At 41.8% G+C, this 72089-nt stretch overlaps 2 protein-coding genes across 3 annotated transcripts; one reads left to right on the top strand and one right to left on the bottom strand.

Annotated features, from left to right (window-relative positions):
* Positions 1-25621: 25621 nt before the first annotated feature.
* LOC111951597 (indoleamine 2,3-dioxygenase 2) lies at positions 25622-45361 on the top strand. Its single transcript, XM_023969764.3, has 10 exons — positions 25622-25881; positions 27220-27315; positions 28022-28141; positions 28236-28354; positions 28553-28567; positions 28693-28792; positions 29007-29124; positions 39964-40015; positions 41139-41287; positions 42004-45361. The coding sequence occupies exons 1-10, from the start codon at positions 25783-25785 to the stop codon at positions 42375-42377; spliced, it is 1242 nt and encodes a 413-aa protein (XP_023825532.1). The 5' UTR covers positions 25622-25782; the 3' UTR covers positions 42378-45361.
* A 330-nt stretch (positions 45362-45691) lies between these two features.
* Positions 45692-71167, bottom strand: insyn2a (inhibitory synaptic factor 2A). 2 transcript variants are annotated; one of them, XR_002875647.2, is made up of 5 exons: positions 70604-71167; positions 59335-60520; positions 56281-56352; positions 46147-46636; positions 45692-46007 (listed from the first exon to the last, which is right to left on the bottom strand). XR_002875647.2 is itself a non-coding variant. In XM_023969974.2 (4 exons), exons 2-4 carry the CDS (start codon positions 60513-60515, stop codon positions 46453-46455), a joined length of 1437 nt encoding a protein of 478 aa, XP_023825742.1. In that variant the 5' UTR covers positions 60516-60520; positions 70604-71167; the 3' UTR covers positions 45692-46452. The 2 variants fall into 2 exon arrangements, 1 of the variants encoding a protein (XP_023825742.1); XM_023969974.2 differs by having other exon boundaries at positions 45692-46636.
* Positions 71168-72089: the final 922 nt, after the last annotated feature.

The following is a 72089-nucleotide window of genomic DNA, read 5'->3' as shown; positions in this document are numbered from 1 at the left end:
CCTGTTATTCCGGGAGCCGATGTTCATGTACGGTTTTCTGGACGGTAGCAGAGTGAACAGTCTATGGCTTTGGTGGCTTGAGTCCTTTGCAATTTCTTGTGCCTTCCTCTGACACAGCCTGATATAGAGGTCCTGGATGGCAGGGATATCGACCCCAGTGATGTACTGGGCTGTCCGCACCACCCTCTGTAGCGCTTTGCGTTCAAGGGCGGTGTATTTGCCATACCAACCGGTGATGCAGCCAGTCAAGATGCTCTCGATGGTGCAACTGTATAACTTTTTGAGGATGCACCAGCTACTCTTCCTTGGGTTCACACACAACATGAAACATGACATAATACAGAACATTAATAAACAAGAACAGCTGAAGGACAAAATGACATACAGTATCAATACATACACACAAAATATCTAGGTCAGATATGGGAGAGGCGTTGTGCCGTGAGATGTTGCTTTATCTGTTTTTTAAACAGGTCTGCTGTTCATTTGAGTAATATGAGACGTGAGTTCCATGCAATAATGGCTCTAAATAATATTGTACTCTTTTTTGAATTTGTTCTGGATTTTGGGACTGTGAAAAGACCCCAGGTGGCATGTCTGGTGGGGTAAGTTTGTGTGTCAAAAAAGCAGAGCATTTCTTTATTATGGACAAACTTTACAACCATTGAATCTATATGTTTTGACCTATCTAAGGTAACACCAAGTAATTTAGTCTCCTCAACTTGTTCAACAGCCACACCATTCGTTACCAGATTCAACTGAGGTCTATAGCTTAGGGAATTATTTGTACCAAATTCAATGGTCTTAGTTTTAGAGATGATCATGGACTGTTTATTACTGGTCACCCATTCCAAAACTGACTGCAACTCCTTGTTGAGAGTTTCAGTGACTTCATTAGCTGTGGTTTCTGGCACATATATGGTTGAATCATCAGCAAACATGGACACGCAGGCTTTGTTTAATGCAAGTGGCAGGTCATTGGTAAAACTAGAATATATATATTTTTTAAAGAGCCTAGAGACTGTGCGGGTGTCTACGGACCATGTTCAGTCCTTAGTGATATGTACGCTATGATCTCCAAAGTATCAAAAGGTTATTAGTGTTTAATCAATCATGTAGAAACAAATCCTCTGTAACACTATCATGAAAATGATACAAAACTCTTTCATGTGCAATCATGACAAATTATGATTCTAGATATGGTGCATGAAATGGACTGGGAAAAGATTTGGCAATGTGAATGCTCATTTAAATGAGAAAGGATTGTAATTGTTTAGTTTAAAAAAAAACAAATAATCAAACAAATGTATTGCGTTTCAATATACACAGCACCTCACAAACTCCATGGAGCATGGTTTACCAATTGCTGTAATATAGTATTGCTGCCAGATAGACTACATTAATTTGCCTCAAGACAATGGGGATGATGATGAAAGATGATGAGAGAGAGAGAGAGAGAGAGGAGAGAGAGAGAGAGAGAGAGAGAGAGAGAAGAGAGAGAGAGAGAGAGAGAGAGAGAAAGAGAGAGAAGGAGAGAGAGAGAGAGAGAGAGAGAGAGAGAGAGAGAGAGAGAGAGAGAGAGAGAGAAGAGAGAGAGAGAGAGAGAGGAGGTTCTGGAGTTTCTGTTTTCACATTTTGAATGGAATGTATCTCTATTGTTATATTGGAATCCTAAAAACATAAAAGAGGGCTCTGCGTACTGTGATTTATGCTTGCTGTGTTTCCATGTGGTTAATTGAAACAACGTTGTGACTCCTAGGGGCAACTCCACGCCAGTGGGAGTGCAAAATATTTTTGGCATCTCAGATTTTTCTGGCAATTCTCACATAGAAACATCATTGGGAGGAAGGAGGTTTGAAAAGCTTTTTACATTTCTATCACATACGAACAATCTAAACGGGTCGTTTTGAGGTATTAATATTTGTAATGTTGAATAAATGTATGTGAAAATATGTATTTCCAATGTATTTTCTAAACATACTCTATATTAACGAGAACATTATAAGGAGTATAATAACAACAATATGTTGTCTGTATCATCTACGGTTCACATAACATAGGGTCTTACAGGAGGCGGGTATAGGTCTAAAAAGGTCTAAAATGGCTACTTTCATCATAATTTTTTTGTTATGATTTGTGATGCAAATGTAAAAAGCATGTTCAACCTCCTTTCTCCCAATGAAGTTCCTATGTGAGAATTGACGGAACAATCTGAGATACCAAAAATATTTTCCGCTCCCGCTGGCATGAAATCGGCCCAAGGTCTCCATTCCAAATGGGTTTCTGAATAAAGACCCTAAACCCAATGCATTAGGAATTGGAATCCCTATCACTCTCTGCTATATTATACTAACACTTTCCAAATTCCACATGCCACAGTGGTGTTGTAATGAACCATGATTGAGTGTGCACACTGGCCAACATGCACAGTATATTTCCTATTGCGCCTTATTATTTTCTGGGAGAGACTTACATGTGGCCTATTTGGTCACTTGGGGCTGCATAATCTGCTAGGAGAGGCAGAGGTTTGCAGGACTCATGCTTAATTCAGGAGCCTTGGGTTGACCAGTGGTTTTTATGTCTAAAAATACAGGGTGGGTGGAAAGGTCAGCACAATGAGAAAAGGATGGCGTCCATGTTGCCTATGTCATCATCCACTGTCTGGCATTGCAATAAGGAACAAAATAGAAAACATCAGTGAAACACTGAATATTTCCAACTCACGTACATGAAAGATTAGCTAAAATTAGCTAAAATTGTGAATCCTGCATTGATTTCAGGTCTTTTCTGGACGATTTTACCAAGTCACAGCTTCCCCAGACTGAATTTACTGTCCTTTTGTGCTCCATATGTCTGATGGCTTGGTAAGTGGTCTTGAAATTCATCGGAGCACCCTGGTTTCATCCCCTCCTTTTCTTCTTGTTCACCCTGGTTTCTCTGCAGCTCAGGGAGAGGAGAGTGTTTGAGAGATGGCTGGTAGTGGCAGTAAAGCATGCTGAGAATGGGAGGAAGGTATGGAGGGCCACACGCAGACCAAGGGAGGGGGAGAGAACTTATTTCTCGACTAATGCAGCCTTGATGCGGCTGTTTGATAAAGCGGTTCACATATGGGGCTAAACTCCTGACCTGATGAAATCTCAGGGAAAAACCCATCATCTCCAGCAGACACAAGGCAAGACAGCCGCTATAAAGAAGTCTGGTTCCTTGACAGCTGTATAGTATACTTGTCTCACATTACAGTCTGTCATACACAACTCATACACATACGCACTTTTATTTATTTTATTTATTTCACCTTTATTTAACCAGGTAGGCCAGTTGAGAACAAGTTCTCATTTACAGCTGAGACTTGCTTGCAAGCTCACACAAGATTTTGCTTTCCTTCATCTCTCCTTTTTCCAAACTCCTCTACTCCACTCTCCATGCATCATTTCTGGCTATCTAGTCAACAGAACTGCTTATCTTTGATTTAAACAGACACAGTGATGTTGATGAGGTCCATCTAAAAAAACAGGGTGCTTTGTGCAATACCACTACTGGTGTGGACAGAATTCATGCTGACGTATTGTGCAGGACACCGTCGCTTGTTTCCCACAGGCTCCCGCTGAGCATGAGCTCTATGTACAGTCTCATTCTACAGCAGAACATTTATTTAGCATCTCACCGTACCCAATGGGAGATGATGAGAGGAGATGCTGGAGGGCATGCTGGGCTACATTAAAGTGTGCAGAATGAGCAGAATATTAGCAAAGGGGGCATCTTTGCCTTGCCAAATAAAATGTGACGTAGTAAAACTAATAGCACCCCTTCCTCCTCTAAACTTCTTACTAAGTCAAGGAACTGTGAACTTTTCAAATTTTCACTTGCTGTCAGCTGGGATAATGAATCTCAGGTGAAGATATAGGAAGAACGTTTATGAGATAAAAACTGAGATAATGGTCTGAATTTGGTTTGTTTACTACATGGAGCCATGTATGCTGTATCTGAACATATGGAAGGACAACAGGATACTTTACTGAGCTGCATGCAATCATTCGTTTTGACTGTGTTCATTTTAATTTAACAGTTTTACATAAGATTTATGAATCCCCTCTGTGAAACGTCATATACCCTTCCGAATAAACATGTTGTTCAACACAAGTAGTCATAATGATTATTGCATATATACTCATCATGTCTCAGGCTGCGCTAGAGAAAATTAACCAGAAGTTAACACACGTGACTGCCTCAAACAATGATACAAATATGTACGGTTCAGGTGGAAGCCAAACCTTTTACAAACACACTCAGTATGCTCTTTATAATGGCTGCTGCTGAGGTGCCAACATCAGGACCGCTGGACTGGAACCAATGTGTCAAGTGCTCTTGTGGTGTGTGTGTGTTGTATTGTATTGCCTGTGTGTGTGTGTGTGTGTGTGTGTGTGTGTGTGTGTGTGTGTGTGTGTGTGTGTGTGTGTGTGTGTGTGTGTTTGTGTGTGTGTGCCATACTGTCTGGGTGCGGTGGTGGTCTGGTGCGATAGTTCCAGTCTGTTTCCTTTAGGCTGTCAGGGCTCTCACAGACAAAGCATGAGTAGAATGATAGTAAGGTTTTCTGAAGAGTAGTTCCAGACAGTAACGTTAGAAACAAGAACTAATGAAGAAACAAACTAGGGATTAGAAACCAGTCTCAACGACTCTCCACATGTCTTGTGTCTTCTGGATAGAGGATTTCCATATAGCTAAATTAGACATTTCACAGTCATAGTCTGTACATATTTTTCAATAGAGTAGTTGTCAGCAAAGTCAGTGCTAGTTTAACTATCACGTATTTTTTTTGGTCATTTTGAAAACTATTCCTCATTCATTTGACATAATCCTCAATCTGTACTCATCTCTGATAGACCCTGAGTAATTTTTCATTTGAAAGTAAACACAGTGTGGTGGAGTATCTACCACTTCACTTCAGATTTGACTTCTCCTACAGTGCCTTCAGAAAGTATTCACACCCCTTGAATAAAAAATTAAAATAAAAAAGATGTTGTGTTACAGGCTGGATTAAATATGTATTTATATTTTGTCACTGGCCTACACACAATACCCCATAATGTCAATGTGGAATTATGTATATATACAGTATATGTACATATGTATATATACAGGACACACCTACTCATTCAAGGGTTTTTCTTTATCTTTACTATTTTCTACATTGTACAATAACAGTGAAGACATCAAAACTATGAAATAACACATATGGCATCATGTAGTAACCAAAAGAGTGTTAAACAAATCTAAATATATTTGAGATTTGAGATTCTTCAAAGTACCCATTCTATTCCTTGATGACAGCTTTGCACACTCTTGGCATTCTCTCAACCAGCTACATGAGGTAGTCACCTGAAAAGCCTTTCCAACAGTCTTGAAGGAGTTCCCACATATGCTGAGCACTTGTTGGTTGCTTTTCCTTCACTCTGCGGTCCAACTCATCCCAAACCATCTCAATTGGGTTGAGGTTGGGGGATTGTGGAGGCCAGGTCATCTGATGCAGCACTCAATCACTCTCCGTCTTGGTCAAATAGCCCTTACACAGCCTGGAGGTGTGTTTTGGGTCATTGTCCTGTTGATAAACAAATGATAGTCCCACTAAACGCAAACCAGATGACATGGCGTATCACTGCAGAATGCTGTGCTTGCCATGCGGGTTATGTCACTCCCTGATCTATTTCACCTGTCCTTGTCATTGTCTCCACCCCCCTCCAGGTGTCACCCATCTTCCCCATTATCCCCTGTGTATTTATACCTGTGTTCTCTGTCTGTCTGTTGCCAGTTCAACTTGTTTGTCAAGTCAACCAGCGTTTTGTTTCTCATCTCCTGCTTTTTCTTTTCTCGCCCTCCTGGTTTTGACCCTTGCCTGTCTTGACTCCGAGCCCACCTGCCTGACCACTCTGCCTGTCCCTGACCCTGAGCCTGCCTACCGACCTGTACCTTTGCCTCACCTCTGGTTTTCTGACCCATGCTGGCTTTTGACATCTGCTTACTCTGACCCTGAGTCTGCCTGCCATCCGGTACCGTTGCCTCACCTCTGGTTTTCTGACCCCGCCTTGACCTGTCTATTGCCTGCCCCTATTGGATCATTAAACTATTGTTTATTCAATGTGGTCTGCATCTGGGTCTTACCTTCATACCTGATAGGTTAAGTGTGCCAAGAATTCTAAATAAATCACTGACAGTGTCACTAGCAAAGCACCCCCACACCATCACCCACCCTCCTCCATGCTTCACGGTGGGAACCTAACATGCGGAGATTATCCGTTCACCTACTCTGCGTCTCACTAAGACATGGCGGTTGGAACATGGCGGTTGGAACAAAAAATCTCAAATTTGGACTCAGAACCCCCCCCCCTCAGACCAAAGGACAGATTTCCACCGGTCTAATGTCCATTGCTCATGTTTCTTGGCCCAAGCAAGTCTCTTCTTGTTATTGGTGTCCTTTAGTAATGGTTTCTTTGCAGCAATTCGACCATGAAGGCCTGCTTCACGCAGTCTCCTCTGAACAGTTGATGTTGAGATGTGTCTGTTACTTGAACTCTGTGAAGCATTTATTTGGACTGCAATCTGAGGTGCAGTTTATTGCCGATTTCTGAGGCTGGTAACTCTAATGAACTTATCCTCTGCATCAGAGGTAACTCTGGGTCTTCCTCTCCTGTGGAGGTCCTCTTCAGAGCCAGTTTCATCATAGCACTTGATGGTTTTTGCGACTGTACTTGAAGAAACATTCAAAGTTCTTAATGTCCTGGATTGACTGACCTTCATGTCTTAAAGTAATGACGAACTCTCATTTTTCCTTGCTTATTTGAGCTGTTCTTCCCATAATATGGACTTGGTCTTTTACCAAATAGGGCTGTCTTCTGTATACCAACCATACCTTGTCACAAAACAACTGATTGGCTCAAACGCATTAAGAAGTAAAGAAATTCCACAAATGAACTTTTATCAAGGCACACATGTTCATTGAAATACGTTCCAGGTGACTACCTCATGAAGATGGTTGAGAGAATGCCAAGAGTGTCCAAAGCTGTCATCAAGGCAAAGGGTGGCTGCTATGAACAATCCCAAATATATATTTAGATTTCTTAATTTTTTTTGTTACTTTTTTGGTTACTACATGATTCCATATGTATTATTTCATAGTTTTGATGTCTTCACTATTATTCTACAATGTAGAAAATAGTACAAATTTAAAAAAAAAACTTGAATGAGTAGGTGTGTCCAAACCTTTGACTTGTACTGTATATATTTTTTGTACAATTTAATACAAAATGAAAAGCTGAATTGTCTGAAGTCAATAAGTATTCAGCCCCTTTGTTATGGCAAGCCTAAATAAGTTCAGGAGTACAAATTTGCTTAGCAAGTCACATAATAAGTTGCATGGACTCATTCTGTTTGCAATAATAAGGTTTAACATGATTTTTTTATGATGACCTCATCTCTGTACCCCACACATACAAGTATCTTTAAGGTCCCTCAATCGAGCAGTGTATTTCAAACACAGATTCAACCACAAAGACCAGCGGGGGTTTCCAATGCATCGCAGAGGGGCACCTATTGGTAGATGGATATAAAATGAAATAAACAGACATTGAACATCCTTTTGAACATGGTGAAGTTATTATTTACACTTTGTATCAATACACCCAGTTACTACAAAGATACAGGTGTCCTTCCTAACTCAGATTCCAGAGAAGAAGGAAACCACTCAGGAATTTCACCAATAGTGACTTTAAAACAGTTACAGAGTTTAATGGCTGTTATAGGTGAAAACTGAGGATGGATCAACAACATTGTAGTTACTCCACAATACTAACCTAATTGACAGAATGAAAAGAAGGATGTCTGTACAGAATTAAAATATTCCAAAACATGCATCCTCTTTGCAACAAGGCACTAAAGTAGTACTGCAAAAATTGTTGCAAAGCCATTCACTTTTTGTCCTGAATACAAAGTGTTATGTTTGGGGGAAATCCAATTCAACAAAATGGCCATATTTTTACTCTCCACATTTTCAAGGTTAGTGGTGGCAGCATCATGTTACAGGTATGTTTGTCATTGTTAAGGATTGGCAAGTTTTTTAGGATAAAAAAGAAACGGAATGGAGCTAAACACAAGCAAAATCCTACAGGAAAACCTGGCTCAGTCTGCTTTCAGGACAATAACCGAAAACACAATGCCAAATTTACACTGGAGTTGTTTACCAAGAAGAATGTTCCTGAGTGGCCGAGTTACAGTTTTGACTTAAATCTACTTGAAAATCTATGACAAGACCTACAAATGGTTATCTAGAAATGATCAACAACCAATTTAACAGAGCTTGTGGAATTTTGAAAATAATAATTTGAAAATGTTGCGCAATCCAAGTGTGGAAAGCTCTTAGAGACTTACCCAGAAAGACTCACAGCTGTAACCGCTGCCAAAGGTGCTTCTACAAAGCATTGACTCAGGGGTGTGAATACCTACGTAAATGAGATATTTCTGTATTTCATTTTCAATCAATTGGCAAAAATAGAAACATCTATTTAATCCATTTTGAATTCAGTAACACAACAAAATGTGGAATACTTTCTGATGGCACTCTATGTACAGCAGCTGTGATCTAAGACGTTACTTCAGGTGTAAAACAATCTGTCCATTCAGTCCGCCTATATATATATTTTGTCATCTGTCACATACTATAAGTAATCAGCACTCAACAGCTTTCAGAGCTGTGATCAGTCACTTTCTAATCCCCGCCTACATGTACATATCTACCTCAATACTCCAGTATCCCTGCACATTGTAAATGTGGTACTGCCACTGACCCTGTATATAGCGTGCTCTCTTATTTCTTATTTCTCCTGTTTTCTTTAATTCATTTTTATTAGTTATACTATTTTGATATTGAATACTGCACTGTTGGGTAGTGCTCGTATATTAAGTATTTCCCTGTACTTGTAAATGTGACAAATTAAACTTGAAACTTGAGAGAGCCTCTACAAAGCCATTGAACCACAGAGTGGCTCAGTGTACGAGAGCTGCCCATACACGCTCATTTACTGAGTCAGAGGAATCTCTGAGGGCAGATTTAGAGGTTGGATGAGAGCGATGTTCATTAGCAAACACCCACACCTCCCTTTGAGAACGCTGTGCGATGGGCAGGTAGTTGCTCTCCTGAGGAAATAACAAATCTTTGCCTTTCCTTTGCCCTCCCCTGTTTAATAGTCAAGGCATGCTGCAGATATTCTTTATGATCCTGTGTGCTCACCTCTGTTTCTCTCCTTCCCCTGCCTCCTTACTCACCGTTTCGCATGGTAGTTAATGTGGGTTTCGAAACAGCGGTTATAGGCTGACAGTATGGAAATGACTGCGGTCAAGTGAGGTTATATAGCCTGTGTATATGAGTTTCTTAATCCTGACCGAAAGAGGGAGAGGCTTGATAAGGAAATATTGCACATTAAAGGAAATTGTTTCCAACACAACTGCCAAAGATAATGGAGATGTTTGACATAACTGCAGGCAACAGAGAAATGGGGTCTTGCCCTTTTAATTAGAGTGTATTTTGCCATAAGTTAGCTGTCACTGTAGCTTTCTCTACCCACAATGTGCAGACATGATCCATGAGTGATACTTGTACAGTACTGTGTACAGTGCCTATAGAAAGTCTACACCCTATTGAACTTATTCCACAATTTGTTACGTTACAAAGTGGGATTGAAATATAACTAATAATAATTATTTGTAATGGATCTACACACAATGCTCCATAATGTCAAAGTGAAAATAAAATTCTGCATAATGTTTACAAATTAATACAAATTAAATAACAAAATATAGTTGCTGCATACGTATTCACAGGTTCAACTACAAAGACCAGAGGGTGTTTTTAAAGCCTCATAAGAAGGGCAGTGATTGGTAGATGGGGTAACAATAACAAATCAGACATGAATATATCTTTAAGCACGGTCAAGTTAATCATTGTGCTGCGAATGATGTATTAAACCACCCAGACACATCAAAGATGCAGTCGTCCTTCTGAACTGAGCTGCAGGACAGGAAGGAAACTGCTTAGGGATGTCACCATGAGGCCATTGGTGATTTTAAAACAGCTACAGCGTACAATGGCTGTGATGGGAGAAAACTGAGGAATGATCAAAAACATTGTAGTGACTCCACAAGAATGACCTAAGAATAATACAAATATACAGAATAAAAATATTTTAAAAAATGCATATTTATGCAACAACGTACTAAAGTAATACTGCAAAAAAACACTGCAAAGGAATACACTTTTGGGCCTAAATGCAAAGTCTTATGTTTAGGGCAAATCCAACACAACACAACACTGAGTAACTGCCTCCTTATTTTCAGGCATGCTGGTGGCTGCATCATGGTGTGGGTATGCTTGACATTGGCAAAGACTGGAGAGTTTTCAGGCTGTAAAGAAATGGGATGGAGCTAAGGATAGGCAAAATCCTAGAGGAATGCCTTCTTCAGTCTGCTTTACACCAGACCCTGGGAGAGGACTTCACCTTTCAGCAGGACAATAACCTACAACACAAAGCCAAATCCAAGAAAACAGTGAATGTTCCTGAGTGGCTAAGTTGCAGTTCTGAATTAAATCAAGTTACAGTTTTGACTTAAATCTGCTTGAAAATCTATGCAAGACTTGAAAATTGCTGTCTAGCCATGATCCCCAACACCTTGACAGAGCTTAAAGAATTTTGAAAATAATAATGGGCAAATATTGCACAACACAGGTGTGCAAAGCTCTTATGAGACTTAACCAAGAATTCTGTAATCACTGCCAAAGGTGTTTCTACCATGTACTGACTCAGGGGAGTGAATATGTATATTAGTGTTTAATATTTCATTCATCTTTTTTTTTACAGAGCATTTTGTGTTGATCGTTGATTAAAACATACAATTAAATCAATTTTAATCTCACGCTGTAAGACAATAAAATGTGAAGAAATCCAAGGAGGGAGTACGCTTTCCATAGGCACTGTATATGACTCTACTCTATCCATATGTGCATTGGCCTCTAAAAATCACAGCCGCAATGCAGATACCATATCATAGTTTCTATGGAGAATCCAGTTTCACCAAGGCCATGTTAGCGATGGATCCCTGTAGCTAAATACTTATTATGATTTGCTGGCTTACATCAATACTACTTGTCAATACTAATTTATGTCTGTTGTATTTGGCACTAGGCTTGGGCTGTTTTGTTGTGGCTATTTTACCTAAGTTTCCTTTAAAGGATAATACCTAACCTTATTGATTCCCCCTGTCTAGCTGTGAAAAAAATGGCCTGGGTCTAATTTCCCTCTCATCCTTATCTTAATAAACTACATAGTCTGCAGTATAGACTTATCCAGCCATCATCAGCAACATGAACACCTACCCATAGCTCATAAGCCTGATGAGAAATATCGACTTTACGTCAAGGATTCATGTGGTCTGTGAACACTATACTCTCAAAATGCAATATATTACTGAAGCAGCTGATGTACTGCAGGAGAGACTCCTATATTGTCTCATTGGTGTCTTTTCCTAGCTTACGTCACACGCTTTGTTTATGTGAGAAATATCAATTAGTGTGTTGATTAATAATGTGGGATGTGGGCTTCTCTAAGAACAGATTGAACTATCTGAACCCCTCAAACACCCTCAAGGCAAACCCTTGTACCGACCAATTGTAACGATCGTCCTGGGAAGAAGGAGTGGACCAAAACGCAGCGTGATAAGTGTCCATGTTAATATTTATTTTAACTCAGAACACTAAGACAAAATAACAAAAATAGACCAACACGAAACAGTTCTGTCTGGTGCAGACACAGAGACAGAAAACAACTACCCACAAAACCCATGTGGGCAAGAGCTACCTAAGTATGGTTCTCAATCAGAGACAACGATAGACAGCTGCCTCTGATTGAGAACCACACCCGGCCAACCAACAAAGAAATACAAAACATAGAACACAGAACATAGAATGCCCACCCCAACTCACGTGACACCAATCGTCTCTGTCCATATTCCAGATTCTATTTTCCTTCCTCCGTCTGATTGGATCCCTTTTCAAAAATATATTTTACATTTATTTTTAATTTAACCTTTATTTAACTAGTCTGGATCCATTTATCCCTGAGGCACAGAGATATATGCAGTATGGGTGACAGATTCAGCATAGGAGATGTGATATGACACACCTGGTTGCTATGGAAATGGAGCCCAATGGCTCTGCAGATGTGTGTCAGGTAGAAAGGGTTAGTTGGCAGAGTGGCAGCTGGCAGTTTGCAAGGAAGGAGATACAAATGTCATGCTCTGAGGCTCATTTGAACATGTTATCCTGGCTGGAATAAGGACTTTCTTCTTCTACATACAGCATCAGGATTAGGAGTCACATCTGCAGCATGATGAAGGGCAATCTCACGCACTCTTACCTGCCACATTTAATGATGTATTATTCATAACACTGTCTTGTCTGAGAAAACGTCTTGGTGGCGACTCATCCCACTGTTGAGAAGGACATTTTCTTTTTTTAAACTCTCAAAATGCATCTACCTCACGTAGCCTACAAACCAAGCAGAAACTATTTTGGTTATGATCCCAGTGGCCTACAGAATAACATCCAAAGCAACACACTGGATTATTAGAGGGGGGCCATTTCTGAGTGCACATGCTTTTAGCAGATATGTAACAGGCTTTTGGAGCTTCACTGCAAGATAAACACCCCGAAGATCAGGGCAGCAGAACAATATTACTGCACTAAACAACTTTCTCCCGCTGTCTCTCTCTTTTTTTCCCACTCTCTCTCACCCATTGTTCTCTTTCTCTGTTACTTACTGGTGCAAAGGTCACCTGGCACTAAAGTCGATGCAGCTGATATAATTAGTTAGAAAGGTGCCAGTCTACCTCTCAGTCTGACAGGTGAGAAAACTCCTCTCATTGTGTAACATTGTCAGTTGAATTCGCCGTGTATTAACCCCCTAAGGTCGATGTCCACGCCCCCGCGTACATCGAATTAGCATAATAAATAAATCCCCGTCAAAATCGATCAGGTTAAGCTAGAGATACCTATTTTTCTTTTTTGAAGCGACACCTGTCTCAATCCACCGCATCCGCCTATGTCGCTCTTCCGCATCTCGGGTGAAAGAGCTACAGCGATGTTTGTCAGACCATGAGACATCCTGAAAATCGTTCTTCTCACAAAATCGTCTGTAGTGTCTGAATGTTTGTGACCCCTCTATGGAAAGATGGGAAACACTTAACTTGACACCCAGCGTCATAACACATTATGACACGGTGATAACCATGTCATAATATGTCATCACAGCCATCATAACTTGTCATAAACTGTCATGACACATATATTTAGACCTGTTTTGACATGTATTGCATCATTTAATGGCTGGTTATGACACCTACATAAGAGTGTGAAGACCCTGTAAGCCTACCACATAAGGCAAAACATAGCCTATGTGTCAACAGTATGTTGATGTTATATATATTTTTTAAATGTACACCATGTACAAAATTGTACACCATGTACAATTTTCATTGTAATTGTGCACACATTTATGTCAGACATGCAGCTACCCCAATGCGCTGTTGATGATGACTGGGATGAATGCAGGAGCAGATTTCAGGAGCTGGACAAGACACCCTCTTTTTGACTGATGACTGACATAAGGGCATGTACGTGATAGGCCTATCTGGCTTATATAATTATGATGGTATTAATGCTTCATGACAGTGTCATAAAGTTATTTAAAATATGATGGAAAAAAGCATGACTGTAAATAATTAATTAAAAAAACAAAGGATTTAAGAAAGAAACTTTCAAATGAAAGGAAACTTCTTGGCAGGAAAAAAATAATTTCAATTAATTTGCATGTTGACGCTCTTATTTAGGTGTCATAACTGTTCATAAAACAACGCAACATATGTCACAACAGGTGTAAATATATGGGTCATGACAGTATTATGACCATATTATGACAGGTTATGACAAGTTATGTCAGCTGTTTACTCTGGGATGCCCACAGGCCTGAAGGTCTCCTGGTACCAGTTGAAAGGAACGGTAGCCCCTATCTGCAAAGCAAGGTATCTGAGTGAAGCTGAGTATCTTGGCTGTTGATCGGTGCCTTCAAATCTTTGGTATGACTTACTACCATATATGGGCATACACATTTATAAGGGCAGGCCGAGCCGATTACCTCATTTCAAGATGGCTGCTACCTACATTCCGGTTAGCGTTGTGAAGCATTAACGAAATTAACAAGGAATACGTTGATAAATACCGAAAGGCGGGACTCCACAGATCATGATCGTATTTGTCTGCCTGTGACCTACCATTACTGATCACCAGCCCCGAGAATCAAAATGTATATTTTACACAATGTTTTCACCAAACAGCAACATCTTACAAGGTAAGCTTCGATTTGGTCTGTGTTTGAGCTATATCTACATAGGGGGTATCAAATTAATTCTTAGGTTGGTAGGAACAAATCTAGCCTAATGATTGTATGACTTAAAATCTTGTTAATCTAACTGCACTGTCCAATTTACAGTAGCTATTACAGTGAAAGAATACCATGCTATTGTTTGAGGAGAGTGCACAATTTTGAACATAAAAAGTTAGGCATATTTGGGCAGTCTTGATACTACATTTTGAACAGAAATGCAATGGTTCATTGGATCAGTCTCAAACGTTGCACTTACACTGCTGCCATCTAGTGGCCAAAATGTATATTGCAACTGGGCTGGAATAACACATTATGGCCTTTCCCTTGCATTTCCCCCAAAAATATACAAAAGAACGGTTGTTTTTTTCTTTGTATTATCTTTTAGCAGTTCTATTGTGTTATATTCTCCTACATTCCTTTCACATTTCCACAAACTTTAAAGTGTTTCCTTTCAAATGGTACCAAGAATATGCATATCCTTGCTTCAGGGCCTGAGCTAGATTTGTTAGATTTGAGTATGTCATTTCAGGCGAAAATTGAAAAAAAGGGGTGGATGGTAACATTGAAAGTACACTATATCTTTGCACATCAAAAAAATGATGTTGCCAGCTTACACGCTGTAGGCATCCATATCCCCATTTCTAGTTGTTAGGTCTATCAATCCCTTTTTTTCTGATATTGTTCACATGTTGTGGAAGCCATCTGATGTGTTTCCAGCTCTAGTCATCAGTAATTCACTTATAGCTTATCAATGAAAGATGACTTTCAAAATAAAAAAATAAAAAAAGCGTATTTTGTGTGTGCTTGATCTTGTGTATTCTGAACTATGTAACTCCTATCTATCTTCTGATCATTTCCTCATAATCTCCCAGATGTCTTCTTTCCAAATATTTGCATGTCAGAATCATGTAATTACACATGAATAGCAGGTACTTTTGGGTATATCTATTTAGGCGGAATTTTACATTTTGCCATTACATTTAAGAGGTTTGTAAATACAAGGTTTCCTGATCTGTCTTATATCTCTCTGATTTTTCTGGGGGGGAACTATCTCTTGTTCCATGTAGGGAATTTGTTATTAAATGTGTTTGTACAGTATGGGCTAATAGCAGTAAGGCTAAAAATAGTTTTAAATCAAATATTTTGTTTAGATATTTTTTGTTATACTTCAAGTGGCATTAAAATTCAAAATCAAGGGCAAATCAGCAGATTGTTTACCTTCACGGCTCTGGGATTCAAACTAGCGACCTTTCAGTTACTGGCCCAACGCTCTAACTTCTAGGCTGGACCCCAAGAAGAGTCACTCCTGCTTTGGCAGCAGCTAATGGGGATCCATAATAAATACAAATACCTGCTGCCCACATCATGGATGAGTGTGGCATGAAGTCACCCTGCTGAGTCTTTTCCTAGGGACTTGAGACGAAATGCTCCCATAAAGTGTTACTGAGCGGAGAAAAAAGGGAGAGAGGAGGGAGACTTGAGCTGCCTGGTGACATGACAGGAAGGGTGCTGATAATGAACTATATAGCTCAGCTCTGACATTGAAGCATTGCCCTGAGCTCTCTCCCTCCTCCCTCCTCCTTCTCCTTCCATCTTCCTCCATCGTTCTTCCACACATGATGTGAGCTGTCAAAGCACTGCTATGTCAGAAATGTCTCTGAGTAATCACAGTGCCTAACAATGCATGTAATGACACAGTGTTCTCCCCAAATACACTGCTGCGCAAAGTGCACAGAACATGAGAGGCAACTTGTACAAGGTCTCTCCGACAGCTTAGTGATGTCTCTGAACTAAACCTAGCACAATTTGAGTCTCATTTCAACAAATGGCCCTGTTGGGTGATGTTGAGTATTTTTTACCATGTGGAGTTACATTGTTGTTTGAGTATCCATGGTATTTTTAAAGAGTGTGTGATTCCTAAAGTCTAATTAAACACAAAAATACTGCCCTCTACAGTTATGATAGGTCTATGGTTGAACCCTGCCTGTAGACCTCTACGGTTATGATAGGTCTATGGTTGAACCCTGCCCTCTAGGCCTCTACAGTTATGATAGGTCTATGGTTGAACCCTGCCTCTAGGCCTCTACAGTTATGATAGGTCTATGGTTGAACCCTGCCTCTAGGCCTCTACAGTTATGATAGGTCTATGGTTTAACCCTGCCTCTATCCTCTACAGTTATGATAGGTCTATGGTTGAACCCTGCCTCTAGGCCTCTACAGTTATGATAGGTCTATGGTTGAACCCTGCTGTAGGCCTCTACGGTTATGATAGGTCTATGGTTGAACCCTGCCTCTAGGCCTCTACAGTTATGATAGGTCTATGGTTGAACCCTGCCTCTAGGCCTCTACAGTTATGATAGGTCTATGGTTGAACCCTGCCTCTACCCTCTACAGTTATGATAGGTCTATGGTTGAACCCTGCCTCTAGGCCTCTACAGTTATGAGGTCTATGGTTGAACCCTGCCTCTAGGCCTCTACAGTTATGATAGGTCTATGGTTGAACCCTGCCTCTAGGCCTCTACAGTTATGATAGGTCTATGGTTGAACCCTGCCCACAGCTTTGACACCAGCTATATTACTGTAGCCTCATCACTCTACTGTGCTTCAAACATATACTCACCACGGGGCAGGTTCCAACCTTCTAAACAGGTTAGTAATCAACAATTGAGTGTTCACCACCAAGATCAGAGGTTTTGATGAGGTGTGGTGTGGTTTTATGATAAGCATGTCTCAGAGGCACACATCCTACGGTATAATTCCTTCCCACAGTCCTCCTCCACACATACACATCTTTCATATGGAGCAAACACCGACCTCTCCATTCTTTGACCACTGACATTGGTCACAAATTATCTGTCCTCCTCCTTATCAGTTGTTGTCCCACTTTGCGTCACTCATAAAATTGTGATGCGGCAAGCGATAGCTTTTAAAGCTTGCTTTTCCCGAAGCAGTCCATTATTATTTAACAAGCAGTAAGGATGGCTTGAATTTTAAGATTTAAGATTCAGTCCAGTCTTGACAAGCTCTCTCTGTCTCTGGGCTCTATTTTAACCAACCAAACGCAATGGTAAATCTAAGCGCTGTGTCTCTGAAATATTTTGTTACTGGCAGTGGTGCGAAAAGGGCTGAGCTTTGATTAATAAATAAGTTGTAGCTGTGTTGAGTCTTAGCCCCGCACTGGCCAATCTGTCATGTATACTCCCTCTCTGGCCTCTAGGTCACCAGGCTGCTGATTATTACGCACACCTGTCACCATCGTCACGCGCACCAGCGCTTCATGACACTCACCTGGACTCCATCACCTCCTTGATTATCTTCCCTATATCTGTCACTCCCCTTGGTTCTTTCCTCAGGTGTTATTGACTCTGTTCCATGTCAGTCCGTTGTTTGTGTTCCTTGTTTTGTGTTCCGTTTATTTACTAAACACTCACTCCCAGTACTTGCTTCCCGACTCTCAGTGTATTCGTTATACAATCAGAACATGCTCCATAGCTAAATATGTGGTTATTTCAAGTTGTGAATTTACGGAATTTTATGTATTGCCTTGGTATCAACTCAAATTCCAATCTTAGTCCATTTATATGTTTCAAAATGTTTCAAGCAGACCACCATAGTCCCTGTGCCCAAGAACACCAAGGTAACCTGCCTAAATGACTACCGACCAATAGCACTCACATCTGTAGCCATGAAGGGCTTTGAAAGGCTTGTCATGGCTCACATCAACACCATTATCCCAGAAACCCCAGACCCACTCCAATTTCCATACCGCCCAAACAGATCCACTGATGACGCAATCTCTATTGCACTCCACAATGCCCTTTCCCACCTGGACAAAAGGAACACCTACGTGAGAATGCCATTTATTGACTACAGTTCAGCGTTCACCACCATAGTGCCCTCAAAGCTCATCACTAAGCTAAGGACCCTGGGACACCTCCCTCTGCAACTGGATCCTGGACTTCCTGACGGGCTGCCCCCAGGTGGTGAGGGTAGTCTTGTGGAAATTCTTACACAAGGACAATCAAAGTCAATCTTAAATTAATCATTGTTTATTGTCAGCCTGCTGGAGAGGTTACAACCAACTGAGTGCACCATAGTACAAATGTCAATCAGGAGCTCTGCCTGGGCAGTCCCAGCAGTTGTCTTATATTTATTTATATGTACATATTCTTATTCCATCCCTTTAGATTTGTGTGTATTAGGTAGTTGTTGGGGAATTGTTAGATTACTTGCTAGATATTACTGTACTGCTGGAACTAGAAGCACAAGGATTCCCCTACACTTGCATTAACATCTGCTAAGCATGTGTATGTGACCAATAAAATTTGATTTGATTTGATATTCGGCTATACACAGACAAGTTATATTTGCATGATTTAGTATAATTAATTAATCATTACCATTTTGTTTCATCCATGTGACAGACTGGTTCATAACATGTGACAGACCAATACCTCATGAGGCTTCTTCTCTCTAAGCTGAGACGTTGAAACGGAGATATCTTTGTTCATTTTCAAAACAAGGTCTGGGCGTACTGGCAAATTGCAGCTACTAACAGTGAGGATTCGTTAAATCAGTCACTTGCATGTACACAGAAATTGGTTATTAGAACAGCACATGAATAGAAGACAGAAATGAGTTAAAAGAAAAGCACAGACATTAAAATTCCCTTACTGTAGGCAACAACACATCTGCCATGCTGATCCTCAACATAGGGGCCCCTCAGGGGTGCGTGCTCAGTCCACTCCTGTACAGCCTGTTCACCCATGACTGCATGTCAAGACACGACTCCAACACCATCATTAAGTTTGCCGACAACACAACAGTGGTAGGCCTGATCACTGGCAACGATGATACAGCCTATAGGGGAGAGGTCAGAGACCTGACAGTGTGGTGCCAGGATAACAACCTCTCCCTCAATGCGATCAAGACAAAGGAGATGATCGTGGACTACAGGAAAAGGAGGGCCGGGCACGCCCACATTCTCATCGACGGGCTGTAGTGGAGCCGGTTGAGAGCTTCAAGTTCCTTGGTGTCCACATCACCAACGAACTATAATGACCCAAATACACCAAGACAGTTGGGAAGAGTGCACGACAACACCTATTCCCCCTAAGGAGACTGAAAAGATTTGGCATGGGTCCTTAAACGTCTTACTCACGTCGGCTACGGAGAGCGTGATCACACAGTCGTCCGGAACAGCTGATGCTCTCATGCATGCCTCAGTGTTGCTTGCATCGAAGCGAGCATAGAAGTGATTTAGCTCGTCTGGTAGGCTCGTGTCACTGGGCAGTTGTGCTTCCCTTTGTAGTCTGTAATAGTTTGCAAGCCCTGCCACATCCGACGAGCGTCGGAGCCGGTGTAGTATGATTCAATCTTAGCCCTGTATTGACGCTTTGCCTGTTTGATGGTTTGTCGCAGGGCATAGCGGGATTTCTTGTAAGCTTCCGGGTTAGAGTCCCGCACCTTGAAAGCGGCAGCTCTACCCTTTAGCTCAGTACGAATGTTGCCTGTAATCCATGGCTTCTGGTTGGGGTATGTACGTACAGGTGTATTCCTCAATGTCATCAGAAGAATCCCGGAACATGTTCCAGTCTGTGATAGCAAAACAGTCCTGTAGTTTGGCATCTGCTTCATCTGACCACTTTTTTATAGACCGAGTCACTGGTGCTTCCTGCTTTAATTGTTGCTTGTAAGCAGGAATCAGGAGGATAGAGTTGTCGTCGGATTTACCAAATGGAGGGCGAGGGAGAGCTTTGTATGCGTCTCTGTGTGTGGAGTACAGGTAATCTAGAATTTTTTTTCCCTCTGGTTGCACATTTAACATGTTGATCGAGATTTGGTAGAACTGATTTAAGTTTCCCTGCATTAAAGTCTCTGGCCACTAGGAGCGCCGCCTCTGGGTGAGTGGTTTCCTGTTTGCTTATTTCCTTATACAGCTGACTGAGTGCGGTCTAGTCCCCGCATCTGATTGTGGTGGTAAATAAACAGCCACAACAAGTATACCTGAGAACTCTCTAGGCAAGTAGTGTGGCCTGCAATTTATCACAATATACTCTACTTCAGTATTAGTGTTTTTTCTATTTTCTTCTTTATTTATAAATTTTTTACTTTAGTTTATTTTAGTAAATACTTTTTTAACACTTATTTTCTTAAAACTGCATTGTTAAGGGCTTTATAAGTGAGCATTTTACTGTAAGGTCTACACTTGTTGTATTCAGCGCATGTGACAAATACAATTTGATTTGATTTCGAGTTTGTTAAATAGCTTACAGAAACAAATAACAAAATGTAGACCTATCCCATCTTTTTTTAAATATATTAACTTGTTTGCAGTCCACATTGTTATAAGTAATAGCATAACTTCAATGTGGAAATATATACATAGCATTCACACTGATATAGGGGCTAGGCCTACTATAAATCACATTATGGCTGAGCTTGGATATCGTAACAAAAATAAATACATGTAAAATGTAATGATATCATGAAATCTCCAGGATAGAAAATATACAACGCATTGCTGTTGAACAAACCTTTATTATAGCAGGGTAAGGCTAGCCTACTGGGGGCTTGGGTTCCGAACATATGAAACGTAAAATAAGCAATTGTGCGCATTTGTGCTGGATAGGCTGCGTTTACCTTGTCAAAATTCGTGCCATAACCAACCGCTTTACTGCTAAAACCAGATTTTGGCTGGTCTTAAATACAGTGCTGTGTTTGAGACCACCTTAAGAGATACCGATTCAAGGCCAGGGCGGGTTTCAGACCCAGATCCCTAGCTTAATGATGAGCTTGGAGGGTTCTATGCTGTTGAATGCTGAGCTCTAGTCAATGAACAACATTCTTACATAGGTATTCCTCTTGTCCAGATGGGATAGGGCAGTGTGCAGTGCGATGGCGATGGCATCATTTGTGGATCTATTGGGGCGGAAAGCAAATTGAAGTGAGTCAAGGGTGTCAAGTAAGGTGATATAATCCTTGACTAGCCTCTCAAAGCAATTCATGATGACCAAAGTGAGTGCTACGGAGCGATAGTCATTTAGTTCAGTTACCTCTGCTTTCTTGGGTACAGGAACAATGGTAGAAATCTTGAAGCAAGTGGGGTCAGCAGACTGGGATAAGGAGAGATTGAATATGTCCGTAAACATTCCAGCCAGCTGATCTGCGTATGCTCTGAGGATGCGGCTAGGGATGCTGTCTGGGCCGGCAGCCTTGTGAGGGTTACTCAAGTTGACCACGGAGAAGGAAAGCCTGAGATCCTTGGTAGCAGGCCGCGTCGGTGGCACTGTGTTATCCTCAAAGCGGGCAAAGAAGGTGTTTAGCTTTTCCGGAAGCAAGATGTCAGTGTCCGCGATGCGGCTGGTTTCCCCTTTGTAGTCCATGATTGTCTATAGACCCTGCCACATACGTCTCGTGTCTGAGCTGTTGCATTGCGACTCCACTTTGTCTCTGTGTCGGCTTTTTGCCTGTTTGATTGCCTTATGGAGGGAATAACTACACTGTTTGTATTCAGCCATATTCCCAGTCACCTTGCCATGGTTAACTGCGGTGGTTCACACTTTCAGTTTTGCTCGAATGCTGCCGTCTATCCACAGTTTCTGGTTTGGGTAGGTTTTAATAGTCACAGTGGGTACAACATCTCCTATACACTTCCTGATGAACTCAGTCACCGTATCCGTGCATTTGTCAATGTTATTCTTAGAGACTACCCGGAACATATCCCAGTCTGCGTGATCAAAGCAATCTTGAAGCATGGATTCCGATTGGTTAGACCAGCGTTGAATAGACCTTAGCATGGGTACTTCCTGTTTCAGTTTCTGCCTATTGGAAGGGAGGAGCAAAATGGAGTCGTGATCAGATTTGCCGAAGGGAGGGCAGGGGAGGGCCTTGCAGGAATTTCGAAAAGTTGAGTAGCAGTGGTCCAATGTTTTACGAGTACTACAGTCAATGTGTTGGTAGAACTTCGGTAGCGTTTTCCTCAAATGTGCTTTGTTAAAATCCCCATCTACAATAAATGTCGCCTCAGTATATGTGGTTCCCAGTTTGCATAAAGTCCAGTGTAGTTCTTTGAGGGCCGTCGTAATATCAGCTTGAGGGGAAAAATTCACGGCTGTGACTATTCTCTTGGGAGGTAATACGGTCGGCATTTGATTGTGAAGTATTCTAGGAAAGAACTTGAGTTTCTGTATGTTATCACAATCACATCATGAGTAGTTAATCATGAAACATTTTGCCATTTTTCTTTGCAGAGAGTTCTTTATTCCTGTCTGCGCGATGTACTGAGAACCCAAATGTCTGTATGGATGGCGACAGTATATGCCGAGAGAGCCATGTTTCCTTGAAACAGAGTATGTTACAATCCCTGATGTCTCTCTGGAAGGAGATCCTTGCCCTGAGCTTGTCTACTTTATTATCCAGAGACTGAACATTGACAAATAATATACACGGAAGCGGTGGATGGTGTGCAAGCCTACTCAGTCGGACTAGAAGTCCACTCCAAACTCTTCTCCTCCGGCGGTGTTATGGAGCAGCCACTGGAATAAGTTAAATTGCCCTGGGGGGTGCGAACAAAGCATCCATTCGGGAAAGTCGTAATCTTGGATGTAATGTTGGTGAGTTACCACCGCTCTGATATCCAAAAGTTTGACAGAAATAACACATAAAAAAACAAAATACTGCAAAGTTGCTTAGGAGCTAGAAGCAGAGCTGCCATATCTGTCGGCGCCATCTTACATCAATCTGATTGGGCTGATTGGCTCCCCAGTGGGTGGGCCAATCCATGTCTACGTCCCTGATGCAAACAGGCATGATGACAATTGTACATCACAAATAGCCTAGCCTACTAACCAACACTTCGGACTAAACTTTTTCAATACCTGGTTTGCATACCCATTGTTGCTTTAGTTAGCATTTACTGGTATATATCATAAGTTGAAACGTCTTTCCTACCGACTAGCGATGTCATTCTTCTGTGAGCTGCTCCATGCCAAAACCAATTGAGAGCTGCACACTCTTGCTGCCTGCAGATGATGTTCCTCTGAAACTTGACTATGTGTGCGGCACGCATGTCAATATATTTCACATACTCTGCGATTGTATAGTCTACTTTGTGCATGATTTCTCTATTGTACTACATAATTGATAAGTCATATACCTCCACTACACTACTTTTATATGTATCAGTCGTGATTAAGGAGTATACGCAATGCCCACTGAAAAAATTGTGTGTATCCGGCTTATACCTGCAAATACTGTAGCCTCCACTACACCACTGGCCCTTTGTTTTACAGAAAGTGCACTCTCCTAAATGAGTGTGCTGGTATTACAGTTGCTGTCCTTTCACAATCACAAACCTGTCACACAATGAAGGCCTATTCTGTAGGTTTGTCACTGCGCAAACATGTCTATAAAATATATAATGGCTGTTAAGATACTGTATTAATGTATCTAGAAAGGAGTGTATATATTTGACATGGCGAAGCGGTTTTATGGGCTGACTGAATGGAAGCTGATAAAAGGAGTTATTTACTCTGCTAGTCTCAGCTAGTCTTGGCAAGAAATGATGAGTCCTCACTGTCCGAGACCGAGTCAAGACCGAGTACAAATGTATCAGACAGGAGACAAGACCTAGACACTTAAATATCCCTACCAGTGCTGCCTGAAATTAGCACTTGTGATCACGTTTATAAGGCCACACCTCAGATATTTCCACCCCTCCCAAGGAGCTGATATAAAAATGGTAAATTACCAATCCTTGCATAACTGTTTAAAAATAGCAGCATGCTGGATGTAACAGGGAAATTTCCAATGAAAGAACGTTTGACCGTAGCGCTGCCTTAAAAAACCCTAGAGTTGATGTCTGCGCCCCCGTTGAATTCTAATTAGCATAATTAAAACAATTCCCATAAAAATCTGTCAGTTTAAACTAGAGATAATCCTCCTTTCTCGCACTTCCGCATCTGCTGTGAAAGGTGATAGAGCTAGAGTGGTGTTTTGCTCTATGACCCCCCACAAGCGTCTTGGGACTCGTCTGAAGTCGGTACAGTCGATCTACCAACTTCTGTCTGTAGCATCTGAACACTAATATGACCACTCTGTGAAAAGGTGAAACTCTCACGAACATGTACATGACGGTTGATTTGCTCTAATAGCCCTCAGGCCTCACAAGACTCGTCTGAAGGTCCCCAAGTACCAGTTGAAAACATTTCTGGAAGTATTTATGGAGACTGTTTAGTGCCAAGAATAATAAGAAATAACAAATGTTTCCTGATCTTTCTTATATCTCTCAGATATAAGACAGACACTTCAGAAGAAACTTCCTTTTTGGGGGGACTATCTGTTGTTCAATGTAGTGAATCTGTTTTTCATTGTGTTTGTATGGACTAATAGTAAGGCCAAATAACATTTTCCATCCAATGTTTTTTTATATATGTTTTTGATATTTAACTAGGCAAGTCAGTTAAGAACCAATTCTTAATTACAATGATGGCCTAGCAGGGAACAGTGGGTTAACTGCCTTGTTCAGGGGCAGAACAACAGATGTTTACCTTGTCAGCTCTGGGATTTGATCCAGCAACTTTTCGGTTACTGGCCCAACACTCTAACCACTTGGCTACCTGCCGCCCCATCATAATATATGCACAAACTGTACCAAACTGTTTCGGTTGGGAAGCATGGGGCCGCCTTTAGTCTGTAAAGGGTTAACACCAGCCAAAAATAGAACCTCCTCTCTCCCTCTCTCTTTCTCTTGCTTTTTCTCTCCCTCTCCTTTCTTCCTTCATTTCTCCATCTCTGCATATACTGTACTGTATGTCCTAATAATGCTTTACAAGGGAGTGGGTCCATAGGCTTGTATCTGTTCGTTAGTTTTTTTATGGGGATTTTTTACACCTGAAATATGTGTGATACAGGAATGCAATGTAAAATTAATTGTGGCACATGGGCTTATGATTCAGATTTCTGTTAAACTTCATGATAAATACTAGTTTATTTCTTAACAAAATCCAGTATGACAGGTTGTAAATTCAGGGATATTTACAAACTTCCTAAACTCCCTAGCCCAGATTTGAGGAACTGCTTGGTTGTCACATGACATTGTCCACAACCTTATATTATTGGACTTGATGACTGCAGAAACAATGATAAAAGGGAAGTGTTCAATAATAAAGGGACAGAGATACAGTATAGCAAAACAAGCTCAGACACAGATCACTCACAGAGGCTGACCTCCACGTGAAGCGATCATAACGTGTACACGAGACTGGAGATAGATAAGCATAGATACTGTACAGAACAGAGAATGGGAGACGGAGAGAGATTCCCCAGGTCAGCACTGCAGATTGACCTGGACTGTTTCTTTGTGTCTGAGGAGTTTGGATTCATCCTGGAGCAGCCAGCAGTAAGGCATCTTTTTCCAACTTTATACATGTACTTTGAGCTGAGCATAAAAATGTTTCAAAATTACTGCAATTACTGTTAACAGATAACTTTATAAATGGTGAGTCTTCAGGTTCATCTGTTGGCATTTTAGTTATTACAATATTGGTTAATTTTCCTTTACATGCTGTTTCGTATTCTGTTAAAACAAGCTAGACTCCGCTGCTCTTTACAAATTTGATCTACTCACTAAGTCACCATTCAAATAATTTCCTGGTATTGTTTTGTGGATGTGAAAAGCATAATTAAAGAACCTACTTCCACATTTAATATCAGTCTGTAGACTTCACAATAGAAACAATGAGAAGTGTGGAATTACTTCTGTGTCAGTGACCTATAGTATTTCCTCCAGTAAGTCTTGATCCACTAATCCCATGTGCTACCATGGTTTTAAACTCAGAAATATGTTTGCTTTGGTTAATGTTATATAGATACCTATTGATCTTTCTCCCTCCAGCGTGCACTGAGCTGTGAGCCAATGACAGTTGGTCTGTTCTGGTCTCTATTGACTTACACTGGAGACAGTGTGCTCAATGTCAACACTAGATCAATGAGATTTGAGGGACTAGATACAGTTCTACTCTCTACTTTAAATCATGCTTTTATCCCATCACACCATACTGCCATGTCTAGTTTCTTTCTAACCAAAATCCAGTATGACAATCAACAGGTTGTAAATTTAGGGAAATTTACAAAACTTCCTAAACTCCCTAGCCTAGATTTGAGGAACTGCTTGGTTGTCACATGACATTGTCCACAACCTTCTATTATTGGACTTGAGGACCGCAGAAACAATGATAAAAGGGATGTGTTCAATAATAAAGGGACAGAGATACAGTATAGCAAAACAAGCTCAGACACAGATCACTCACAGAGGCTGACCTCCACGTGAAGCGATCATAACGTGTACACGAGACTGGAGATAGAATAGATACTGTACAGAACAGAGAATGGGGTGGTTATATAGATACCTGTTGATCTTTCTCCCTCCAGCGTGCACTGAGCTGTGAGCCAATGACAGTTGGTCTGTTCTGGTCTCTATTGACTTACACTGGAAACAGTGTGCTCAATGTCAACACTAGATCAATGAGATTTGAGGGACTAGATACAGTTCTACTCTCTACTTTAGTGCATTATTTTATCCCATCACATCTCATTAACTTACAGTACGTTCCAATTTCAGACAGAAACATATTTTTTGCTTGAACTTCTAGAACCAACAATTTTCTTATTTTGCGTATAGTGCACAGATAAAACAGTGTACTGTCATATCTAGCTATATGACCTTTGCCCATTTCAGACAGACCTTCCAGATTACTACCGGGTATGGATGGGCTTGGCCAGCAACCTCACACCCCTCATCCAAACACATCAGCTGCGAGACCTGGTCAATGAGGTGAGAAACCACATGTACTGTATCTCAGTCAACAATCAAATACACTTGATTTAGGCTTCAGTACTGATGTAATTTTGCATGTGTCTGGGCTTGTGATGTCCGTGCTGACGTGTGTGTAGTGGTGGAAAAAGTACACAATTTTCATACTTGAGTAAAAGTAAAGATACTTTAAAAGAAAATGACTAAAGTCTAGAAGTATTTGGTTTTAAATGTACTCAAGTATCAAAAGTAAAAGTATAAATCATTTAACATTTATTATATGAAGCAAACCAGACAAGTTTTTTAAATTTACGGATAGCCATGGGCAGTTCAACACTCAGACAAAATTCACAAGCGAAGCATTTGTTTAGTGAGTCTGCCAGATCAGAAGCAGTAGGGATGATATGGGATGTTCTCTTGATAAGTGCGTGAATTAGACAATTTTCTTGTCCTACTAAGCATTCAAAATGTAACGAGTACTTTTGGGTGTAAGGGAAAATGTAAGGAGTAAAAAGTACATTATTTTCTTTAGGAATGTAGTGGAGTAAAAGTAAAAGTTGTCAAAAATATAAATAGTAAAGTAAAGTACAGATTCCCCAAAAAACTACTTAAGTAGTACTTAAAAGTATTTATACTTAAGTATTTTACACCGCTGCGTGTGTGATTGTACCAGTGTTGCTGATAGACTCCATACTAACAGACTCATTGTTGCCATTGTTGTAAACAGATGCCCGTGCTGAGTTCCCATCACCTAAAGGGCCATCGGGAACTGCGGCTGGCTCACCTGGCCCTGGGCTTCATCACCATGGGGTATGTCTGGCAGGAGGGGCAACACCTGCCGGCCCAGGTAAAAACCAGCTCAGAGTGACCTTTAACCTCGGACATGAACACTGGAATCTGTCCCATTGATTGTTGGCATGTTTATTGTTTGTGTTTATTAGACTCTCCCCAAATCCCTGGCTCTGCCCTACTGGCTGATCTCCAAGAGACTCGGCCTGCCTCCCATCCTGACCTATGCAGACTCTGTTCTGGTCAACTGGAGACTAAAGGACCCTACAGGGTGAGCTGGGCCTTTGACCCTTACACCCTGGTCTGTCAATATAACCTCTACCCCCTTGACCACTTTCTTTCCAACCCGTACCAAAATGCCACTACACCTATGTCTACTACCATTTCTTCTACTAACACGACGGGACTATGTACTGTTTAGGAAACACATGCAATGTATTGACATTCTTTCTCACACTTGTTATTTCAGGGACATGGAAATTGGGTGAGTATGACAGAAACACTGTCATGAGAATTACATCTCCTGTAAATTCCTGTTTTCGGTTCCGTTTGGTTTCTATTTGATATTGTTGTGGTTTCCATGTGATATTCATGTGCATTTTAATATAGGAACTTGGAAACACTGTTCTCTTTCCCTGGGGGAGAAAGCTGTAAAGGGTTCTTCCTGGTCTCTCTTTTGGTGGAGAGGGCTGCTAGCTCAGGGATACAGGTAAGTCTCTATGTGTGTCTCTGTCTTTCTTTGTCTCTGTCTCTATCTATGTACTGTATCTCTCACACACTTTGCATCTCTCTGTCTCTCATAACCCAGTTTCTCCCTCTCTCTCTGTTTTTGTAATCTCTTTCTCTCTTTAATGTTCTCTCTTTCGCTATGACCACTAAGGGTCTTTTGATTATGAGTCCTAATTGTCCTGAACTACGTCTAGGGGGCGTTTTCAGTGATGAATGCTGTGGTAACCTGTGACATCATCAGCATACAGAAGGGCCTCTTCAAAGTGGGCCAGTCTCTGAGGAAGATGAAGGAAATATTTGAGCTCATGCACAGTAAGTTGCATCCTTACCTTATCCACAGTGAATCATATCCATACCCAGGTAGTATACAGTTGAAGTTGTAAGTTTACATACACCTTAGCCAAATACATTTAACTTCTTAGTGAACCCTTCGCGCGCCAATCCCGTTAACGGGATTGATTTGACAACACCCAGTGAAATAGCAGTGCGCCAAATTCAAAAACAGAAATACTCATAATAATAATTAATGAATCATACAAGTGTTATAAATCGGTTTAAAGATGAAATTCTTGTTAATCCAGCCACAGTGTCAGATTTCAAAAAGGCTTTACGGCGAAAACAAACCATGCTATTATCGCAAACGTCCCACCGGCCAATAGCCAGGGAAAATACAGCGCGGCATATTCAAATAACATGATATAAAAATCAAACTTTCATTAAATCACACATATAAGATACCAAATTAAAGCTACACTCGTTGTGAATCCAGCCAACATGTCAGATTTCAAAAGGGCTTTTCGGCGAAAGCATAAGATGCTATTATCTGATGACAGCACAATGTCAACAAAGAGAGAGTAGCATATTTCAACACTGCAAGCACGACACAAAACGAAGAAATAAAATATAAATCATGCCTTACCTTTGACAAAATTATTTTGTTGGCACTCCAATATGTCCCATAAACATCACAAATGGTCCTTTTGTTCGATTAATTCCGTCGATATATATCCAAAATGTCAATTTATCAAAAGTTACATGTAAACTTTACCAAAACATTTCAAACTAATTTTGTAATACAACGTTAGGTATTTTTAAACGTTAATAATCGATCAATTTGAAGACGGGATGATCTGTGTCCAATACAAAAGAAAACAAACTGACGCAACTTTTTTCGTAACGTGGCTCTCTCAAAAAATGTACTTCATGTGACCCTCATTTACGATAGTCCTACTTATTCAGTACACAAAGGAATAACCTCAACCAATTTCCAAGGATCGGAGACATCCAGTGGAAGCGGTAGGAACTGCAAGCAAGTCAATTAGAAATCTGGTGTCTCTAAAAAAACTAATTGAAAAGACAGTGACATCAAAAAAATACAAATTCTGAATGGTTTGTCCTCAGGGTTTTGCCTGCTACATAAGTTCTGTCTCACAGATATGATTCAAACAGTTTTAGAAACTTCAGAGTGTTTTCTATCCAAATATACTAATAATATGCATATCTCATATTCTGGGGATGAGTAGCAGGCAGTTGAATTTTTGCATGCTATTTTTCCGAAAGTGAAAATGCTGGCCCCTGCCCACAAGAAGTTAACTTCTTTGATATAGGTGGCAGCATTTTCACTTTTGGATGAATTGCGTGCCCATAGTGAACCGCTTCCTACTCTGTCCCAGATGCTAATATATGCATATTATTATTACTATTGGATAGAAAACACTCTGAAGTTTCTAAAACTTCATTAGATGTCAACAGTCGGTAGAGCGTTGAATGAAGTTTATACTGTGTTGTGGGGCCGGATGAGAGGGGAATGAGTCAGTGGTCTGGCAGATTGCCAGTTCCTGGTCATGCGCTTTCCTCATGATATCGCCTTGCGTTCCATAACTTCTACAGACATGAAGGAATGCTCCGGTTGGAACGTTATTGGATATATATGATAACAACATCCTGAAGATTGATTCTCTACTTACTTTGACCAGTTTATTTGACTTGTAATATAACTTTTTGAAGTTTTCGTCCGACGTTTAACTGCATCTGCGCGAGCGTTTGGACACGTGTACTACACATGCTAGCAAAAGTAGCTACTTGGACATAAGTAATGGACATTATCGAACAAAATAACGATTTATTGTGGAACTAGGATTCCTTGGAGTGCATTCTGATGAAGATGATCAAAGGTAAGGGAATATTTATGATGTAATTTCGTATTTCTGTTGACTCCAACATGGCGGAGAAATGTTGTTAAATCTGAGCGCCGTCTCAGATTATTGCATGGTGTGCTTTTTACCTAAAGTTTTTGGGAAATCTGACACAGCGGTTGCATTAAGAACAAGTGTATCTTTAATTCTATGTAAAACATGTATCTTTCATCAAAGTTTATGATGAGTATTTCTGTTATTTGACGTGGCTCTCTGCAATTTCTCCGGATATTTTGGAGGCATTTCTGAACATGGCGCCAATGTAAACCGAGATTTGTGGATATAAATATGCACATTATCGAACAAAACATAAAGGTATTGTGTAACATGATGTCCTATGAGTGTCATCTGATGAAGATCATCAAAGGTTCGTGATTAATTTGATCTCTATTTCTGCTTTTTGTGACTACTATCTTTTGCTGGGAAAATGGCTGTGTTTTTCTGTGGCTATGTACTGAGCTAACATAATTGTTTGGTGTGCTTTCCCTGTAAATCCTTTTTGAAATCAGACTGGATTCACAACATGGGTAGCTTTAATTTGGTGTCTTTCACGTGTGATTTCATGAAAGATTGATTCTTATAGTAATACATTTGAATTTGGCGCGCTACATTTTTTCTGGCTTTTGGCCAAGTGGGACGCTACCATCCCACATAACCCAGATAAGTTAAACATTACAAATGGTCATTTTGTTTGATAAATTCTGTTGTTATATCTCCAAAATGTAAATTTATTTGGTGCGTTTGATCCAGAAAAACACCGGTTCCAACTCGCGCAACATGACTACAAAGTATCTAATATAGTTACCTGTAAACTTGATCCAAACATTTCAAACAACTTTCCTAATCCAAATGTAGGTATTTTTAAACGTAAATAATCGATAAAATTTAAACTGTGTTCAATACCGGACGAAAACAAAGTGGAGCAAGCTTTCAGGTAGTGCGCCCCAACCACAACACTAGACTCGACCCTCATTTTGAACAGCCCTACTTCTTCATTTCTCAAAGGAAAAACATCAACCAACTTCTAAAGATTGTTGACATCAAGTGGAAGCGATAGGAACTGCAAGCAAGTGCCTTAGAAATCTAGATCCACATAGAAACCCATTGAAAAGAGAGTGACCTCAAACATTTTTTTTCCTGCATGGTTTGTCCTCGGGGTTTCGCCTGCCAAATAAGTTCTGTTATACTCACAGATATAGTTTTAACAGTTTTAGAAACTTTAGAGTGTTTTCTATCCAAGTATATGTATATCCTAGCTTCTGGGCCTGAGTAGCAGGCCGTTTAATTTGGGCACACTTTTCATCCGGACGTGAAAATAGTGCCCCCTAGCCTTAAAATAGTGCCCCCTAGCCTGAGTTTAAACTCAGTTTTTCACAATTCCTTACATTTAATCCGATTAAAAATGCTCTGTCTTCGGTCAGTTAGGATTAACACTTTATTTTAAGAATGTGAAATGTCAGAATAATAATAGAGAGATTTATTTCTTTCAGCTTTTATTTCTTTCATCACATTCCCAGTGAGTCAGAAGTTTACATATACTCAATTAGTATCTGGAAGCATTGCCATTAAATTGTTTAACTTGGGTCAAACATTTCGAGTAGCTTCCACAAGCTTCCCACAATAAATTGGATGAATTTTGGCCCATTCCTCCTGACAGAACTGGTGTAACTGAATCAGGTTTGCAGGCCTCCTTGCTCGCACACGCTTTTTCAGTTATGCCCACAAATTTTCTGTAGGATTGAGGTCAGAGCTTTGTGATGGCCACTCCAATACCTTGACTTTGTTGTCTTAAAGCCATTTTGCCACAACTTTGGAAGTATGCTTGGGGTCATTGTCCATTTGGATGAATCATTTGTGACCACGCTTTATCTTCCTGACTGATGTCTTGAGATGTTGCTTCAATATGTCCAAATAATTTTCCGTCCTCATGATGCCATCTATTTTGTGAAGTGCACCAGTCCCTCCTGCAGCAAAGCACCGCCACAACATGATGCTGCCATCCCCGTGCTTCACGGTTGGGATGGTGTTTTTTGGCTTGCAACCCTACTGTTTTTTAGCTTGCAACCCTAGAACTGTTTGGCCATAATGACCATCGTTATGTTTGGAGGAAAAAGTTTTTTTTTCTCCAAACATAACGATGGTCATTATGGCCAAACAGTTCTATTTTTGTTTCATCAGACCAGAGGACATTTCTCTAAAAAGTACAATCTTTGTCCCCATGTGCAGTTGTAAACCGTAGTCTGTGTCTTCTTCCTTGCATGGGGGCCTTTCAGGTTATGTCGATATAGGACTCGTTTTACTGTCTATATAGATACTTTTCTACCTGTTTCCTCCTGTATCTTCACAAGGTCCTTTGCTGTTGTTCTGGAATTGATTTTCACATTTTCGCACCAAAGTACCTTCATCTCTAGGAGACAGAGCGGCTGCGTGGTCCCATGGTGTTTATACTTGCGTACTATTGTTTGTACAGATGAATGTGGTAACTTCAGGCGTTTGGAAATTGCTCCCAAGGATGAACCAGACTTGTGGAGGTCTACAATTTTTTTCTGAGATCTTGGCTGATTTCTTTTAATTTTCCCATTATATTTACATTTACATTTAAGTCATTTAGCAGACGCTCTTATCCAGAGCGACTTACAAATTGGTGTATTCACCTTATGATATCCAGTGGAACAACCACTTTACAATAGTGCATCTAACTCTTTTAAGGGGGGGGGGGATTAGAGGGATTACTTTATCCTATCCTAGGTATTCCTTAAAGAGGTGGGGTTTCAGGTGTCTCCGGAAGGTGGTGATTGACTCCGCTGACCTGGGCGTCGTGAGGGAGTTTGTTCCACCATTGGGGTGCCAGAGCAGCGAACAGTTTTGACTGGGCTGAGCGGGAACTGTACTTCCTCAGAGGTAGGGAGGCGAGCAGGCCAGAGGTGGATGAACGCAGTGCCCTTGTTTGGGTGTAGGGCCTGATCAGAGCCTGAAGGTACGGAGGTGCCGTTCCCTCACAGCTCCGTAGGCAAGCACCAGGTCTTGTAGCGGATGCGACTTCAACTGGAAGCCAGTGGAGATAGCGGAGGAGCGGGTGGACGTATGAGAAACTTGGGAAGGTTGAACACCAGACGGGCTGCGGCGTTCTGGATGAGTTGTAGGGGTTTAATGGCACAGGCAGGAGGGCCCAGCCAACAGCGAGTTGCAGTAATCCAGACGGGAGATGACAAGTGCCTGGATTAGGACCTGCGCGCCTTCCTGTGTGAGGCAGGGTCGTACTCTGCGAATGTTGTAGAGCATGAACCTACAGGAACGGGTCACCGCCTTGATGTTAGTTGAGAACGACAGGTGTTTGTCCAGGATCACGCCAAGGTTCTTAGCACTCTGGGAGGAGGACACAATGGAGTTGTCAACCGTGATGGCGAGATCATGGAACGGGCAGTCCTTCCCCGGGAGGAAGAGCAGCTCTGTCTTGCCGAGGTTTCAGCCTTGAGGTGGTGATCCGTCATCCACACTGATATGTCTGCCAGACATGCAGAGATGCGTTTCGCCACCTGGTTATCAGAAGGGGGAAAGGAGAAGATTAATTGTGTGTCGTCTGCATAGCAATGATAGGAGAGACCATGTGAGGATATGACAGAGCCAAGTGACTTGGTGTATAGCGAGAATAGGAGAGGGCCTAGAACAGAGCCCTGGGGGACACCAGTGGTGAGAGCACGTGGTGCGGAGACAGATTCTCGCCACGCCACCTGGTATTATTATATCAAGCAAAGATGCACTGAGTTTGAAGGTAGGCCTTGAAATACATCCACAGGTACACCTCCAATTAACAAAAATTATGTCAATTAGCCTATTAGAAGCTTCTAAAGCCATGACATAATTTTCTGGAATTTTTCAAGCTGTTTAAAGGCACAGTCAACTTAGTGTATGTAAACGTCTGACCCACTAGAATTGTGATACAGTGAATTATAAGTGAAATAATCTGTCTGTAAACAATTGTTGGAAAAATGACTCAAGTAGATGTCCTAACCGAATTGACAAAACTATAGTTTGTTAACAAGAAATTTGTGGAGTGGTTGAAAAACGAAAGTGTGTGTAAACTTGTATGTAAACTTCCAACTTCAACTGTATATATTGTTGCAGGCTCAAGGGCGTGGGGTTTCAACGTCACCAAGTTAAATAACCAAACACGCGCACTAAGCACAACTAGAATACACATGGGGTATTTTTTGGGAGATTTGCACACTGTGGGAAAGGGGGGATTTCAGCAACCAGTTCACAGTCCACAATCCGTTCTCGTTGTCCGTTCCATTCTCCAGGGGTAATCCTAAAACTCGGGTCCTCAGCCACACCGGTTCGGTACACAGTGGGGGTAATCAGACAGTCCAGGTCACAACGGGTAATCACACAGATAATTCTCTCTTCTCACACTCTCCACAACACACGTTTCCCTTTCAGTCCTCTCTCTGTTTGTGCAGCCCGCTTTCTCTTTTATCCCCAAGTACTCCATGGCTTAATGACCCACAGGCTTGCCTCGTTGGCGCAGGATGTCCATATAAGGCTCGGGGGTGGAGCCAGCGGGCTGCAAGATATCTCCCTTCAATCACCACTCCCCTCACCTCTCCCTGACATGTGCGACACCACCCCCCCATGAGGGGCGGTCCAGCTCCCTAGAGCATCCCTCCTGGAGAGGGCATCGGCATTTCCATGGGCTGCACCTGATCTGTGGACGACAGAGAAAGCAAAGGGCTGTAAGGATAGGAACCAGCGGGTGACCCGGGCATTACTGTCCTTATTCCGTGACATCCAAACCAGTGGTGCATGGTCCGTTACTAGGGTGAAGTGCCGTCCAAATAACTAATATTTCAGTATCTCCAGTGTGCACTGGATCGCTAGACATTCTTTCTCCACAGTGGAATATATTTATTCCCGCGGCAACAGCTTCCGGCTAATGTACACGACTGAGTGTTCCTCACCTTCTTGTAGCTGTGATAGGACGGCACCCACCCCTGTTTCAGACGCATCGGTCTGTACCACCAGTGGTTTGGAGAAGTCCGGGATCACCAGCATTGGTCCAGAACACAGTGCTCCCTTTTGGTCCTGGAAGGCTTTCTCCATCTCCTCGGTCTACGTCACTTGACGGCTCCTGGTCAGATCTGTCAGGGGGCTGGCTAGGGAGGCAAAGTGGGAAATAATTCTCCAGTAGTAACTAGTCAATCCCACAAAAGTGCGTACCTGCTTCTTGGTGGGGGGGTGGGGCCAGTCCCGAATCGCCTCCACTTTCTTCACCTAGGGTTTGACACATCCCCTCCCGATCGTGTACCCCCAGGTACTCAGCCTCCCGCAGGCCGAGCCGACATTTCCTTGGATTAGCTGTTAGCCCTGCCCCCGTAAGGCCTGCAATACCATGCTCACCTGGTTTAGATGTGTCTCCCACTCGCTGCGTACTCACGATGGGGACGGAGAATCCGGGTCCATCAACCTTTGGAAGGTGGCTGGGGCCCTGTGCAACCCAAAGGGCAACTTCTTGTAGTGGAACAGCCCGTTAGGGATGGTGAAAGCAGTTTTCACCTGCACCTCGGGAACTAAGGGCACCTGCCAATAACTCTTCGTCAGGTCGAGTGTGCTGATAAATCGGGCGGTCCCTAGCCGTTCGATTAGTTCATCAATTCGGGGCATGGGGTAGGCGTTGAACTTTGAGATTTAATTTACCTTTCTAAAATCATTAGAGAAGCGAAGGGTGCTAATTGTCCAGGTAGCCATTTGATTACCTGTTCAGGAGTCTTATGGCTTGGGGGTAAAAACTGTTGAGAAGCCTTTTTGTCCTAGACTTGGCACTCCGGTACCGCTTGCCATGCGGTAGTAGAGAGAACAGTCTATGACTGGGGTGGCTGGGGTCTTTGACAATTTTTAGGGCCTTCCTCTGTCAACGCCTGGTGTAGAGGTCCTGGATGGCAGGCAGCTTTGCCCCAATGATGTACTGGGCCGGAAGCACTAACCTCTGTAGTGCCTTGCGGTCAGAGGCCGAGCAATTGCCATACCAGGCAGTGATGCAACCAGTCAGGATGCTCTCGATGTTGCAGCTGTAGAACCTTTTGAGGATCTCAGGACCCATGCCAAATCCTTTTAGTTCCCTGAGGGGGAATAGGCTTTGTCGTGGCCTCTTCACGACTGTCTTGGTGTTTTTGGACCATTCTAGTTTGTTGTTGATGTGGACACCAAGGAACTCAAGCTGCTCCACTACAGCCCCGTTGATGAGAATGGGGGCGTGCTCTGTACTCCTTTTCCTGTAGTCCACAATCATCTCCTTAGTCTTGGTTACGTTGAGGGATAGGTTGTTATTCTGGCACCACATGGCCAGGTCTCTGACCTCCTCCCTATAGGCTGTCTCGTCGTTGTCTGTGATCAGGCACTGTTGTGTCGTCTGCAAACTTAATGATGGTGTTGGAATCGTGCCTGGCCATGCAGTCGTGGGTGAACAGGGAGTACAGGAGGGGACTGAGCACGCACCCCTGTGGAGCTCCAGTGTTGAGGATCAGCGTTGCAGATGTGTTGCTACCTACCCTCACCACCTCGGGGCGGCCCATCAGGAAATACAGGATCCAGTTGCAGAGGGAGGTGTTTAGTCCCAGGATTCTTAGCTTAGTGATGAGCTTTGAGGGTACTATGCTGTTGAACGCTGAGCTGTAGTCAACGAATAGCATCCTCACATAAGTGTTCCTTTTGTCCAGGTGTGAAAGGGCAGTGTGGAGTGCAATAGAGATTGCATCATCTGTGGATCTGTTTGGGCGGTATGCAAATTGGAGTGGGTCTAGGGTTTCTGGGATAATGGTGTTGATGTGAGCCATTACCAACCTTTCAAAGCACTTCATGGCTACAGATGTGAGTGCTACGGGTCTGCATTCATTTAGGCAGGTTGCCTTTGTGTTCTTGGGCACAGGGACTATGGTGGTCTGCTTGAAACATGTACAGACTCAATCAGGGACATGTTGAAAATGTCAGTGAAGACACCTGCCAGTTGGTCAGCACATGCCCGGAGCACATGTCCTGGTAATCTGTCTGGCCCCGCAGCCTTGTGTATGTTGACCTGTTTAAAGGTCTTACTCACGTCGGCTACGGAGATCGTGATCACACAGTCGTCCAGAACAGCTGATGCTCTCATGCATGCCTCAGTGTTGCTTGCCTCGAAGCGAGCAAAGAAGTGATTTAGCTCGTCTGGTAGGCTCGTGTCACTGGGCAGCTCGCAGCTGTGCTTCCCTATGTAGTCTGTAATAGTTTGCAAGCCCTGCCACATAAGACGAGCATCGGAACCAGTGTAGTATGATTCAATCTTAGCCCTGTATTGACGCTTTGCCTGTTTGATGGTTCGTCGCAGGGCATAGTGGGATTTCTTGTAAGCTTCGGGGTTAGAGTCCCGCACCTTGAAAGCGGCAGCTCTACCCTTTAGCTCAGTGCGAATGTTGCCTGTAATCCATGGCTTCTGGTTGGGGTATGTACGTACAATCACTGAGGGGACGACGTCCTCGATGCACTTATTGATAAAGCCAGTGACTGATGTGGTGTACTCCTCAATGCCATCGGAAGAATCCCGGAACATGTTCCAGTCTGTGATAGCAAAACAGTCCTGTAGTTTAGCATCTGCTTCATTTGACCACTTTTTTATAGACTGAGTCACGGGTGCTTCCTGCTTTAATTTTTGCTTGTAAGCAGGAATCAGGAGGATAGAGTTGTGGTTGGATTTACCAAATGGAGGGCGAGGGAGGCAAGTAGTGTGGCCTGCAATTTATCACAATAAACTCTACTTCAGGCGAGCAAAATCTAGAGACTTAGATTTCATGCACCAGCTGTTGTTTACAAATATGCACAGACCGCCCCCCCTTGTCTTACCAGAGTGTGCTGTTCTATCTTGCCGGTGCAGCGTATATCCCGCTAGCTGAATATCCATGTCGTCATTCAGCCACGATTCCGTGAAACATAGGATATTACAGTTTTTGATGTCCCATTGGTAGGATATTCGTGATTGTACCTCATCTATTTTATTGTCCAATGATTGGCGAGTAGTATTGACGGTAATGGCAGCTTTCCAAGTCGCCTTCTCCGGGTCCTGACCAGGCATCCGGCTCTTTTTCCTTTGTACCTGCGTTGCTTCCTCTTGCAAATAACAGGGATGTCGGTCCTGTGGGGTGTTTGGAGAATGTCTTGTTGTAGAAAAAATCCTTGTCTAATCCGAGGTGAGTCATCGTTGTCCTGATATCCAGAAGCTCTTTTTTGCAGTACGATACAGTTGCAGAAATATTATGTACAAAATAAGTTACAAATAATGCGAAAAACCCCCACATAACAGGACAATTGGTTGGGCACCCGTAAAACTGCTGCCATTTCTTCCGCCGCCATTTTAGTTCATGGTTTGCTTTTCTCCACCACATGAAGCAGGCTCAAGGGGGTGGGGTTTCCACATCACCAAGTTCAATAACCAAACACTCAAAGCACAACTAGAATACAAATGGGGTATTTATAAGGGACATTTTCACACTGTGGGAAAAGGGGGAATTCAGCAACCAGTTCACAGTCCACAATCCGTTCTCGTGTCCGTTTCATTCTCCAAGGGTAATCCTAAAACTCGGGTCCTCAGCCACACCGGTTCGGTACACAGTGGGGGTAATCAGACAGTCCAGGTCACAACGGGTAATCACACAGATAATTCTCTCTTCTCACACTCTCCACAACACACGTTTCCCTTTCAGTCCTCTCTCTGTTTGTGCAGCCCGCTTCCTCTTTTATCCCCAAGCACTCCATGGCTTAATAACCCACAGGCTTCCTGGGGTAGGAAGTCCATATAAGGCTTCAGGGTGGAGCCAGCGGGCTGCAAGATATCTCCCTTCAATCACCACTCCCCCTGACACCTGTCACAATATATATATATATATAAACACAAGTGCAAATTATTGGAATATTGAAATATTTCTGTTTTCAGGGCACGTGGACCCCACTGCATTCCATGGAACTCTGAGAATCTTCTTCTCAGGGTAATGTATGAGGCAATGAATACATGTCAAATCCATTTAATTATCAACTAAATGTATTCAACTTATTATAAATTTGATTAATTTGCCCAAGTTAATCATAAGACATTAACAAAACGCATCAGTGATTTATATTTTCAACTTTCTGAAGAGGCAATGTGGGAATGCCCCTGTCTGTGTGCACGTTTGTAGCACTTTGTTTAGCAGTTAGCAAAGATGATAATGCTAACCATCTTCTGGTAGATGGAAAGGCTTTCCAAAATGCCTTTTCAATTAAATGTTAAGTACAGAATGATATCATTATTTGCTGTAATCCAGTGGCGATTTGTTTAGCAAACTCGGAAATCACATGTGTGCTACAGAAACACTGCTATTCAAACAAGTCTCTTGTTGGTGCACACTTGAATGAAAGGGCATCTATGCTGAGCATACAAAACATTAGGAACACCTAAGAACAGCCTCAATTCGTCAGAGCATGGACTACAATGTGACAAAAACGTTCCACAGGGATGCTGGCCCATGTTTACTCCAATGCTTCCCACAGTTGTGTCAAGTTGGCTGGATGTCCTTTGGGTGGTGGACCATTCTTGATACACACGGGAAACTGTTGAGCGTAAAAAACCTAGCAACGTTGCAGTTCTTGATACACTCAAAACGGTGCGCCTGGCACCTACTACCATACCCCGTTCAAAGGCAGTTACATATTTTGTCTTGTCCATTCACCCTCTGAATGGGACACATACACAATCCATGTCTCAATTGTCTCAAGGCTTTGAATGACGTGTATTTAAGGTGACATCAATCAAGGATCATAGCTTTCACCTGGATTCACCTGGTCAGTCTATGTCATGGAAAGAGCAGGTTTTCCTAATGTTTTGTACACTCAATGTATATTCTACACCCAAAAATAATTTTTCCCAGACCTCAAAAGTGTCTCCTGATGTGGTTTATGCATTGTTGAGGACTTATAACATACAATTAGAAAAATTCTGAAACGTGGAAAAACACAATGGAGAAAACAGAATTTGGCAAAAAATAAAACGTATTTTATACATTATCCCTACATTATGTACCCCATTCTGTGCTGTAATAGTTTCATGCATAACTCTGTATTGTGCTTTCGTAGATGGAGGGATAACCCCATGCTTCCAGGAGGGCTGCTGTATGAGGGTGTGGTTGAGGAACCGATGATGCTGTCAGGAGGAAGTGCCGCCCAGAGTTCCTCCATTCAGTGCTTTGATGCGCTACTGGGCATCTGTCATGACGACCATGCAGGTATGACCCCATTCTGACCCCATAAGGCTCTGTTTCTGAATAAAATTCCAAGCGAATTTCCAGTGATATTTCAATTTGGGTTTGTCGTGGAAAATTACATAATTAGTCATGCTATCCCATGTTTTATTGCTTAATTAAAGAATAGTCTCTTGTTATATGCTAGTGTTTTTCCTAACCTGATACAAACTTGTCTTGGTGTGACTTAGTCATAAGACTGGGCTTACAGCTAAGAGATATTTGGGTGCAACTGCAGCATGTGAAATCCTGTAGGTTTACTATCTACAGAAAGTCACATGTATGGAACCTTGCAGAAAGGAGTACAATATAGTGTTTGTTGATGTGAACGCAGTTAGACGGTTGAGCCCTCGGGCTATCAACCTTGTGCTATCTTAAGTTTACATAGACAACGAATTACCTTTTACACACTATCTGCTGACTGCCACGTATACAGAAATGAGTTGTATGTATTTTCTCTATAAAAGCATTGATCCGGCACTATTCGTTGAGCTTTTCAACTATGCACTGTTGAGTGGGTAGTTGATTCTCCATTTTTGCAAATCTTATGATAGTGTTGTTTGAAAGAATCTGCAGTCTCTCTTCCCTTTTATTAGATATTCCAAGGCAGGTTCTAATCAAAGTGTATCTCCCCTCTGATCTCACCTTTCCCCTCTCCTCATTTTTCCTCAATTGTTCCTCCTCTCCATCTCCATGTACAGCATCTTTCCTGAAGCGCATGCGGGAGTACATGCTCCCCTCCCACCGCCAGCTGATAGAGACTCTGTCTGGCTGTCCCCCTCTACGTGACTTTATCCTCTCCTGCTCAAGCCCCTCTCTCTGCATCAATTATGACTCCTGTGTGTCTGCCCTGGTGAACCTGCGGAGTTATCACCTCTCCGCCGTGACCCGATACATCACTGTACCTGGTCACCGGGCCCGTGCCATGCGCTGTCCACTCAACGGCGTCGGCTCAGCGTTGGATGAAACCGGTACCGGAGGCTCCAGCCCACTGCCCTTCCTGAAGAGCATCCGTGATGCCACTCAGAGAGCACTGATCTCACAGACACGACTCACATCACAGAGTCAACGCTGATATAGATCACTATCGTTTGGTTACTTATACAGCATATGTTCCATCAACATGCTGTTGTATCAAACTGTCGCTGCTCTGCAATTCACATAGTATACCATAGAATAATTTCAGCACACCTTTCATAATTTTATTGGTTGTATATACAGTATATATCATTATGCTTGACTATTATATTTGTGTTTCTTGTGGCAAACACTACATAATTATTGTAAATATTACTCAAACTAGTTGAAAATTGGGTTCTGGCAAGGGCCGGCCCACTTCCAACACTGCCTAGTGCGTTTTAGTTTGATGATCTATTTGACTAGGAATAACCAAGCGAATGATGTAGAGCAGGGCTGTCAAACTCATTCCATGGAGGGCCGAGTAACTGCAGTTTTTTTTCTTCTTTCAATTAAGACCTAGACAACCAGGTGAGGGGAGTTCCTTACTAATTAGTGACCTTAATTCATCAATCAAGTACAAGGGAGTAGCGAAAACCCGCAGACACTCGTCCCTCCGCAGAATGAGCTTGACACGTGATGTAGAGCTATCAACTAAGCCATCACAGCTAAATGCTTTATATACCAGCTGTTTATGACCTAACAACACAACTTTATGGTTGTGGAAAATGTACATCCCAATCGCCATACTAGCATACAAGACAAATACAGATGTAGGATCTTCATTTGAGCCAGTTTCCTTCAGCAGGAAAATAATCCTGCAAACAACAGGAAATGTGAATCATTATGTGGAATACATTTTTGATGAAGTTCATAAATTTTTCTTTAGGGTGAATCATGTCTGACATTTAAAGTGAAAATTATAAACTTTAGAATTCTTTCAATTTTGCATTTCCTGCTGTGCATAAAAATTCTCAACAACTAAAATAGTGATCAAATGAAGATCCTACATCTGTATACGGTATATAGAAATCTTAAAACATTGATGCTTTGGTGATAGTGGTGGTTTCTGTGATAGGTATTGAATTGTAAAACCCTTTGCCTTGTAACCTTCATTGTGGAACTCCAACTCTACCCAAAGTACATCTTAAACCTGCCAGCAGTTATTGGATTCATGGTTTAAAGGATTCTATGCTTGAGTAGGAACCCTCAGTCATGAAGTGTGATGTTGGCTGTCTTACAGTAGATAAACCACATGGACTTACCAGCCATGCTTTTGTATGGGGTCTCAAATGGCCACAAAAAATGATGGTTGTTCACTGATGTCTTTTATGGTTATCTGTCTGTAGTAGTGGCCACAGTACTGGGTCGGGTTGGTAAAAGGGATTGAAAGTGGATGGTCCTGTGATGTGCACAGGACACTTAACATGAAAGGACCTGGCTGATGCCATAGCAAATCCTTCACTGATGTGGTAAACTGCAGTAGGCTACATGCCTCAGCATTGCCTCACATTTCAACTTGAAACATCAGTATGCAGTTTGAGAGGGCTCCCTTATCAAGTAGCTTTTATGACTAGATATCCCAATAATGGATAGAGTAAGTATGGGCAGAAATGCCATCATCGCCTGGCTTTAATCACCATGGGGATGTGGATAATGAGAAGGCCCTTACATTGTTCTATAAAGGGAGATTTTCTATTCCATCAAATTTTTCCTGGAAAGTTGACACATACAAAAGCACAGTTAAACTCATACACTATAAATATCCTTAGGGACCTGAGCCACTGAGCTCCTTAGGGAGCTGAGCCACTGAGCTTGCGTCAATTATCCAACCTGTTTCACCATAGTAACCGTGGTTTCACTGTAGCTCGGGGACTTAGCTCCACAAGCCGGAAGTGAGGGATGAAGCAATATAGGGAGGGAGGTAGAGAGAGGGAAATTACACCCTTGAATTCAGGTGTCCAAGCAGACAGTATCTTGGCAGCAGGTGGCAGGCTGGAAACTGTCAAACCTCAGGGCACGCCAGTAGTGTCCCTGCCAGAGAGTGAGCCAATCACATTTAGAGAAAGAGAGGGCGAAAGAGTTCTGAGAGTGACTGGGCAGACCTCTACACAATCCTACACTGCAGCTGAGCCCTGGTCATGCTACAAGTCTTTCTCAACAAGACAGGGAAGAGATCATAGATTAAGAAATGTACTGTACCATGTTGATGTACCTACTGGTTCTCAGATGGTCCAACTTTTTATGTTCCATCAACATTGCTTTGTATCAAATTGTCGCTGCCCTGCAATTCACATAGTATACCACAGAATAATTTCAGCACACCTTTCATAATTATATTGGTTTTATTGAAAATGCATTTTGTGTGAGGTAAAAACAGTACAAAATGCATAATATTGCACATGATCAATGAATTGCACTTCCTTAAGGTATCGCTATGTGTCTGTCTTTCAGTATGCTACAGCCAAACAATGAAAGACTTGGTAACCCAGTCGACAAGAACAGATGTGTGATTGAATCACATGATGTCTGTGTGACATTTTTAAATGTGAGATTGAAATGATTGTCCATAAAATAATGGCGCAGTAAGTGTATAGTTTTAGTGGCTACATCAACTGAATCTCTCTGCTACCAAAGTGACTATTTATCACTGGTCTAGAAATATAAAGATTGCAAGTTCAGTGCATGGATTGCTTCTCCTGGGTGGTGAGTTGATTTCACCCCTAACCTAATCATATAGGAGATGGTAATCAAAGGCGTTTGGTGCTGATCAGTGTTAATCAAAATTATTGGTGAGCTGCAGAATTATAGCATCATGTGAATGACCATGTGGTCTGTGATGAGGATCAATTGAGCCAAGTGTGTTAGAATGTGAAATACATATCGCAGAGAGAATAGTGATGAATTTCATCATGTCTTTACAGTACATTTCCTTGCTGTGGGTGAGAATAAGTTAGTGCGATGTTAGCCAGTACGTAAGTTAAAGCTTTATGCGTGTGACATGACAAAGAAGTTGCAAAATATGCTTACTTTTTCAACTGATATTCAAGAAAAGCATTTAATATATTTTTTGATATAAAATAGTCTGCTGCAGGTTGAATAACACAGTAATAAAACATATCAATAAACTTTAATATGTTAAAAATAAGTCCATTTTTCTATTTCTGAACACTGATGGATTAGAACAGCTTCGAGGAGAACTATAACTTGGATTACATCCTGTTTCTAAAAGACAAAGCGGTCTAGGATCTCAGATACCTCAATCATTCTTAACTTACTCCTGAAGTGCATGTCTGTGTGCAGACAGAGAGAGAGAGAGAGAGCGAGAGAATGAGGGAGAGAGATGGAAGAGAGCGAGAGAGAGAGAAATGGGAGAGAGAGACAGACCGAGCGCGAGAGAGAGAGATGGAAGAGAAAGAGCGAGGGGGGAGAGAGAGAGAGAGAGAGAGAGGGGGGAAAGAGAGACAGAGAGAGAGTGGAGAGAGTGAGAGGGTATAGAGAGAGACAGAGAGAGAGACTGGGAGACAGAGATTGGGTTCTCTCAAGACTGGAGAGAAGGGGCAAGAAGGGTTCATGTAGAGTTGGTTCACTAATATACTGTAATGTACTGTATATAACTTCTTCTTCCATGATGCTCTCAGTCTCCAAATGTTTGTGCTTTGCCGACAGGCTGATGTACGGTTAAAGTAGCTTTGTAGAGAAACAGGCCTTCCACATGGTGATTCCTCTTCTACTCAAGCAGAGGTCTCTGGGGAAAGAGACCAAAAAGGTGTGCCATTGGAATTCATAAATAAAAAGTGAGAGAAGCATTTGCCCAGTAAATAAATAACATCCGTCTTCATATTGTAGGCTACATCTCAAGATGACCTAAATATATCCAGTCTCACCTTGTTGTTTTGCTAACCTCTAGCCAGGGTATAAGTTGATCTTCTCTGGCGTTTGAGCCAGAAACTGAAGGCTTGGCAGACTCTAAACCTCCATGAGAAAATATATATATATATTTTTTTACCCCCCCATTGATTTCTAGTGCAGTTCCAACTCAGAATCCTGATATACTGTAGATGGTTTACTGGTATCTGGTTATCTGTCCTCTGGAGCAAAAAATCTGTTCTGATAAATCCCTTTGAGGGAAGATAGTAAATGGGTAAAAACTGATCCAAAAGGCCATTCCAAAATCCAAAGTGTTCCCTAAGTTAAAGGAACCAGAGTTTCCAGCGACCATGCTTTTTGGACTCAGTCTTGGACTTGCGTTTGGGGGTTGAGGTGAACACCTCGTGGGGGTAAGGCAGAGCAGGGTATTGAGGGTCGTCCAAGGGGCACAGTCTCTTAATCAGGGGCTGTAATTTGTCCTCCTGCTGCTTGAAGTCCAGCTCCACACTGCAACACACACACACAAAAACTATCACATTGGGTTACAGTAACACATACAAACATACAATGAAACACAATATTATTTTATTCTTGTGGGGGATAAACCGGATGTAAATGTCTGAATTCTACTGGTAATTCTATTAAATACTTAGAGAAGGAAAATACTACAATTTGAAACTGTGGAAGGGCGGTTCAATCCTATTTTAGCTTTAGTTTTTAGACTACCAGGATTTAAGAGATTAAATTACATTCAAACCAATCTTAATTGTGGGTATCACAAATTGAACATGAATGACGCAGCTCAAGTATGAACCACGACTCTGCACAATCTGGTACATTGAATTTTGATCCCATAAAAGTTATGTTAAGTTAATAATAGGATGCAAGAGTACTGCCAAAACGCCGGCATTCAATTTGTCTGTTGATAATCCAGGGCAGTTGCTAGCCATAGGCTCCAGATGGATTGTCGGGGGAGGGCACAGTACAGTCTGATAATTCTAGCAACACAAATACATTCCTTTGATGCTGAAATGTACTGAGTGTGAAATCAGACAAATGTAAACAGTCTGCACATCTGCATGTTTTAGTGCATAGTCATGATACAATATGTCCGTTATTGTATGGGTCATTTCTGGAGTCTGATTTCCTCATCCGTTCCTGTAATCCCTGGCTGGCCATCATCTGATTCCATTCGGGAACTGAGGTTGAACTCACAGATTAAATCTCTGACTGTTGGGAGAAGCAGCTTAATCCCAACCAAATGAAATCATTCGGAACCAAAGCAGACCCGGACGTACTACAGCATAAGCGAGGGACATATTATGCATTAGTACACATTGTGTATTCCCCATCTATACAGCTATCGATTAAGTTCATCTACATGTATGTACAGCATTTATGTATCATCTTTGGCAGAATACTAGCTTGGAATGAGTCAAGTATGAATCATACTGTCATACTTGCCCGCCCATTTAATACACATTGACAAAAATGATTGCCACAAAGTCATTATATTTCCAATCCTCTGCCAACTTAATAAAAAACATAATTTCTCTGAAGATTATAATGTATGGTTGTACCGCAGTAGAAGTAACAATAGCAATAGTAGCAGAAAGTTTCATTTTAATAGCATGAACCTTATCACACAATGTTGTTTATCATTGATACATTGTTTTATTGAAAGCATAGAATGATTTGAAGTGGCATATTTCTGCCAGTCAAACACATGGAAGGATAGAGGAAGAGCCAAACTTGCTTAAAGGACATTAAACCCTCCAAGGTCAAACACAAGTCTAGACAGCTTAGGCAGCCAGATGAATGTGCAAAGCCCTGTTCAGCTCTGTTCAGATTCACCGGCCTGACAGGCAGTCCAATTCATTTTCTGAAGGCGATGCTCTGCTTAAAGTGACAGAATGAATCTTAGTAACTATCCTTACCCGTACGATAAGTGTCAGTTATTCAACTCTATTACAACCTTCAGAGAAAACGGTACAGGGTGCCAGAGAGGAATTTGGCAGTGCAGAAGATTGAATCAATCAATAAAGGTCTGATTATATGAATATAAACTTGACTATGAATACAATCTTGAATGTATACAGTTAATTAACCCCTGAGAGTCGATTGACGCACCAGTGCGTCAGTCTAAATTACATAACAAAAAATCCCCATAAAAATCTGTCAATTTAAGCTAGAGATATCTGTTTTTCTGCATTGGATGTGTCTCAATCCACCGCACTACCGCATCTGCGGTGAAAGGTGGCAAAGCCAGAGCGGTGTTTGTCAGACCATGAGACATCCCGAAAATTGGTCTTCTCGCGAAAACATCTGTAGCGTGTGTCCAAACGGTTCGACCTACAAACTATGGAAAGGGAAGACTCTCACGAACACTATGGTATTCTCCGCTTTGCTCTACAACCCCCACATGTGTCACAGGACTTGCCTGAAGGTAACCGGTACCGGTTTAAAAAAACAAATAAGTATGAAGGTAGCTTTGTGCCTACCCCCTTTATTTATTTGTGTGTAAAAAAATATACATTGCATATATGTATTTCCCGATTTATTTTATATCTCCTAGATTTATGACAGACACTTCAAAACCTTGTTTCTTATGATTGATTTTTGGACTGTCTTTTATGAATGTGTTATTCAATGCGTTTCTATGGGTTTTAGTAGTAAAAGCCAAAAGCAATATTTTATCAAATACTTGTTTAATATTTTTGTTGGGACTCCTACATTTCCAATCAAATATCGAAATAATCCATAGTATGACCATCTTAAAACAATACCATATAACCCCCCCCCAACGTCTTAGACTATCAGGAATTAATAGCTGACCTTTAACCCCAAAACATAATTGTGACATGATGAGACCACTTCAATTACACAGTATGTGCCAGCACACACCTCTGATAAGGGTTGTCGAGATTTGGAATGGGCCTTTATATCCTCAAAAAGTTCTACAGCTGCACCAGTAAGAGCATCTTGACTGGCTGCATTACTGCTTGGTATGGCAAATGCACTGCCCTTGACCGCAAAGCGCTACAGAGGGTGGTGCAGACAGCCCAGTATATCACTGGGGCTGAACTCCATGCCATCCAGGACCTCTATCATCGCCAAAGACTCCAGCCACCAAACCCCATAGACTGTTCACTCTGCTATTGTCTGGCAAACGCTACCGGAGCGGCTCTCTTACCAACAGGCTCAGAGACAGCTTCTACCCCCAAGCCATAAGACTACTAAATAGTTAATAAAATGTTTACCCAGACTATCTGTACTGATCCTATCTTGTGCTGACTCTTTGCACACTCACAAGACTATATATACACACTATACACACAACTCTCACTCACACTACGCTGGCACTCTCACACAATACCCACACACATAACATACACATGCATAACACAAACACACATACACACACTCATACATACACACGCACTTTTACACATAATTTGCTGCTGTTACTCTGTTCTCTATTTTACTCGTATTATTATCTATCCTGATGCCTAGTGACTTTACTCTGCCTTTATGTACATATCTACCTCAAGTACCTTGTATCTCTGCACATTGATCTGGTACTGGTACTCCCAGTATACGAGCCCCACCCAGTATAGCTCCATTTTTGTGCATTTTATTCCTCTTGTGTTACTATTCATGTGATTTTTAACTGCATCGTTGGGAAGGGCTCGTAAGCAAGCATTTCATTGTAAAGTCTACACCCGTCGTCCTTGGCGCATGTGACAATTTTATTTTATTTCACATTGCTCAGTAGCAACACACAAAGACCAGCTTCTTACTTCCATCAAGACTGAATTGCCACAACATTTGAAATGAGTTGCACGCTTTGTATATTTACAGAAGACGTGCCCTTGTTTCCCAGTATTTTTAGAGCCATTCTAAAAGTTCACCATCTCTGGGCTCTTGTTGATGCCAAGCTTTCGCTAGAGAACAGCAGAAAAGACAACAGCGCAGCACACTATGGAATGGTCTTGGCACTTATTAAGCAATTAATCACTTGGCAGAGAGCTGCAATTACTGTATGCTGTGGACAATTGGCTCTGCAGGGAGCCTGAGGCACGCTGTACTGTGCGGGTGGTCCTGGAGAGCAGGTGACTGAGTAAACAAAGACCACAGACCTGAAATCATCTCATCGGCCAAAAGTTCGGGACGGCTAAAGACAGGGTGTATCATTTTCAAGCATTCACAAGCAGATTAATCATCTGTTTAGCTACGGTCTGGGAATAGCTGTGTCTGTGATCACTGGTGCCTGATTGTTTAGCTGGAGTGAACCCTGTTTAATGATTGTTCTTTATGGGAGGGAGGTGTTGTCTTCTATATCCTCTCACTGTCTCCCTTCACTGGTTGGTTTCTACTTGAAACCACATTACTTTACCATTACTGTACGTTTGATTTTTATTCAAGATTGAGCTTCTGTTAAATGAAGATGCAAATGCTTTTGATATTTTCTCCCCTTCCAATAGCACTTCCAGGATATTATTGTACAATGCTCCCTATTTGTCTCTCCTTCTGGGCTACCTACATGTATTGTATAGGCCTAATGTTTCCCCCAAACAAATCCAACAAATTGTACGTCAATTGGTTTATTGATTTAATTCACCAGAGTACAAATTACTTGAAACCACTGAGCATATTTCTCTTTGACTGACGAGGGGCCATTTTGATAGAGTGCCTTTATTGTTAAAAAGCCAACTAAGGTCCAGCTCTATTTAATGGTTGACTGCCTTACAATAGCACAGTGATGTCCACACACAGACTGACAGACATGTACTTTAATGAACACATCGATACTCCAAGTTTTCTCAACACCAATGAAACAACTGCATCTTCTTTAACAGCATGGGGCATAAGAGCTAACCTAATTAGCTACTTGCTCTTATGAGTAATTGAATGACATCTTAATTAAACCCAACTTACACAACCAGGAACTGTATTAGTACTGATTTGTTAAGCCATTATTAGCCTCAAATGTAATAAAACATCTGTGCAAACAAGATTAAACCCTCCCCTTTTTGTAATCTTATTCTTATACCTATTAGGCATTATGAACACTGAATGATCACCCATTCAGTGTGGGTGTGCATTAGAAAGCAGGTGACCCCTTTGTGTTCCCTTGGTATGGGATATGGGCAAAGACCCCACCTTGTTTACTGTTGATGTTACTGCAGAGCCAGACTAAGTGGTCTAAGCTCCAGAAGGACATTAGCATGGGAACTGTAAGGAGCAGAGGCTAGAAACACTGGGCCGTAATCTATCTCTTCGTCCACTGTTTTCTCAGGGGCCCGCTTAGACTACTTTTCTGCGGTCAAATGCATTTCTTTGCATTTGTTTCCCCAGCCTGCTTTTCAATGGGATGTGATGTGACTACAGTAGTGGGGCATTTATGCCCTCTCTCTCATCTCCATCCCTCCTCCTTCTCTCTCTCCCATCTCCCTCTCTTTCTTTCTCATCTCCTCCTCTCTCTCTCTATGCTTTGTTTGTGTCCTATTTGTATCAGTAGCAGTGATGCATGGGATGCTGCAGTATACAAGGGGGAGGGGGCTGGGAGTGTCGGTCGGGTGTTGAATTCTGGGTAGGGCTTGTAGATTGACTATCTCAGCTCAACTGAGCACCAGCAGGAGCCCAAGCCCTGGATTTATTAGCCATATTGGTACTGACTTGCTGTTCGGAATTAGAGGCCACATCGCCGCGGCGGCTAATCTTGGCAAAGAGCAGTTACTGTCCAAGTCTGAGGAATAATTGGCCTTTTGGTTCAGATTTTGTTTCTTCTTGGCTCTTTTTAATTCTGCTCACTGTAGCCAGGCCAGCTCATTAAGTGGAAGGGCTGAGTGGCGTGCCCAGCAAGGGGATTACTGGTGCCCTATGAGCACTTTGAGTCACCAGCACAGGCCCTGGCAGAAATAACAAACCTGTAGAATATACTTTACCGTATGTTCAAGTTCAAGTTTATGTCGGATATCTAGTTTTATCCACATAGCTAGCACTGAAAGCCACGGTCATAACTTAACAGTTCAACATATCAACAAAAATATCTGAAAAGAAAGAATTCTAAAAAAGGAATGGTTAAACATATACACTGTAAAACGTAACACTGTAATAGTGTAAACAGAGTGCATGATATAAGAAAATGGTAAACAACCGAATCATCGTTCACCCGGCTGACTTTGATAAATACCTTCGGTGTGACACATCACTCAATCCAGTCTGTAAATAAGCAAGATCGAGGAAGGAGATATGGTAGAGAGAAAAAACGAACTATATCTATTTGCAAAGTTTTGGGATATATTTACTGCCATTTGCTTTGGCAGAGACAGAGAGAGCTTGGTAGATAGTCGTCTTGCTCGCCAATTGCTGTTAAGTCCTATTCAAGGAAAGTAAAAAAAATAATGTGGAGATGCACAATTTAGGAACGATGAGCTGAAAAATCTGTTGACCACAGATGGAATTATAGTATTTTCCCTTGTACACGTTCCACAAGCCTTCTTCTAATAACAAAATGGATAATTTGTATTGACTTGTCATAGAACGGCTTTGTTTAGAAATGTTACATTACGGCACTTTCAGTGAAAACGTATTTCCCTTGTTAGGGATTGTTGAGAACCTTCTATTGATTATCTCAAGTTTTTAACAGAATTATCATGCATTCTTGACCTGGGTCTTTGTGAAGCTGTTCTCCTTATGATCAGTGCATTGATAAAGAGCTTTATAATTGTCCCTCATGATGAAATTGGGTAGTGGACTCTGGATCTATCTCCGTCCGTATGTCCATTTGTCCGTTCGTACGTTCGTCCGTACGAACGTAGTCACATGTTATATCTCACAATTTTACGAAACTTGGTGAATGATGCGTCTTGCCATAGAGAACCGGCATATACAAAATTGCACTGATTGGTCCAAGGCGGGAGCTACAGTAATTAACTGAAATTTGTTAGTCACACGCAATATCTCAATTGGCTCAATCATTCGTGGGAGACAACATGTTTACTATTTAGTATTTCCGTCTCTATCAGAACAGTTCTCATTCTGTGCCTATTATGCTTCCTGGCTGTATACTTTGTAGTTTAGTGTTTGTTTGCCTCTGTAGAGGATGCTGAATCTCTGACCCTATAGTGTTTATGATGTAATGTACTGTAATGCATCTGCAGTTAGTAAACAGTACATTATCTGCTTTCTTCCATGTGACCATGTGACTTAAATAGATATCAAGCACCACTTCAGGATCTCGATTACAATCAACCTCTACTGAAACAAAGCCATTCAGAATTCATGTATCTTTGCATTTCGCCAGCCAAGGTTCATGAATAAAGCAGCAAATGTGTACATATTTAGGCCCTCTTGGATGATGATGAGAATGGACATGAAAAAGGAACATGTCGCAGCTTATTCAGTAGTAATCCAGGAATTACAAGAGTTTCAAGACATCTTTTTTCAGTACATACACTACCCAAAGGACATTAGGCTACCCACAAACATTTTACCTACGTAAATACTTATATTTTAGTCTGGCTCTCAGATCTATGCTTTAATATTTATCTGTTTAGTTGTTGCATGTTATGACATGCATTCCCATATTAGTATGGGAACTGTGTTTATTTAATGTAATCCTATAATCATATCACACCTAATGCATATAGCATCACCAACAAGAAGGAGCATTCTAGTGAAATCATTCCAACACATCAACTACTGTAATCACTTTGTTAGCACACAACAGCTCATACATACACTAATTACATTATACGGGTTGTAAATCCGGAAGACAACAATACTAAGCAATGTGACTCATAGCAGAATTCGGGGTATGAATTGAATCATTTGAAATCCTCTTTCATGCCATACTGGTCTTCAATTAGATACTGTACTAGCAAATGTGCATTGTCACATGAGTTATCTCAGATCATAGATCATCGCTTGAGAAAATGTAACATATTTCTCGTGAGACTATGTTGCAGGAAATTACACATAATTACATTAATGATTCTTGCATGTCAGTTCCTTCAATCTGACACCATGGCTGTTAAATTATGCATTCTTTATGCAATGATGATGCATTCTTTATTCTTTATTAAATAAAGGTTAAATAAAAACAGGAGTGTATTTATTACTACTGCTGCAAAACATTTCTTAAACTGAAGCAAATGGAACGAAACAGGGAGTGACCTTCCTGAATTTGCCCAAATGCAAAACCCAACTGGTTGCAACTGTTTGGACTAATGATTAACACCCCAGGGATGAACAGAAAAGTAGGCTTTGATTGGATGAGAACATTGATTGACAAGGAATTGATTAGGTTAAGATGGAGATGAACATCTACTAATTGGAGACACGAGTGAGGTTGTTGGTCAAAGTTAGATGTCCCCTCAGCCAAAGTAAACAAACGTATGCTGTTTTGTCATTGAGTAAAGCGGATGTACTTATGCATGAGTTGTTTACTAAGACGACGATAATGAGTGCAAAAAATGAACATGAAAAGACTTGTATTTTTAGAACTTGGTTCACTTTTTAAATTTAGAACTCTGCTGCAGCAGTGCTTGTTGTGGTGTTTATTTGCGACTCCGTGACCTCACAAACCCTGCTATCTGATGTTTTCCCCTGTGAGTCTTTCTCTGGCTGCAAGGCTAGAACAGGCCGTACAGCTGAAGAAGCAGAACACAACGGAAGGTGTTTGCAGGCACACTAGGGTACAACAACGACTCAAATCTTGATCGTGCCAGACTTTGGAGGCTCAGTAATCATGTTTTTACCAATTATTCAGATGGTATGCTATAGTATGTTCTGCAATACTGTATATTCTTTAAATTGGCGTTGATCTCTAAGATGGATGTTTTTATTCTTGTCTCTGAACGGAGTCACAGTGTGAGTGGATTTTGCAACCTGCCTGAGGCTCTCTCAGACGAGTGGAAAAGTCGGAACATCTGCGAGTGTTTACCCAAGTGAGACGGTTGGGTGGTGGAATCGTTCGTCAACTACTTCTGGACCAGTTGAAGTGAAGTGGACACAGAAGTTGAGTCAAGTTTCCATGGCTTTTAGCGTCCATCACTGCAGCCGTTATTCATAAGGCACTTTGAAAGGGGACTCTGTCAGGATATCATGTCCAGTTCCCAGCTGCTCTCATACTGTACGAGCCCCAATTGCATTTCCTCTCTGGGCTAATTCATTTCCCTCTGTTGTGTGTGATTACTTATTCCCTCAGGAGGTGTGCTTCACCCACAGTGCTTTGCAATTGTGCTGGAGAGATTTGTCTTTATTTATTTTATTACCTTCTACAATAACAACATTATAGTTGCACCACCTGTGTCTAGAAATTCAACTCAATTTGCTGCTTCCAATTCGGCTGAAGTGTTAATTCCTTTCTACAGTGAGTATATTCTGTATTTATTACCAGAGTCTGAAATCAGAGTTGAGGACATCTCTGCATCATTGTAATAGGATATCAAACGTTTATTTTCATCATTGATCTGAATCCCATATAGGAGTGTTCTATTCTCCTTCAGTTAACTTGTCATTGATCTCAGTCACACCATTTCCTAGTATCTAATGGTGCTCAATTCATTTCTCTCACTCTGACAGAAGTATTCTATCAATTGTCATTATTGTATCACAACCGAGCTATGCCCTTAATACTTCATTAAAATCTTGCAGTGAGACAAATAATATCCTCTGAGTTCAGTAAAGTATTCCATTCTACTCATTACCCGGAAAAGGCATTTATTGCTATATGGAGAAACATTTCAAGGCCTACAGTAAAATACATTATATTCAATTGATTCTTAGCACTTGGTTTGTAGCATTACAGTATATCACCTCACACATAAAGCACCCTTTACAGAAAAACCGTGTGAATTCACATGTGAAAAATCACGAGTTCACACACAATTTCACGTGATCATGTTTTCACATGTGTAGTTTATTGTTATCACATGTTGCTTTACATGTTGTCACGTTAACTTCACATAAGAGCACGTGATCACACAAAACTTATTTTTGGAACACTTCACGTGTACACATATACAATTCATGTTGTTTCCCCGTAAGGTATCTCTCGCCTCACGCCATCAATATGTTGTGCCATAGCAGGCGGAAGCGACCTTTCAAGCTGCTAACAAGAGAGTAGATGTTAAGGTACTCACCTATAAATGATGCAGGCACTGTTTCGACACGTGTCGCAGTTGGCTGTGTCCTGTCCTGTTCGGTAGGAAAGCCTGGGGAGTGGTGAGAGAATGGATGATTTTCATGGCTCGTTTGACTTGGATTATTTTAATTTACATGATCTATTTTTCAAACTGATATGGATTTGCGTTCTGAATGGTACAGTCTTCTGTGAGATTAGGTTGGTCCGGTAATAGACATGCTCACTTGATATAATATGCTGATCTCTTTCCTATTGACACGGTATTCACATGGTTTTTGTCATCTTTCTGACAAAACAAAATGCATTATTATTCATGTTTATGAATACTATAGAAAAGTCAATATACTCGATCTCCCTGTGCTCCATCCAACTCAACGTTCTCAGAAAATAATGATACTTAGGAGGCAAAAGACAATCAACATGACACATTATGTCTGTGTTCTGTATGGCATTTCAAAGAGCCCTAAAGCCCAGTGTCCGCCCTGTACTGTCCTGTCATTACTTAGATTGCAATGCCTCCTCCATCTTCGGCACAAATCTATGTACATTCTGCTCCCGAGGCATCTCGGAGGAAAACTTGAGCAGACGTAAGTGTGCACTGAACATGCATGGAGATTTGATGGCATCTGTATCAATCTCTTCAGGTCTCTCCCAGAAGTAACAGTCACCATCCATCATGTCGCGTACGTTGGTGGCAGCGATGGGATTTCTCATTCATTTTGATCAGAGGGTGTGTAGAGAGTGGTCAACTGGAAAGCGGATGGGGCAAGCGGGTCCACTAGGACATGTAATTGCCTATTGTCACTGGGAGCTGATGAATGGTAACTAGAGAGGTTGAACCCTGCTGCTCACCATGTCATAAGGGTGACCTTGTCTGCCTTGGATAGATCGAAAGTGCTGATGGGAATGGAAGGTCACCAAGTTCATCTGTCCATGTCACCTTAGAGGTGGTTGCTCTTGACTGTGGAGTTGAGGGCCTGAATTCACAATAACTCCTTTGATATATCAAATCATTGGGAGAAAAAAAAAGGTCAATTCGAGTCACCAAACAGAAGGGATTTTTTTTGTTGAGATATTGAGTGGTACAGTCATAATCAAGGTCGTCAATTTTTTTTGCACAGCCTCCATGTACTGTAATACACCATCTAAACGACAATTGTATTTACTGAACTGTATTTTCAGTTAATCTAGCAATGTACCAATGTTCTATTCTGCTAGGCCAGATTAATTTATGTACGGACGCTGTGTCGGAAAATCATTCTCTAAACTCTGACACTATAAGTCAACTATAAGCTGTGCCACTGTTTGTTTGCACAGGCTCTCTCTGGTGTTATTTGTTTGCACAGGCTCACTCCTGTGTTACTTGTTGACACAGGCTCACTCCTGTGTTATTTGTTTGCACAGGCTCACTCCGGTGTTATTTGTTTGCACATGCTCACTCCTGTGTTACTTGTTTGCACAGGCTCACTCCGGTGTTATTTGTTTGCACAGGCTCACTCCGGTGTTATTTGTTTGCACAGGCTCACTCCGGTGTTATTTGCACACGTCAGCTCTCCGGGGGGAGATATCCTCACTGTCCCTATACCGCTGACTGCCTGGCTGAATGGATATCGCTCTCTGCTCTTTTGATATCTTGTGAACAACATATACAGTGGGGTCAGGTTGGATAATCCTGTATGTTAGCAGAATAGGATTCAGTCCCTAACCTGACTGGTATGAACTGTAAGCAAATCATCCTGAGACCTTGAAACCAGCAGGAGTGTTGGACCAGTGATGACCCTCAGAATGTGATAGGAGTTTAGTACAGGGAGGAAAAAGAGGCTTGTGCAACACTAAATCATTCACCTCACATTGATGTATTGTGTGAGCATAAACAAAGCCAATAGAAATAGGAATGAGCATCATTGATAAGGTCATGCAAACATCTGCAAACCAAGTAACCACTGCTCAACACAGTATGTTATAAATGTGCCTGTCTCAGTCTTTGGTCTGCTGGGAACAGCACTGAAACCTCTCGTGGACACATCACCGTGTGCAGAGCTTTCTCCTGAAAATACCACCCACATGATGCCTTTATCCCAGCGAGAATAAGAGGGGCTTTCAGACACTATTCTGTTCCACCAGTAGTCTGGGACCATCACTTTGAAGACAGAAAGCTTTAGAGTGGCTTGGCAAGGAGAGAGAGAGAACGTGGTGAGAGAGTTAGAGTGCCTTGGCAGGGAGAGAGGGAGAAGGTGGGGAGGAGTTGAGATGCTTGGGCCTTATGGTGAGTAGCAGGCTCTAATAATAGTGATGAAACATATTGAAGGTGTCATATGAGCCACACACTTCAGAGGAGATGAAAGCCAGTGCTTTATGAGGCGCTGCTAATTGGTCCTTTTAAACCAGGTTTCAGGGAGCAACATCAGGGGAGTCCGGTGGCTTTGGAGAAGGCTTAATACAATTAGCTTTGTGCCGCTCCAGGTTTTAGGAAGCAAAGCAGACAGCCTTGTACGTTCAGTCTATTGCTGTAGAGTTTTGGTGTATTGGACACGGCTCAGAAACGTTATGCACTTGTTAGTGCCTCTGTACCCCTGAGCAAATACATGGAACGATACAGTATCTACAGAACAATCAGAGACCACTCACTTCCTTGCTATTGGAATTAAATGACACAGGTAGCCGTGATGTTTGTATTCACATGCTAAATGTAGCTTACACATGCTGTAGACCACAGCAGTTTCAAGGGCTGCAGGACCAGCAGGAACATCAAACCTCAGTGAAGATTGAACCACACACAGAAAATGTATGTTTTACTTGAATAGGTTAGTTATGTGGGGCGGCAGGTAGCCTAGCGGTTAAGAACGTTGGGTCAGCAATCGAAAGATCGCTGAAACGTCGCTGGTTTGAATATCTGAGGCAACTAGGTGAAAAATCTGTTGATGTCACCTTGAGCAAAGCAATTAACCCTAAATGCTCCTGTAAGTTTCTCTGGATAAGAGCATCTGCTAATGATGTAAATGTAATGCCAATCCTATACGATGCCTGGTGAACATAAATTATTTCCACTCACCCTTCTCTCTGAGCCTCGCCCTTCTCCAGCTCTTGGATGACCCCCAGTAAGACTTTGATGGTCTCCTGACTGGAGCTGATGAGGTTTTCCATGGCCTGGAGCTTTTCTTTAATATCCCCGTTCCCAGCTAAGGGAACTATCTCCTTGCAGGCACCCTGCCGTCCTGGGGGGCAAGCCTGGCTCTCCAGGCCCGGTTGGGGTTTCATTGGGGTTGGTAAAGTCCCTGATCGGCACTGTTGTGCCTTTACCCTAGCTACAGAGCAGCCAGCACTGTGGGGGTGGGGCAGTGTCTGGGACTGTTGTCCATTGGGCTGCATGGCCTTTTTGCGTTTGCAGCGCACCGATGGACTCCCTAGGCCTAGACCTTCCACTTGCGTCAGGGAGTTCCAGGCAACTGGACTTGTGACCTTTGACCTTGTGTCCTGTAAGGGTTCCTCACAGTTGGCCAGCTGGCGCTTGGCAGAAGGGTTGGCACCCATTGTGTCCGCTTTGGATAATCCTTTGTGTTTGGTCCTCGCGCCACAGGCAGGGTTCTCTGGCTCTCCCCTGGGAGTTGGGTCGTTTGCAAAGCATTCTGTGTCCTTTGTGATGCGAGAGGAGTCCGGGCACGCACGCCCATCTACACAGTTGGCAATGGATAACAGATCCTCTGTGCCACTGCTGTCGTCCGTGTGGTGGAGCAGTGCCTGCGTCTGCCGCACATGCTTCCCTGCACCCTGAGAAGACGAGCACTCCTCTAAACTCAGCGCCTCCTCCTGCCCTTTCAAGTCACTCAAAAACCCGTTGTTTTGACCCTTGTAGTCCTCCACCAAGGCTGTGTGTTTGATCGTGTGTCCTTTCTTTCGCTCGAAGGGGAAAGTCTGGTAGTGTTTCGTAAGGTCCGGTGACGTCTGGACACCTGTGCTCTTAGTCACATTGGGGATGGAGCGCCGCGCAGGCATCGTCATGTACTTCCTGTAAGCCACTTTACAGGAAATGGACCTGGCTCCTCGCCCCTCTGCCCGCTGCTCCTTCTGGGCGTCACATATGTCCTTGAAGCGGACTTGTAAGGCTTTGTTCCTCTTCTTCACCTGCTGTTTGCCGTCAGGACCGTACTGCACCTCCAGGCTTTGTGACGGGCCTGCCTCTGAATCGGACTCTGAGTTGGATAGCACGACCTTGCTGTTTTCCTTGCTCACCATGGTTTCTGGGAGAAGGGAGAGAAATATACAGTGTATGTAATATTATTCTGGGGTGGAATCACAGTAGATATACTGTAGGAAGGTAGCAGATGGCCTAGTTTTTCTTATTTTCTGTCACTGAGCAACTAACATCTAAACTGTCAGAGCTTTATTTATACCAGATCATGATTGATATCATAGATGACACACGGACAGACACACCTTCTTTTTCATGTGCCCCGCCCCAAAAATTCTACAGGTATTCCATATGCAGAGCTGTCATATTAAGGGGCTGTATTGCATTGAATAATGTCTGACAAGATTAATAAGAGATTTGATTACCAATGGATAAACATGGAAAGCAGTGTAAGGGAATGAAATGGGGATAAAGGACACATCACTGCTGAGGTAGTTCATCATCTTTATACGACAAGACACCATGTGATGAATAAACCTAAATGGATTGTTTGTTATTACACAAAGGCAGCCCCTTCATGACATAGTCGCTTCTCTGAGAGCAATCACGTTTAATCATTTTGAGACATAGTAATTCCATCAATATGCTTGTTGGGGTGAGATTTTTTCTTTGTCATTGATAAAATTAGTCACTTTCACATCAAAGCCCAAAGCACTGCCTCACACAATTTGCTTATAATGAAACAGATTGTAATGAGGTTATGAAGCTAGCATAGGTAAGTCATTAATATTTCAGAGTCGTCCAAGAGCCTGTATTATCCTTAGGATTGCCCTCTGTCCATGTGATTGATTTATCAGCACTGATTCTACCACAGTTTCCCTCAATGTCACCTGAATGGAAGAAGGAAGAAAGTAAGAAGCCCCATTACCTTTTAAAGAAAGTCTGTCAGTATTTTAGTCAGAGAGGTCCTCTCACTCACACAATACTCTGATAGCAGTGGATGAGGCCTGATGAAAGGGCCAGCTGAATGCACTGGGAATCCTGCCTGGTGAATCACCATGCGAGCAGGACATTGTGACTTTTCTGTATCTCAGTCTACCGGACGTTTTTTCAGACATATTTTTCTCTTCATGTCTATATCGGAAGTAGAATCTTAACCCACTTCAGATACCTTAAACGACTACTTCATGCCAAACAATGCTGAAATTATAAGTTATGAAAGGGTGATTGACAAAAAAAGTATATTATTACATTTCCATTGCTTCAAGGCTGATTTACATGGGATCCTACTATTTCACACCAGGAAATAGCAATCTTACACACTGAAACCATATCTACGTTCATACAATGTCCACTCAAGTCCTCCTCGCTTTATATTCAGACACAAGCCAAGCATGTAAATAAGCTAAATGGTAATTCAACCTTGGAGAATATAAAATAAAAAATCCCTCATTCCCTTACGGTTCTTGAGCCAACCTGGAGTGGCATATATTTAAAGACAACTAAGTCTGTGTCACCAACACAATCCCTCTGAATCCCCAGTTCCTTTGCCTTTTTCTTCCTCACTCCCCACTTCCCAGGGCTAGCTATCGCTGCTAATGACCAGAGGTCCTTTCCTGGTTTGGCCCCAGCCATCCAGGGGATTATAAATAATGCATTGACTCTAAAATTGCAAAAGTAATCCTCTTAAATCTACTTATGTACTCTGGCAGACCATGTTGTCTGTTCCAATTTCCCGTCAGTTCTTCATACAAAAATGTTAGATATAAAACTCCACTTCAGATGCTATGATTGAGTGGTCATCTCCATAATTATCTTGAGTTTCCTGTCAGTTCTTTGGACATAGGGCTGAGCAGACTGGTTATAGATATGAATGTATCACTATCCCTGCTCGCAAGTCTATAACATTTCTGACTTACGATATTTAGCTCTGCCTCCAGCTCCAACACCAGCTTCTTAAAGGAGAGGGTCTCTTGAGGTGTTGTGTCACGGACCCACACATGACCTGATAAATGATTGACATGCTCCTCTATGGCGTGTTTATAGGATGAAAATGCAGCCTATCCACTCTCATTAATTGTGTAGTAATGCTATTAGAGTGGCCCTTGACTTTGACTGTTCTAACACGGCAACCATTTGGAAAACAGTGCTATCAATGGCATTGACCTTGACACAGCACACGTGATACGTATCATCAGTGTGTGGAAGGCCATATCTCACTTTCTGTTTGCTGTCTATCTGTTGCAAAGGCATGTTCTTTCAGTGCATCAAATCATAACAATTCGGAAAATTTCTGTTATGACACCATATAGCGTTAGTGCTTCTGATAATCACCAGGCTACATTCAGTGTTGTTTATAATATGAACTGTACATTATCCATGTATGCACCGTATGCATGGTCAATAATGAATATAAATTGGCTGCTGTACATACAGTGCCAAGTGAAAGTCTACACACCACTTGCACATTTTGCTGCCTTAAAATAAAAAATAAAAAATAATGGATTTAATTAGATTTTTCCCCCACAGATCTGAACAACATACTCCCCAATTTCAAAGTTTTTCAAATGTATGTATATATAAAAAGAAGATGTCTTGATTGCGTATGTCTTCACACCCCAGAGTTAATACTTTGTGGAAGCAAAACATTTAATTGAATCGCTTTTTAGATTTAATTGAAGGCAGAAATTTGTGTGTAGACTTTCACTAGGCACTGTACATGAAGCAATAAGAAGGCACATACCAATTCCCCAACGCACCAATCCCCCCATGACATCAGCTTGGGAAAACCCATTAATACAGAAGATAATAGGGTATATATGAGGACATGCCAGATGTTGAATAGCATACTGTCAGCATTTTTAAAGCCCATCTAGGATGCCCAAAGAGGAGGGGTCATAACTCTTGGTTGGGTACTTGTGTCTACGGTTTGACCATGCAAGGTTTCTTACAGTGCCTTCAGAAAGTATTCACACCCCTGTATTTTTATCACATTTTGTTGTGTTACAGCGTGAAATTAAAATTGATTACATTTAGATTTTGTGTCACTGGCCTACCCACAAAACCCAATAATGTCAAAATCGAATTATGTTTTTAGAATTTATTACAAATTTATAATAAAGGAAAAGCTGTCTTCAGTCAATAAGTCAATAAGTATTCAACCTCTTTGTCATGGCAAGCCTAAATTAAGTTCAGGAGTACAAATGTGTCACATAATAAGTCACATGGACTCTCTCTGTGTGCAATAATCATGTTTAACATGATTTTTGAATAACTACCTCATCTCTGTACCCCAAACATACAATTAATTATCTGTAAGTTTCCTCAGTCAAGCAGTGAATTTCAAACACAGATTCAAAATCAAATCAAATCAAATTGTATTTGTCACATGCGCCCGTGAAATGCTTAATTACAAGCTCTTAACCAACAATGCAGTTTGAAGAAAATAAAGTAAAGAAAATATTTACTAAATAAACTAAGGTAAAAAAGTAACACAATAAAATATCAATAATGAAGCTATATACAGGGGGGTACTGGTACCGAGTCAATGTGCGGGGGTACAGGTTAGTTAAGGTAATTGAGGTAATATGTACATGCAGTCATGGGTTAAGTGACTATGCATAGATAATTAACAGTGAGTAGCAGCAGTGTAAAAACGGCCCGTCAGGAAGTCCAGGATCGAGTTGTAGGGGGAGGTGTTTAGTCCCAGGGTCCTTAGCTTAGTGATGAGCTTGGTGGGTACTATGGTGTTGAACGCTGAGCTGTAGTCAATGAACAGCATTCTCACATATGCATTCCTTTTGTCCAGGTGGGAAATGGCAGAGTGGAGTGCAATTGAGATCTTTGGATCTGTTGGGGCAGTATGCAAATTGGAGTGGGTCTAGGGTTTTTCCGGATGATGGTGTTGACGTGAACCATGACAAGCCGTTCAAAGCACTTCATGGCTACTGATAATCATTTAGTCGATAGTCATTTAGTCAAGTTCATTTGGCATTCTTGGGCACAGGGACTATGGTCTGGTTGAAACATACAGGTATTACAGACTCGGTCAGGGAGAGGTTGAAAATGTCAGTGAAAACACTTGCCAGTTGGTCCGCGCATGCTCTGAGTACATGGCCTGGTAATCCGTCTTGCCCCGCGGCCTTGTGAATGTTGACCTGTTTAAAGGTCTTGCTCACATCAACTATGGAAAGAGCATGATCACACAGTCATCCCGAAAAGCTGGTGCTCTCCTGCATGCTTCAGTGTTACTTGCCTCAAAGCGAGTATTAAAGGCATTCAGCCCATCTGGTAGGCTCACAAAGCAGCTCGCGGCTGGGTTTCCTTTTGTTGTCTGTAGTAGTTTGCAAGCCCTGCCACATCCAACGAGCGTCAGAGCTGAGATGATAGTTCTAGGTCCCAAGAAACAAAGATATCTGCTTTAGGATATGACAATTAATCTTGATGGCTGTACTGTCGTCTCAAATGAAACTGTGAAGGACCTCGGCATTACTCTAGACCCTGATCTCTCTTTTCACGAACATATCAATTAAATTTCGAGGACAGCTTTTGTCCCATCTTCGTGACGTTGCATAAATCTGAACCTTTTATTCCAAAAAGTATCCAGAAAAGTTAATCCATGCTTTTGTCACTTCTAGATTAGACTACTGCAATGCTCTTCTCTCCGACTTCCTGGATAAAGGACTAAATAAACTTCAGTTAGTGCTAAACACGGCTGCTAAAATCTTGACAAGAACCAAAAAATGTGATAATATTAATCCAGTGCTAGCCTCTCTACTCTGGCTTCCTGTTAAGGTTAGGGCTAATTTCAAGGCTTTACTGCTAAAATAAAAATCATCACATGGGCTTGCTCCTACCTACTGTATCTCTCCGATTTGGAAGTCGGACGTTTACATACACTTAGGTTGGAGTCATTAAAACTTGTTTTTCAACCACTCCACAAATGTCCCGTTAACAAACTATAGTTTTGGCAAGTCGGTTAGGACATCTACTTTGTGCATGACACAAGTAAATTTTACAAAAATTGTTTACAGATAGATTATTTCACTTATAATTCACTGCATCACAATTCCAGTGGGTCAGAAGTTTACATACACTAAGTTGACTGTGCCTTTAAACAGCTTGAAAAATTCCAGAAAATTATGTCATGGCTTTAGAAGCTTCTGATAGGCTAATTGACATCCTTTGAGTCAATTGGAGGTGTACCTGTGGTTGCATTTCAAGGTCTAACTTCAAACCCAGTGCCTCTTTGCTTGACATCATGTGGAAATCAAAATAAATCAGCCAAGACCTCAGAAACAAATGGAGTCCTCCACAAGCCTCTGGTCTGATGAAACAAAAATAGAACTGTTTGGCCATAATGACCATCGTTATGTTTGGAGGAAAAAGGGGGAGGCTTGCAAGCCGAAGAACACCATCCTAACCATGAAGCATGGGGGTGGCAGCATCATGTTGTGGGGGTGCTTTGCCGCAGGAGGGACTGGTGCACTTCACAAAATAGATGGCATCATGAGGCAGGAAAATGGCTTAAGGACAACAAGGTCAAGGTATTGGAGTGGCCATCACAAAGCCCTGACCTCAAACCTACAGAAAATGTGTTGGCAGAACTGAAAAAGCGTGTGCGAGCAATGAGGCCTACAAACCTGACTCAGTTACACCAGCTCTGTCAGGAGGAATGGGCCCATATTCACCCAACTTGTTGTGGGAAGCCTCTGGAAGGCTACCTGAAACGTTTGACCCAAGTTAAACAATTTAAAGGCAATGCTACCAAATACTAATTGAGTGTATGTAAACTTCTGACACACTGGGAATGTGATGAAAGAAATAAAAGCTGAAAGAAATCATTCTCTCTACTATTATTCTGACATTTCACATTCTTAAAATAAAGTGGTGAGCCTAACTGACCTAAGACAGGGAATTTTTACTTGGATTAAATGTCAGGAATTGTGAAAAGCTTAGTTGAAATGTATTTGGCTAAGGTGTATGTAAACTTCCAACTTCAACTCTACCTACACCTACGCTACAGGCCTCCTTATTGTCCCTAGAATGTCTAAGCAAACAGCTGGATGCAGGGCTTTCTCCTATAGAGCTCCAGCCAACTGACATTTTCTTATGAGTTACTGACCTGTTGCACTCTCTGCAATCCTGCTGGTCATCTACGAACGTTTGAACATCTTGAAGAACAATCTGACCTTGATGGCCATGTACTCTTATAATCTCCACCTGGCACAGCCACAAGAGGACTGGCCACCCCTCAGAGCCTGGTTCCTCTCTAGGTTTCTTCCTAGGTTCTTGTATTTACATTTACATTTAAGTCATTTAGCAGACGCTCTTATCCAGAGCGACTTACAAATTGGTGCATTCACCTTATGATATCCAGTGGAACAACCACTTTACAATAGTGCATCTAACTCTTTTARGGGGGGGGGGGGKTAGAAGRMTTACTTTATCCTATCCTAGGTATTCCTTAAAGAGGTGGGGTTTCAGGTGTCTCCGGAAGGTGGTGATTGACTCCGCTGACCTGGCGTCGTGAGGGAGTTTGTTCCACCATTGGGGTGCCAGAGCAGCGAACAGTTTTGACTGGGCTGAGCGGGAACTATTTCTAGGGATTATTTTCTAGCCACGTGCTTCTACATCTGCATTGGTTGGTGTTTGGCATTTTAGGTTGGGTTTCTGTACAGCACTTTGTGACATCTGCTGATGTAAAAAAGGCTTTATAAATACATTTGATTGATTCAATCTTAGTCCTGTATTGACACTTTGCCTGTTTGATGGTTTGTTTGAGGGCATAGCAAGATTTCTTATAAGTGTCTGGATGTTGCCTGTAATCCATGGCTTCTGGTTGGGATATGTACAGCATGTAAGATCAAAGTGGGGACGACGACGTCAATTCACTTATTGATGAAGCTGGTGACTGAGGTGGTATACTCCTCAATGCCATTGGATGAATCCCGGAAATATTCCAGTATGTACTAGCAAAACAGTCCTGTAGCTCAGCATCCGCGTCAACTGACCACTTCCGCATTGAGTGAGTCACTGGTACTTCCTGCTTTCGTTTTTTCTTGTTAGCACAAAGACCAGGGAGGTTCTCCAATGCATCACAAAGGGCACCTATTTTAAGATGGGTATAAAAAGCAGACATTGAATATCCCTTTGAGCATGGTGAAGTTATTAATTACAGGCGTCCTTCATAATTCAGTTGCTGGACAGGAAGGAAACCGCTCAAGGATTTCACCATAAGGTCAATGGTGACTTTTAAACAGTTAAAGAGTTTAATGTGGGATAGCAGAAAACTGAAAATGTGGCAAAGAAATGAACATCATGTCCTAAATGCATAGCGTTATATTTGGGGCAAGTCCAACACAACACATCACAGTACCATTCTTCATATTTTCAAGTATGGTGGTGGCTGCATCATATTATGGGTATGGACTAGGGAGTTTTTGGGGATAAAAATAAACGGAATAAAGATAAGCACAGGCAAAATCCTAGAGTAAATTATGGTTCAGTGTGTTTTAATACAAACACTGGGAGACACATTCACCTTTCAGCAGGACAATAACCTAAAACACAAGGCCAAATATTCACTGGAGTTGCTTACCAAGACGACATTAAATGTTCCTGAGTTCCATAGTTACAGTTTTGACTTAAATCGGCTTGAAAATCTATGGCAAGACTTGAAAATGGCTATCTAGCAATGATCAACAACCAACTTGACAGAGCTTGGAGAATAAAAAATAAAAAAAGTGCTAATATTGTACAATCTAGGTGTGCAAAGCTCTTAGAGACATACCCAGAAAGACTCACATCTGTAATTACTGCCAAAGTTGATTCTAACATGTATACTTAAGTCAATTAAATATTTGTGTTTTTAATTTTCAATACATTTGTAAAAATGTCTAAAAATATGTTTTCACTTTGTCATTATGGGGTATTGCGCGTATAATTTTTAATTGAGTCTGTAATACAACAAAATGTGGAATAAAGTCAAGGGGTATGAATACTTTCTGAAGGTACTGTAATGCTTTGAATCCGAAGCACTTCGCCATCCATTGCACAGCATGTGATTTGAGAGTAATGTGAGTGATGTGAGGACAACTGCAAGGTTTTTTTAGTTTTTGTTATTGTATTTCTAGTTGATTGTATCGCATTGCCCTTCAGTAGACACTCACACCAAGTTATAGGATAGGTATCCCCCAGTTGCGTGTGAATTCTTAGTACCTTGCTGGGCTGCAGGCTTCACCTGTGAAAGTGTGCTTTATGACATTGACTTAAAAGATGCATCACTGCACAGCACCTTCTGTTACAGAGGAGTAGGGGAGCTTTTTAAAAAGCCTACGTTTCCCCATCTGCTCACTGAAAGCTATAGATTATGAAATGGATCCTCCGAAAAGTAGGTTTAGCATTGCCATGACAGGCAGAAGTGCATTACACCTGACGCATTGACATTGTTAAAAGTGGGAAGGAAGAGAATACTGTGGGGAACTGAGGGCTGTTTCCCTGATGCAGGAGAGCATGAGAGGCAGATTGGTTTATGTTCCCTTGCCAGTAATTGTTCCTTTCCCAATTGTGCCATAGTTACTGTATCACAACTGACCGTGATGGGGAGTCCCATAGGGCGGTGCACAATTGGCCCAGTGTCGTCTGGGCTAGGGGAGGGTTTGGCCGAGGTAGGCCGTCATTGTAAAATAAGAATTTGTTCTTAACTGACTTGCCTATTTAAATAAAAAATAAAAGATGTGGAGGGCCTAGGATAGAAGATGGCTAGGGCGCATACCATGAGCTGGTTTCTAAGACCGAGGTTTCTGTAGAGACAGAGAAGAGTAGAAAGAGATGATCATAAACAAAAACAGAATAATTAATAAAAAGGGCACATGAACACGTCTCTATTTAGAATGAGGCAGGGGGAGAACAAACCTTCTGAACTGGTTTTAGAAGCCTTGTTTACACCTTGCACTAACGTGTGTTCCGTGATCTGATCCACACATGGCATTAAAACGTGTCCACTGTGTCTGCATTGCGACCAGATTTCTTGCTTCCTCCCTGTATTTAAATTATTTGACCAATATGAATAAAAAAATAGACAATTATTAATGTCATAAGTCAGTGGTGCTACCTGACAATGATTTAGAGGCCTGTATAATGAGGATTTAAATGGTTTGACTCTCCAGATCTGTTTACACTTGATTGATATCCAGATGCAATGGGTCCCTGACTACATAAGGAGGTGGTCAGAGAGACAATCCGTATTTTAATCGTCTACACTGTTTAATGTAAGCACCAGGTTAGAACCATGTATAAACGGGGCTATAGAGAGAGAGAGGGGAGAGAGCGAGAGACAGTATCTAATAGAGAGAAAGAGAGAGAGAGAGATCGAGAGAGAGAGAGCGAGAGAGAGAGAGAATCTGATCTGCCCTGAATGTGATGCAGTGCCCTGCCTGTGGCGTCAAGATCACACATGTCATTACTCATGATAAGTCTCCAGTCCCAGGCAAGATCCTCATCTCCTCGTCACATGAAGTCTTGAAGAACACGTCCATCACCCATGATACTCACTGTCCTTTCAGCAGCAATACTGTAGTTATGGTTTTTAACACTGAACACCTATTACATCTCACTGTCATGAGCACTTGATCACTATCATTGATATCCCTAAAAATCAAGCCATGGTAAATTATGGTGAGTTATACAATGTCAATGATTGCCTCGTCTGTTTAAGTCATTCAAAAGAGCAATAATGGCTTAAGTTCAATTGATCAATGTTTAATCAACACTTAAATTCTGACTGAATATTAATCTGAACATTTTCTTGTTCAGTAAGCTGTTCATTACACTTTCAAAACAGGGAATCAGATAGTATCAGCCAAAAGTGAAACAGCTAACATAAAGACAACATCATTGCTTTCTCCAGATAAATCGTGAGCCGTTTACTGCTTGGCTGGAATGCAGATATGCTTCCCCCCACCCGCCATCCCCCCCACCTCCTGAATCATATCAGCCTACAAAAAACTAACGCAGTTAAACATACAACACTACAATATATCACAGCGCATACAGTACAGACATTCAAACCACTCAGGCGCCTACTATATATTGACAAATCATAGCTGATAAACTGACATTAAGTGCAGATTCTCCTATGTTTGTACATTCACTTCCTATCAGTATTTCTTTACAGACTTAAAACACTTACCTTGAGAAACAAATCAGTGATTCAAAGGACAACGAAGCAGAGATCTCCCACTGAGCCGGTGCATATCCATTCATTGAGTGGCATAGAGAGCTCTGTCCAGAGAGAGGAGAGGGGACCGCTGCAGTGACAGCTGCAATAGTTGTGGCACATCAGCCAAGGTTCAGGATAGCAGTGAGAAAGAAAGAAAAAAGCCTCTAAACCCGTAAGATCCACAATGATATCCCCCCTTCTCTCCCTCTCTCTCTGCCTCTCTCTCTCTCTTTCCCCTCACTCAAGCACCACTGACACTCGTCCGCTGCCGTTCCTGCACTCACCGGCAATAGGCACTCACACACGCAGTGGAGATCTCCATCTCGCGCTGCTGCAATCCCTGTGCATTTGGGAGTGTGAGTGAGTGAGAGAAAGAGAGCGAGAGAGGGGAAGAGTGAGGGTGAGAGAGAGTGAGGGTGAGAGAGGGTGAGGGTGAGTGATAGGGAGGGTGAGAGAGAGGGATAGTGCAAGCTGTTGGGGAAAGTCCAGAGTCGCCACAGCTGGTGAGCTCATGCAGCAACAGTAAAGAGCTCCTTATCATGTCCTCTGAGCTGGCGTAGTGGCGTAGGGGCTGGTGAGACTAGCTGTCACAGAGCTGTTATATCATCCGATGTGCTTCCCAGATGGCGGGGGGGAAGGCTCTGAAATAATAATGCATTGTGTTTTTAATTGGATGCCTCCTGCCCCCGTTACTTTTAGATATCTGACACCCTGTTTGTGAGAGGAGAGGAGAAGAGGCAGAGGGGGATGGAAGGAAAAGAGGGAGAGGAAACGGTGGGGAGAGAGATGAGTTGAGGCAGCAATAGTATGTGTGAGAGCAATATAGAGGGAAGGGGGAGTCAGGGAGGAGAATTGAGAGTACATAGAGAGAATGCGAGCGAGATGAGAGAAAAATAGATGAGAGAGAGAGAATGAGAGAGAATGAGAGAGATGAGAGAGAAAGAGATGAGAGAGAGACATAATGAAAGGGAATGAGAGAGAAAGAGATGAGAGAGAGAGATTAATTAATTTCATCCAACTGCATGACCTACTGCTGATTTCTGACCTCACAGAGATAACTTGACTTGCAGCCAACGATAGTAATTCCAAAATATAATACACTCAAAATGTATATTGATTGTCCAACTTATTCTCAGTCTTGTTATCGTGTTATTGGAATTTGCATGGTATACTAGCAAGAAACACAACGCCTGTATCAAAGCCTATCTGGCTTTGATTTCTTGATTGATGCAAGTGTTCTATTCTTTTTCTCTGCAGTCATGGTCAGTGCACTGGCATGTCTGTTATTCAGTCAGGGATTCGTGCTTCTGAGATGCACTAACGTCTGTGAAATACTTGAACTCTATTCAGTTGGCTGTGATACACGCTTTAGATATAGTGAAATGAAATGTGGTGTGCATATCAAGAGGGGGATAAGTGATTGGAAAGGATCTTCAAAACAATACAATCCGCCACC

This window comes from Salvelinus sp. IW2-2015, linkage group LG25 (genome assembly GCF_002910315.2).
Source record: "Salvelinus sp. IW2-2015 linkage group LG25, ASM291031v2, whole genome shotgun sequence".
In the NCBI taxonomy this organism is placed as follows: domain Eukaryota; kingdom Metazoa; phylum Chordata; class Actinopteri; order Salmoniformes; family Salmonidae; genus Salvelinus; species Salvelinus sp. IW2-2015.
This window is presented reverse-complemented; position numbering and strand designations above follow the sequence as displayed.

Bases quoted from the DNA above. Each gene is read 5' to 3' on its own strand.
- LOC111951597 (XM_023969764.3), top strand. From the start codon at position 25,783: ATGGGAGACGGAGAGAGATTCCCCAGGTCAGCACTGCAGATTGACCTG. The intron at 29,125-39,963 runs GTAAGTTGCATC...TTCTGTTTTCAG, and splicing joins AATATTTGAGCTCATGCACA to GGCACGTGGACCCCACTGCA. The intron at 40,016-41,138 runs GTAATGTATGAG...GTGCTTTCGTAG, and splicing joins CTGAGAATCTTCTTCTCAGG to ATGGAGGGATAACCCCATGC.
- insyn2a (XM_023969974.2), bottom strand. From the start codon at position 60,515: ATGGTGAGCAAGGAAAACAGCAAGGTCGTGCTATCCAACTCAGAGTCC. The intron at 56,353-59,334 runs GTGAGTGGAAAT...ACCACTCCCCAG, and splicing joins GGCGAGGCTCAGAGAGAAGG to GCTTTCCTACCGAACAGGAC. The intron at 46,637-56,280 runs GTGAGTACCTTA...TGTGTGTTGCAG, and splicing joins AGTGCCTGCATCATTTATAG to TGTGGAGCTGGACTTCAAGC.